General features: G+C 44.2%; 1 long non-coding RNA gene across 1 annotated transcript; it reads left to right on the forward strand.

Annotated features, from left to right (window-relative positions):
• The first annotated feature begins 9468 nt into the window (after positions 1 to 9468).
• Positions 9469 to 43050, forward strand: LOC141165285 (uncharacterized). The gene is made up of 4 exons (XR_012251137.1): positions 9469 to 9613; positions 14658 to 14800; positions 39611 to 39841; positions 42746 to 43050. It is a non-coding gene; the product is annotated as an uncharacterized lncRNA (long non-coding RNA).
• Positions 43051 to 72089: the final 29039 nt, after the last annotated feature.

Here is a 72089-nt window from a genome sequence, read left to right on the forward strand (position 1 = left end):
ATTATAATCCGCCTATGTATGCACCACTCCATACGAGGTAGTGCTTTTTTGTTGTGTATTTTGGCCTTTTTTGGGGCCATGCGTAACAGTGGCGCCTACCCTATGGTATGTTAACAATTAAACAGATGATATTGTCGCATTTTGTAACTGAATGCAAGTTAGAATTAAAAAATCCCAAATGAATATTTATGGTAGAGGTATGTGGTTAACCATTCACAGCTTTGGCATGAGTTGCTGTCCCGTAGTAAATGTCGAAGTGTTTTCCAAAATTTGGGGCCACGTACCTGTTTGTTTTTTTTAATCTTATGCTGATGGTTTGCAGCTTATGCGCTACTAGTTTAATACAGCGTTCAATGTCTATCCGCAATGGGTGGAGCTGGAAAGCAGTTCGGCACTCACTCATTTCGCATTGACATTATAACGGTCCTGAATGACATTCCTCTGTCTGGAAAAAGTTAAGCAGGTGAAGGTGAAGGGGAGATTTGTATAAGTGTTACATATGCCCGAACTTGTTAACCCATTAAGTATGGCTATTCCAGGCTACAAAAGACCTTTAGTTTGGCTTCTTGGCCATTCTTACATTTTTTGGGAGAGTTTCTGGGCAATCAGGTGGCATGAATCTGGGATTTTCACAGGCAGACTTATCTTATCTTGCGTCAGAGGTTTGAATTGGCCGCACTTATTGGCAGAGGTCGCTGCCATCGGCTGGTTGGTTTTAGGTCCTGCAGTGTTAGTTATACATGCTGGCGGCAACGTCTGCTCGATGCGGAATTGATTCCAATAATTCATGACATGCATCATTTTCCATTGTTTTTCGGTGATCTGGTGTTAGTATGGTCAGAAATAGTGCCCAGAGTAGTTCGGAAAAGGGCCAGGAATTCTGCACCAATCACCAGAGCACGGCACATACTTAACACAAGAATATCGCGTCTTCTTGGGATCAACAGAGGGGTGGACATCAGGTACAGACAGCTTGAGGGGGATAATAATCATATGAAGCTGCAGGATGGTGCCCATCCAAATGAGATCAGGATAGACAATTTTCCAGACTGGTAGATGCCATAAAAAGCGTTCTTGATTTTGTCGAGGTGGGAGTAGGTGCGCCATGTAGGGGAATACAGTTCACCCCTGTGGCGGATTGGAGGACCTTCCAAGAAGAACTTTATCATTGCCAGGGTGGCATTAAGACGAATCAGCAAAGACATGCTAACTGCATGAGTGGTGGTGATGGCGGCATACTGGTGACTCTCCCTCTGGTCAAGTCCGGCAAGGTCCTAGCGTTATAGTTTTGATGCCTACCACAATCTGCTTTTATGCGTTGTTTTTATAATAGTTAAAGGACAGCTAAGAGGCTTGCAGTTTGGCAAGTCTGAAAGGGTGTGTGATCTGAGTCTTGAGAGGATGCTTTTATAAGTAAAACTGGCTGTTTTCATGGGTAGGTAATGCATTAAGCCTATGTAATAAGATGTTCTCAGGACTAGTGACAGTGTGAGCCTGTGCAGGACAGGATATGACTAGGCAAACAGGAGAATATTAACAAATGACATCCGAAAAGTGGGCTGCAGGTGACTGTGACGGGACAGATCGTAAAATAGAGATCACTCAGACCTAAATTCTACCGTCACATAAGCATTTAGAGGTTTCTCATGATCCACCTGAACCTCTATATATGAAATTCTCAATCTGCTGAATAGTATGGAATACAGCATCGAATCATGTCCACTAATGCATCCTTTAGTCGGAAGAAACAGAATTTTCACGTCTGTAAAAATGACCTGTCACCATTTCTGAAATGTCAGTTTTAGTAAATACTTGTATTACTCTTATATGCATCTTTTCTCATAATTCTGCATTGTGCTGTTCCTCTGCCTAAGGAATGAAGTTTGTGGAGGACGCCATTAATTGTGGTGAAATATAATCATTGGGACTCTAGTGCCACCTATTAATAGTAGCAATATTAACAGTAAATATTGAATGCTTAAAGGGACTGGCCACGACTTACGATAAGAAGCCAAACCAGAGACTCCATTTGCAGACACCTGTTTCAGGGTGTTTGCCCCTCATTAGTGCAAAGCAGGAGAAATGGTTTGGCTAGGTTTGCATATTTAAATTTCCTTGGGAGCATTGCATGGCCTATAGGTCTCTCTACATCGACTTGGGGCTCTCCACAAGAAGAAACTTTACTCCTTAGACCCTCTGTCAGAGGCCTTTCACCTAGCAAACACTCCCGAAACATGAGAGATGTGGAGATCTTAAAATTGCTGTTGGGAGAAGGCGCCTTCAAATATGACAGACCTGGAGCAGTTTGCAAAAGAAGAGTGGTCCAAAATTCCAGTTGAGAGGTGTAAGAAGCTTGTTGATGGTTATAGGAAGCGATTGATTGAAGTTATTTATTCCAAAGGGAGTGCAACTAAATATTAAGTTTAGGGTGCCAGCAATTTCGTCCGGCCTATTTTTGGGGTTTTGTGTGAAATTACAAAACATGTGTAATTGCAATAATTTTCTGGGAGAAATACATAATTTTCTGGAACAATTTCAAGAGTTCCAACACTTTCGGCCATGACTGTGTTCTGAAACCGCTGTTTGGGCACACGGCAGGACATAGAAAGGAAAGAGCTCTATTTGATTTTTCTCAAATACATTTCAGATGCTGAGCCCTTGAGGTGCCAAAACAGCAGAAAACCCGAACTGACCTGATTTTTGAAACTGTCATGCTGGTGGGTGTGGACCCACTGCACCGCGGACCGGGGACAGCCTGGAGGAGCGGAACTAAGCGATCACCTGATTCTTCACTAGAGCCCCTGATGGTGTGGTTAGACTTGAGCTGCAGGTGGTTGCCAGGTACCACTCCAGGACAGACCCCGGCACCACAGCTGCTGTTCCCAAGAGGACAGTGATGAAGCTAAGGACTTGGAGTAGCTGGTAGGGCAGGAAAAGGATCACAGCCAGAACGGATATTGGGATCTGGTTCAGACAGAGTGGATTCAGGACTGTAGGACAAGGCTCAGGGTTCAGGCAGAACTGCATAGCATATTTAGACAGGACAGACTCAGGGTATAGGTACTGATTCAGACAGGACAGGTTCAGGGATAGGTTTCAGGTATTGGCCGGGGCACATCAGGAGTGTGTGCACTACCCCTTTAAGAACCGGGAAGTGCACAAGCCCTAAGCGTGCTGCCAGGAGACCTGCACAGCGTGCTAATGCCCTGGGACACAGGAGGTCCGGGGAGAGCTGGAACAGATGACCTGGCTGGACAGCAGAGGCGGTGAGTATGTCGGCATCCCTGCCGGGTAGAGGGGGAAGCAGTATGCAGGGACACCGGCATTACAGATACTTCACCATGGAGAAATTTATCTGAGAGTGTGGTGAGGATGTTGAACTCACAGGTGTTTTACAGAATTTTATAGCATTGGGCAGTGAAAACTAAATAATTTTTTCCACTGAAGAGTTTTAGCCCCAAATGTTTCATTTTGCAAGCATTAATTGGAGAACATAGCCCATAATTTGTTACACAATTTCTACCTAATGTGGCAATACGGCAGGGTTTGGAAGGGAAGGAGCACCATTTGGCTTTTGTAACACAAAAGCTGTGGATAGATTGTGGGCATCATTTGTAGAGCCCCCAAAGTGCCACAATAGCCATAAATGACCCCATTTTGGAAACTACGAGTGTATTGGCTATTTTGACATCATAGGTGTTTTCCAGGAATAAGCATGCAGTTGCTGTTGCAGAGTGAAAATATAATGCATTGCGCTAAGTGCATCAGGTATCACACACCCTGTAAATTGTTAAGTGGCCTCTTCTTGCTATACAAATGCCAAACATGTGATTGAAAACCGATTGTTAAAATTGTAACCGGTTTTCCGAACCAGCAGCAAGCAGTGCCCCAATCTGGTTCTGGGGGCCCTCCGGTTTCAAATGAATGTGTGTCCTCAGACACACATTCAAGTGAAATATGTTACGGTGCAGGAAGCTCTTCCTGTGCTGTAATAGTTAAAATAGCCCCCAGCCTATCAGAGGCTGGCAGGTGATGTCAGCGTATGACATCACTGCCATGCGCCGGTCTATCCGCGCCATCAATGAAGCAGGAAGAATACGTTGCTGGACTGCGGACAGGTAAGAATAATCATATTTTATTTTCTTATAGTAGAACGTAATATAAGTGACATGTGGGGACCTGGATATGGGACATATGGGACCTGGATGAAAGACATATAGGGACTTGGGTAAGGAGACATATGGAGACCAGCATGGGGTACATTATTACATAAAAGAGTCAAGATGGAGGACTTTATTACAGGAAGGGGCCCAGGATGGGGACATTAAATATAGGGGCCAGGATAGAGACATTATTACTGCTATAATATAATTTACTTTTGAGGATACAGTTTTCCATGGGGGGGAACAAAAGGGAGGTTTTGTTACTGTGCAGGGTGGCATTATGTCGCTTTTTTTCTTCATCTGGTGCAATGTAGAAGTTGGGGAAAAAAGTGGTGAATGTGCTCTAGAAGCAATCAGTTATAGATGACTGTGGAAGAAGTGATAGCGGTCTACACCGGTTTAAGAGGAAAAGTGATGTCACTGGTGAGTTACTGTATTAATTTTACACTATACACTATATATATGATTTATATACAGTACAGACCAAAAGTTTGGACACACCTTCTCATTTAAAGATTTTTCTGTATTTTCATGACTATGAAAATTGTACATTCACACTGAAGGCATCAAAACTATGAATTAACTCTTGTGGAATTACATACTTAACAAAAAAGTGTGAAACAACTGAAAATATGTCTTATATTCTAGGTTCTTCAAAGTAGCCACCTTTTGCTTTGCACACTCTTGCCATTCTCTTGATGAGCTTCAAGAAGTAGTCACCGGAAATGGTCTTCCAGCAATCTTGAAGGAGTTCCCAGAGATGCTTGGCACTTGTTGGCCCTTTTGCCTTCACTCTGCGGTCCACTTCACCCCAAACCATCTCGATTGGGTTCAGGTCTGGTGACTGTGGAGGCCAGGTCATCTGGTGTAGCACCCCATCACTCTCCTTCTTGGTCAAATAGCCCTTACACAGCCTGGAGGTGTGTTTGGGGTCATTGTCCTGTTGAAAAATAAATGATGGTCCAACTAAACGCAAACCGGATGGAATAGCATGACGCTGCAAGATGCTGTGGTAGCCATGCTGGTTCAGTATGCCTTCAATTTTGAATAAATCCCCAACAGTGTCACCAGCAAAGCACCCCCACACCATCACACCTCCTCCTCCATGCTTCACGGTGGGAACCAGGCATGTAGAGTCCATCCGTTCATCTTTTCTGCGCTGCACAAAGACATGGTGGTTGGAACCAAAGATCTCAAATTTGGACTCATCAGACCAAAGCACAGATTTCCACTGGTCTAATGTCCATTCCTTGTGTTCTTTAGCTCAAACAAGTCTCTTCTGCTTGTTGCCTGTCCTTAGCAATGGTTTCCTAGCAGCTATTTTACCATGAAGGCCTGCTGCACAAAGTCTCCTCTTAACAGTTGTTGTAGAGATGTGTCTGCTGCTAGAACTCTGTGTGGCATTGACCTGGTCTCTAATCTGAGCTGCTGTTAACCTGCGATTTCTGAGGCTGGTGACTCGGATAAACTTATCCTCAGAAGCAGAGGTGACTCTTGGTCTTCCTTTCCTGGGGCGGTCCTCATGGGAGCCAGTTTCTTTGTAGTGATTGATGGTTTTTGCAACTGCACTTGGGGACACTTTCAAAGTTTTCCCAATTTTTCGCACTGACTGACCTTCATTTCTTAAAATAATGATGGCCACTCGTTTTTCTGTACTTAGCTGCTTTTTACTTGCCATAATACAAATTCTAACAGTCTATTCAGTAGGACTATCAGCTGTGTATCCACCTGACTTCTGCACAACACAACTGATGGTCCCAACCCCATTTATAAGGCAAGAAATCCCACTTATTAAACCTGACAGGGCACACCTGTGAAGTGAAAACCATTTCCGGTGACTACCTCTTGAAGCTCATCAAGAGAATGCCAAGAGTGTGCAAAGCAGTCATCAAAGCAAAAGGTGGCTACTTTGAAGAACCTAGAATATAAGACATATTTTCAGTTGTTTCACACTTTTTTGCTAAGTATATAATTCCACATGTGTCAATTCATAGTTTTGATGCCTTCAGTGTGAATGTACAATTTTCATAGTCATGAAAATACAGAAAAATCTTTAAATGAGAAGGTGTGTCCAAACTTTTGGTCTGTACTGTATATATGGGCAGCACGGTGACTCAGTGGTTAGCACTTCAGCTTTGCAACGCTGGGGTCCTGGTTCAAATCCCACCAAGGACAACATCTGCAAGGAGTTTGAATGTTCTCCCCAGTTTGTGTGCGTTTTCTCTGGTTTCCTCCTACACCCCAAATCATACTGATAGGAATGCAGATTGTGAGCCCCATTGGGGACAGTGATGATAATGTCTGTAAAGCGCTGTGAAATTAATGGCGCTGTATAAATGAGTAAAATAAATAGATATACAGAGCTCCTGTGTATAATGTCACTAGCGATTATCTGTACACTATACAGTATATGTGTATAATGTCACTGGTGATCACTGTATTATATCTACACTGTACACTATATACAGAGCTCCTGTGTATAATGTCACTGGTGATCACTGTATTAACTTTACACTACTTAAAGAACTCCTGTGTATAATGTAACTGGTGATGATAATAGTATTGTGGTATTTACTAATGATCAGTATCGTAGTGTTTGGTCTCTGTCCCTGATATATGGTATTATTCAGTCACTATGCAGTGGTAATATGTGGTCTGGTCATGGTGTGGCGGTATTTGTACATTATATGTGGTATTATTCAGTCACTATGTGGTGGTAATATGTGGTCCGGTCATAGTGTTACAGTATTTGTCCCTTTAAAGGGAATCTGTCACCCCCTGGGATGCTTTGAAGCTATTACTATGATCATACAGGTGATAGCATTGTTAAAATAGTCCTACCTGTATGCCTCATAGCGTCTGTCTTTGTGTTGAGATATAGACTTTTAATCATTTGTTAATTAGTTCTTCCAGGCTCCGGGGCGTGGGGTGCTTGGAAGAAAACTCTGCCTCCTGTGCAAATTTGCGTACCACCCCCCTTCCCTGCATGTCACAGCGCCATGTGACATTGTGGCGCCAGAGTCGTGTCCCTGCACCCTGCACTCGCGCAATTACGTAGTACCTTTTCCGCTCTTCTATAGGCATTGACTTAATTGTTCTTCTGCGCAGGCACCGCTGACTCGCCGGCGCCTGCATAGAAGAACAGTGAAGATACTGCTATGGAGCAGGCCGAAAAGGTATGCATAATCGTGCTAGTGCAGGGCGCAGGTGCGGGATGATTCCGGAGCCATAACTGCACGCTGGGCATGGTTTCTTAACACAAATAGGGAACCTGTTGTTAAAAAGTTTAATCCCATCCCTGGAGGTGGGCTATTTGGATTTGGGAGCGCGGATATTGATGGATTTTTTGGGGGAGCCATGTTGTTTTTCCAGAGCCTTGGTGCTACTAGTAAAATAGAAAATTCCTATTTTTCCATAGAGAAATTACAGATTTGAGTATGGGCTTGTGTTTTGGCAACATAACATTTTTGGATTGCTTTTAAGCTTTGGTTCACACTTGTGCTATGCTATACCACAAGCACTTACAGTACAGACCAAAAGTTTGGACACACCTTCTCATTTAAAGATTTTTCTGTATTTTCATGACTATGAAAATTGTACATTCACACTGAAGGCATCAAAACTATGAATTAACACATGTGGAATTATATACTTAACAAAAAAGTGTGAAAATACTGAAAATATGTCTTATATTCTAGGTACTTCAAAGTAGCCACCTTTTGCTTTGATGACTGCTTTGCACAATCTTGGCATTCTCTTGATGAGCTTCAAGAGGTAGTCACCGGAAATGGTTTTCACTTCACAGGTGTGCCCTGTCAGGTTTAATAAGTGGGATTTCTTGCCTTATAAATGGGGTTGGGACCATCAGTTGTGTTGTGCAGAAGTCTGGTGGATACACAGCTGATAGTCCTACTGAATAGACTGTTAGAATTTGTATTATGGCAAGAAAAAAGCAGCTAAGTAAAGAAAAACGAGTGGCCATCATTACTTTAAGAAATGAAGATCAGTCAGTGCGAAAAATTGGGAATTTTTTTTTTATGCCCATAAAGCAGGTGGTCACAACACACAAACCAGTTATTAAATAGAATTTTTGTTTTGTTTTGTTAGGGCGTTAGAGTTGAAAATTTAGCAGCAATTTTTCATTTTTTTTCAACAAAATTTACCAAACGTATTTTTTTGGGAACCGGTTGACTTTTGAAGGGGCCTTTGTCAGAAAACCCAAAACAAGACCCTACTTTAAAAACCGCACTCTCAAAGTATTCAAAACCGCATTCAGAAAGTTTTTTAACCATTTAGGTGCATCAATGGAATTAAAGCAAATGAGAAGAAAAAATTGTGTTTTTTTTCCACAAAAAAATTTACATTGCCCAAAATGTTTCATTTCCACAAAGATAACAGGAGAAAATGAACTCTGCTATTAGTTGTGCAATTACTCCCGAGTACGGCATAACCATATGTGGTTGGAAGATACTGCATACTGTGTGGGCACATGACTTAGAAGGCAAAGAGCACTATTTGACTTTTGGAGCACAATTTTGTCATGAAAAAATAGCAGACACCCCCAAAAATTGCCCTATTTCATAAACCATATGCCCTCAAGGAATTCATCTAGCTAACATTTTGGACTCACAGGTGCTTCACAAAATTTTGTAACATTGGGACACAAAAAATGAAAAACGTAATTTCGGTCATGAAAAGTTTTTCATTCTCACAAGGGAAACAGGTGAAAATGAGCCCCCCTCAATGAATTCATTTAGGGGTGCAGTGAGCATGTTTACCCCTAAGGTGTATCACAGTATTTTATGCCATTGGGTCACCAAAATGAAAAAAATTACTTTCACCCCTAAAATGATGTTTTAGCCCCAGAGTTTTCAATTTCACACAGGGTAATATTTGAAAATGGATCTCACAATGTGTTACACTATTTCTTCTGAATTCAACAATACCTCCTATGCGTCTGTAGAGTGCTGTTTGGCCAGAAGTTAGGAGCATCAGGAGTTAAAGCATCATTTGGCTTTTGGAACACAGATTTTCCTGGAATAACCCCTAAGGTAACAGAATATCAGAAACCTTAAAAAAGTGACCCCATTTTGTAAATGATGCCCTGTAAAGGGTCAAACAGCCATGGATAGTGCTGACACCAGCGCTGGCTAAATCCGCAGGAGTCAGCTAAGCTGAGATCTTGGCAGTGATTGTGTGAGTACAACTCCTGTACCCGCATAATCACAATGATGTAACTGTGTGTCATAATGCAGGAACACCTACCCCATACAATTATGTGAACCACATAGCAGTGCCCACAGATTCTGCTACAGAAATGACCATAGACACAAGCCAGAAACAGGGCTCCTGAATATCATACGCTGATCTCCACGGAGAAGTAACTCTGCACTCTTTGTAATCCCCGTTCTTACACACCTGACTGGTAGATGTTCCTCATAATCTACAAGGTATTTAAATCTAAAGATTAAGGGCTGGGACTCACTATGTGGCCACCGCCTGCTGCCAAACACCGCACCCATGGCAAATAAGTACAAGTACAAGTTTGTTAGTAACATCTCTCTTAACTTTTATTCTAAACTTTATTTTTATAGTTAGAGTAATTAATATATGAGTGCACATGAATTTATTAATTTCAGTGGGAGTTCCCTCTAGTGGTAGATGGGAGCAGTTAAATTTGGGAGTGAGCCCTTATCCTCTGTCTCTTTTCACTATCTATGGGTGTATGTTCATCACTCTAATAAAAAAGTAAACAGAGCAATGGTAATATGTGGCCTCACCACTAAGACTCCCCACAATTAGGAATTTGAGGAGAAGTAAGGCAGATTTGGCTGAACATGTGACTAGTGTTTTCCGCAGGAGCGGACATTCAGCTTCTTAGAAGGCCCAGCCAGGAAGCCTATCTGTGTTTCAGGATGTCTGGTATGGAAGACAGAAACTCTAACAGTGAACCACAGGCTGCACTGATGTATATGAGAGAAACTTACATACTATTCTTCTTCTTTACAGGCATATTGTACTGGTATATTCAAATGTATCTCTGAGTATAAAAAAAAGGAAAAGTCAAAGATATCATTTTTTTTCCAGAAAATTAATTCAAGAATCCCTTCAGTTAGAAAAATGAGGATGGTCCAAATTCATACACAAATGCCAATAACATCTTCTAAATTATCACTCTGACTGTAAAAAAATGGTTTTAAAGGTAGACTTCCTCTTTAACCCTAGGTTAAGTTTATGCAGTGTAAGCTGTAAGCAACACTGTGATTTTTATATGCTGCCATCTGAGGAAAATAAATGAAAATTATAAATGCATAGCAACATTTATATAACTATATAGACGTTCTTACGGACTACAGAGTCAAACATTTTTTTAAAACTGATACCTGCAAAGTGTGCAATTAAAGGGTTAAGAAAAAAAATCAGACAGGAAGACGAAAAAGAAATAAAGTTTCTCCGGTACTAAAATCAAGAAGAGGGAAGCTTCTTTTAATCAGAATTATTTGGGAAAAGTAAATGCGAGTCACCTCTCCCAGGCTCAGATACATTTCCCTGTCTGTATGACGAAGAGCGGAAAACCAGAGGTTGAACTATAAATAGTATTCATGTGTATGAGGAGCACATTAACCATATCCATCACGTCAATCCCACCAGAGATCAAGCAACTGGTGTAAAACTTCACAAGGAAGCATGGACAGAAAATAGATACAGTACCTTGAAAAATTATTTATACCCCATGAACATTTCCATATTATTTCATGTTACACCCACACACAGAATTATTTTATTGGGATTTTATGTGATATAGCAACACAAAGTAGCAAGTATTTGTGAGGTGCATTTGTATTCAGCTCCCTGTAGTCTGATACCCCTAAATAAAATCCTGAGTGGCCAATTGCCTTGAGAAGTCACATAATTGTAAAGTAAATTGGGTCCACCTGTGTGTAATTTTGCTTCAGTATAACTACAGCTGTTCTATGAAGGCCTCAGAGGTTTGTTTGAGAACATTATTGATGAAGGAACACACCAAACAGGTCAGGGATAAAGAGGAGGGTATAGCAGGGTTAGGTTATTAAAAAAGTAGGCCAAACTCTGAACACCTCACGGAGCACTGTATAGCATGGTTAGGTTATTAAAAAAGTAGGCCAAACTCTGAACACCTCACGGAGCACTGTTCAATCCATCATCCAAAAATGGAAGAAGTATGGTACAACTGCAAACCTACCAAGATATGGCCATCCACCTAAACTGACATCTCAAGCAAGGAGAAGCAGCCAAGAAGCCCATGGTCAATCAGGAGGAGCTGCAGAGATTCACAGCTCAGGTGGGAGTATCTGTCCACAGGACAACTATTCGTCATACACTATGCAAATCTGGCGTTTATGAAAGAGTGGCAACAAGAAAGCCATTTTTGAAAGCAAGCCATAAGAAGTTCCATTTGCAGTTTGAAAAAAATCCATATAGGGGACACAAGTATTATGTAGAAGAAGGTGCTTTGGTCGGATGAGACCAAAGTACGACTTTTTGGGCTAACTGCAAAACACTATGTGTGGCGGAAAACTAACACTGCACATCACCCTGAAAACACCATCCCTACTGTTAGACGTGGTGGCAGCATCATGTTGTGGGGAGGTTTTTATTCATTATGGGCGTGGAAATTAATGGGAAGATCGATGAAGCTAAATACAGGGCAAATCTGGAGGAAAACCTGTTAGAGGATGCAAAAGACTTAAGACTGGGGCATAGGTTCACCTTTCAGCAGGTCAACGACCCTAAACATACTGCTAGAGATACAATGGATGGTTTAGATCAAAGCATATTCATGTGTGTGAATGGCCCAGTCACAGTCCAGACCTAAATCCCATTGAGAATCCGTGGCAAGTCTTAAAAATTGCTGATCACAGACGTCTCCATCCAATCTTTCTGAGCGAGAGCGAGTGTGCAAAGAAGAATGGGCAAAGAATTCAGCCTCTAAATGTGCAAAGCTGGTAGAGACAGACCCCAAAAGACTGCAGCAGTAATAACAGCGAAAGGTGGTCCTACAAAGTATTGACTCAGAGGGGCTGAATACAAATGCACCTCACAATTTTTTGATTTATAATTTTAAAATATTTAGAAAACCATTTATCACTTCCTTTACACTCCATCAACTGTGTGTTAGTATATCACATAAAATCCCAATAAAATACATTTAAGTTTGTGGGTGTTACATGAAAAAACGTGGAAAAGTTCAGGGGGCATGAATACTTTTTCAAGGCACTGTAGATAGATGGATAGATAGATAGATGTACAGGTGCGGATTGCTGTGACTGTATTGCAGATATTCAGCCGCACCCTAATATATATGCAAATATAAAGCAATTTTATCTATGTGAGAACGTTTTTCTGTCTTCTCTGCTGAGTACTCTGATTTCCTCCCTGGGTGGAACAAGCAGGTGCATAGGGACCGGATCAAAGAAAAGACTCTCTGTACTGTATTCTACTTCTGGTTTGGTGAGATAGGTAACAGATAGGTAACAGTTGTATTTGCAATTAAAAACATAATTTTGGGGAATTGCTATTTATGCCTGATTACAATAAATAAAGGCCGTAGTCTGACTGCCTCTGTGTCTAGCATTATAATTACCAAGATTGGCTCTGTGTGCTACCTGCTCATGTACAAGCTGGCAGTGTACTGTGCCATGTGTAGTCTATTCCCAGCAATGTGCCCAACTCTCCGCAGTGGTAAGCCTTCAATGCAAAGTAATCCTGAATGAAATTTTAGATGCTACTGAGCCTTTCCTTTCAAACTCAGTAATCACAGACCATTCTTCCAAGATATAGATGAACTTAAAGCTGATCTCTCACCAGATTTCACACTACAAGCTGCTTATATTATTAAATAGATTTCTTAGACCCGATGAGACTGCTATACTTACTTTGAAAATGTCAGAATGGCTGTATAATCCTGATATTAAAATAAACATTTTATAAGTCCAGCTAGAGAGTGTAAGAGCCCTTGAGTCCAAGTGTATTCGATCTCTGCCCACTCAACCAGCCTGACTGACTGCTGCAGCTTGTACTGAGCTGTGTGAGATCTGTATTCAGTCCCTGTCCACCTAGACTGACTGACTGCTGCAGCTTGTACTGAGCTGTGTGAGATCTGTATTCAGTCCCTGTCCACCTAGACTGACTGACAGCTGCAGCTTGTAATGAGCTGTGTGAGATCTGTATTCAGTCTCTGCCCACCCACGCAGCCTGACTGACAGCTGCAGCTTGTACTGAGCTGTGTGAGATCTGTATTCAGTCCCTGTCCACCTAGACTGACTGACAGCTGCAGCTTGTACTGAGCTGTGTGAGATCTGTATTCAGTCCCTGTCCACCCACCCAGCCTGACTGACAGCTGCAGCTTGTACTGAACTGTGTGAGATCTGTATTCAGTCCCTGTCCACCCACGCAGCCTGACTGACAGCTGCAGCTTGTACTGAGCTGTGTGAGATCTGTATTCAGTCCCTGCCCACCCAGCCAGTCTGACTGACAGCTTTACAGCTGCATCTTGTACTGAGCTGTGTGAGATCTCAGCTGCAGGAAGGACAGAGAGAAGCTGTCAACCTTCTGTCTACCCTCACCTACTGTATCCTCCCCCATTCCCTGTAGATTATGAGCCCTCGCGGGCAGGGTCCTCGCTCCTCCTGTACCAGTCGCCGACTTGTATTGTTCAAATTTATTGTAATTGTTTGTGCCATGTATACCCCTTTCACATGTAAAGCGCCATGGAATGGATGGCACTATAATAATAAATAATAATAATAACCTGGTGGGCAGAGATCGAGTTTAAACCTTCAAAAGGGATTAAACAGTCAAATGGATTTTCACAGTAATTACACCAGCATTATCAGGTCTGATAGATTTATTTAATGATTTATGATGATTATATTGGAAAATTCAATGACAGGAGGTCTACTTTAAAGCTTCTAAACTTCAATAGAAAATACATAACAGGCTCCTGACCTAACATATGTCATTTCCCGATGTGTCAGAGAGGTCATTGGGCTCCCTATTGCACCAGAATATAGGTGCAGCTGCAAATTATTGTAATCAACCTAGCTATAGGAGGTACAAAGGTGGCAATTACTCTCAGGTCCTTGTGCAAATTAGCCCAAATGACAAAAATATATATGCAAATATATCTGATAAGTCTTCAATTGAATATTACTCTGTTTACATGTTCCATTGATATTTTCTTTGTAAGTATGGGTGGGTCTCCTTCTATGATCGCCTATGGCGCAGTTCATCAGCACACCCTTGCATATTTTCACCTCCTGCTATTTCTGTCAATTTAATTCCTAAAGATCACTCGAGTGTTTGAGAGTACAAATGCAATTTCTATTTTTGTGATCTAGTATTGCGATCCTCCTGAATATTACCAAGGAATAATCCCTGCATGTCATTTACGTGATGTTGACTTTTTTCTTACTGGTGGTTTAGTAATTTGTACTTTACAATTATTTTCTTCAGCCTGTCACAGAAATCATCTCTCTATGCAATGACTTCACTGTGAGCCTATGGTGGACTTGTGTTTATACACCGCAACCAATCAGAGGAGGCAGAGCTGCAGGAGGAGGGAGGTGTGGCCATCTGAGCCAATGAAGAGATAGGAGGTGTGTCTCAGACTACTGACGATTCGATGTAGACACAGTACGTAAGCTATAATCACACATCACAGCTCTGATCTGTGACAAATAGCATGAAAAGATCATCTATAGACACTCACAAGTATATACATTTTCTGTGTTTTACTTTAGAGAGGATTTATTACTCAGATTCCTATCGGCTCAGTCTTGTCCGATCCTTTGATATTTTATAGGACATCTCTCGCCATGTTTCCTTGCTTTCCAAGGCTCTTTTTAATTGCTTGCTGTTCATTCCTAAGTCATTCTTGATGGTGCCCAGTCAATGGGCTTTCGGTCTCACCTGTTTCCTTTTACCACTGACCATTCAGAGTAGCTTTTCCCTTTCTAGCGAATTCGGCCTCATCACATGTCCAAAATATGGTTTCTGTCTGGTGATCCTACCTTCCAGAGACATCTCTGGGTTTGTGTGATCAAGAACATCTTTGATGCTGATCCTAGCTGTCCATGGGATTTGAGGAAGTCTTCACCTACACCACAACTCAAAGGCATCAATTTTTCTTCTGTCTGCTTTTGTGTGTATCCATGTATCACAATCATAAGTCGCAACTGGGAACACAATTGGAGTGATAAGTCTTCGTTTGACATTGATTGAGAAGTCCTTGCACTTGCAGATTTGGTTAAAGCTCACCATGGATGCCCCAGTGATATTCAATGCTTGAGCTCTGCTGTCATACCTCCACTGTGATTATGAGGGACCCAAGAAAAACAAAGCTGGCGACCACCTCTATTTCTTCATTGTTGACCTTTGTATGAGCTTTCTCAATGGTGCTAGTCACGGTTTTGGTCTTCATGATGTTGAGGTAAAGTCCCATCTTCCCGCTTTCTTCATCCAATTTCAAGATCAGCTTTTTCAAGTCCTTATTTTCTGCCAGCAGGATTGTATCATCTGCGCATCTTAGCTTACTGATGGTTCTTCTGCCTAATTTTACACCAACACTCAAATCAACTGCAATAGATATAACAGGTCCTTGTTAAAATTTCAGGCTTTTGTCATGTAAAAAAATCATACCAAGAAGAATGATTTCAGAACTTTTTCCAACTTCAATGTCGCCCATAATCTGTATAAATCCATTGACAAAAAAAAACTGAAGTCATTTTGAAGGGGAAACTAAAAATAACAAATCTAAAATAATGTAGTTGAATAAGTGTGAACACCCTCTTATATTGGGGATGTGGTTGTGTTCAGAATTAGCCAATCACATTTACACTCGTGTAACTGCCATGATTTACAATGATTCTGATTACCCCAGATAAAGCTTAGCTGTTCTAGTAAGATTGACATTTTCTTAGCTGCATTTTACAGGAAAAGCCATGGTTTGTAAACAGCTGACAACACAGCAAAGGGATCTCATTGCTGAAAATTATCAGCCAGGAGATGGGTACAAGATTGAAGATGGAATAGAGCTGATGTTTTTGTTGGGTGGTGGTTGGATGCCTGTTTAGGGGTAGACAGATTTCTCCTTGGCAGTTGATGGTCACTGTGGAGTTGAAGGCAGACTTGCTCACTGAATACAGTGATTGGCATATTTCTTCAAGTAGGACAATAATTTACAAAACATATCAACTGCTTTAATGTTTGAATCCCAGTCCAACAAAGGAATTAATGTATGTTGTGTGTTATTGGGCAGCAGGAGACACATGATTGGTCTCATCAGTGCATGTCGTGTCAGTTGGCGGCTTTCTCATAGAGAACACAGGAACTCTAGGCCAAATGTGTGTTCCTGTGTATGGGAAAGTTGGCTGAGATGACTGTCAGCCGAACGATCTTTCAACCAACAGCCATTTAATGTGTATGGCCGGCCTAACTGTGCTTGAAGTATGGGGTGAATTTTTGTAGGGTGTTTATTTTAGGCAGTTTGGGTATAGCACAAGTAGTAATCTGCCAGCTCGGTCTTCTCTCGTGGTCAGGGTATTTAGGCACTTGAATTAAATGGTGATAAGTGCAATGAAAAACCACTTTTGTGTAGGGTGCAGGATATGTTATCACTTTCTAAAGGATGAAGAAACAATCATTAATCAGCGCTGTGATGAACAGAACGGAAGGTTTCACAATTCTATAGAATGACCCATCACCGTAACACAAAGTACAAATGTCTAGCTACTAATGCTGTAAAGTAGTCCCATAGGGACAATCAGGAGTCTACGCCATTCAACTTAGCCACATCATAAACATTATACTCCAAATAGTAATTATGCTTCTAAAGAATAGTTCAATACAGTGGCAGAATAATTCTGCTTTACAGGGAAATCTTAGTTTAACATAAAGTGAGTAAATAATACCACCAAGGACTGCTTAATTCTATCGTTCAGTGACTAATATTACCGTATAATGGCTGACTAATATCACCACTATACAATGACTAATACCACCATACAATGAGTGAATAACACCACCATATACTGAATAATTCCACATTACAACAGCTTAAAATGGTTGTCCACTACATGGCGACCAGGCGGCATTACAACAGTATTTAACTGCAGGTTAAACGCAATCCTGCAGGTAAATAGCATTTTCCAAGATGACTGATTGCCTTTAAATACATTAGTATTATTAATTAATACAAACGTACAGTGACTAATAGCACCATACAATAAAAGAATAATATTACTATACAGTGACTGAAGTGAGTGCATAATACTCCCACTTAGTGACATAAAAATAACAACAGCACTATAGAATTCTTGAATGATAACACTAATGTAACCTAATGATACTATCATACAAATAATACTACCACATAGTGATCATAAAAAATACCTATCAAGGACAATATCTACATAGAGCCTATATGGTTTCCTTTTTATATAGCCTGTCTTCTGGTTCTCTGGATTACTCCTAAACCGTGAGAACATACTGATGGATTAAAGGGGCTTTCCAGTTTTATTTTAATTTAGGGAATGTACAGAGTGGGGTGAATATCCTGTGGATTTTCCATTCAGATTTCACAGGAGAAAAATCCACAGTGTATCAAAGCACCAGGAAAGTGGATGAAATTTTTCCAAATCTTATTCACATGCTGCAGAAAAAATCTTTGCTAAAATTGGCAGAAATGGTGCAGATTTTCAATCTGCATTATCCCAATTTATGCTGACCTTGGAGATCACCCTTTGCAATGCTTTGAGTCAAATCTTTGGAAAATCAGCAGCAAAATTCCCCACAAATCTTCACATAACTAATTTTAAGAATTTTGTCTTTTCTACTTATGTGCCATGTGGATGTACTCATAACTTTCTAATATGTTATGTTTCGACTTCTCAGACATTTTTAATATTTTAGTTTGCTGTAAGTGAATAAGAACAAACTGAACACTGAAAACCTCTACATACCTTGTCTTTCAGCAGCAGATGGAAGGAAGGGAGACACAGACATTACTAGTGGGTAGGCGGAGCCCACATAGGATAGAACACCTCAGATTAAAAAAGAGTGTTGTCCGGCCCCTCCAGCTTGGGCTCCTCCTACTCCAGCTCTCCAGTCTAAAATTTGAGGTCACAGAGGATGGTCGCTGCTGGAAGCAGCTCCTCAGAAAATTTTTTTATTTTTATCGGACAGAGACTTGGACCCCCGTGGTCTTGAGGTCTCAGGGGTCTCAGCGCTGCTGGACCTCCACCCCTCCCTTGGCGGATCTGCATTACCCTTTGAGAGAGGTCCCTGCAGAACCCTGCCGGCCCCGGGGGATGAGGGATGCTTCCCTGGCGGGGACGCAAACCGCGCATCTGGGGTCACTGCGTTCTCCGCCCTGGGGGGAAGCTTGGGCACAGCGCCACAAATCCCTGGGGGTCCCTGTGGCGCTCAGCTGGGTGAGTACTCAGCATGTTAATGTGTTTTGATTGCTTCAGCGGCTGCTGCGGCAGCCGCTGCTACATGTATTCAGGTGGTGACTTGTGTTTTTTTGTCCGCAGGTGGATGCCTGCAGGACATGGAAGCGGGGCAGGAGCGGAGAGCGGAGGAGTCGCGCGCGCTTTTTTTGAAGCCGGCGGGGGGCGTGGCTTCGCGCCTTCCCGGTCTTTCGCGGGCAGGAAGCGCTCTGAGCGCGCGTTTTCTCCTGCCCCTCCTCTTCCGGCTTCTCTCTCCTCACAGCGCGGCGGCCATTACTGAACGGCTTCCATCGGGCTCCTCACTCTCCTCTCCTCCCGACAGACCGAAGGAACACTGCACCGCGGCCAGCTGGGTGAGTCGCTTCTGCCTGTCAGGGCAGAAGCTTAACCCCTCACCCCCTCAGCGCAGGGCACCTTTCTGAGGCACAATAAGGTGGCAGACTGTGCTGTCCTGCAGCTATTACCTCATATAGAGGTTCCTTTTTTTTTGTCTGGGGCTCGCACATCCTTTTCATTTCACAGAGGTTGTGGGGAGTCTGCGACATTAACCCCTTATTAGGCGGTTATCCCTTAATTGGGGGTCAGCTGGGGTAGCTCTCTATTTAAGAACTTTAACCCTTCAGCTTTCTTTTAAGAAACCACACTGTCCTACTTACTGACAGGTTTAACCTGCCATATACTGTGTGAGGGCATGTCAGATCCCAGGTCCGCTACAGGATCAGTCTCGCGTGTCTGACACGCAGGAGTCCTCGACGGCGTCAAGCGCAGCGGTCGGGGGTTTCGGTGATGGGGCAGTGGTCAAAATGGAGGCCCTCACTCGTTCTATTGATGGCCTGTCTGACCTTCTAGGTTATTGGGTGTCAGCTAGATCCTCTCATGGCAGGAAGCGCCACAGGCCGGTACTGCCCTCCCCGCGCAGCGACTCGGAGATCTCTGTTATGGAGGGTTCCCCTTCAAGCTCAGATGGGGAGATGTCCGATTCGGATAAGGAGGATCGGCAGGGGCACTCTGCCTCTTTTTTGGGCCGTGCAGAGGCTTTTATTGGAGCCATGAGGGAGGCGTTACAGTTTCCGGAGGAGGTAACTAGACGTCCTGGTAAGTCGGCCCGGATGTTTCAGGAGTCGCATAGGTCGCGCTTGGCATTACCATCTCTGGATGAGCTTAATGGGGCAGTGGAGAAGGAACGCCTGTGTCCAGATAAACGTTTTCAGGGGACACGGTTTTTTGACACTGTATCCGTGTTCCACGGAGTTGATTGATAATTGGATTCCTTCTCCTGAAGTGTCCCTTTATCCCAGCTTAGCAAATCCTCATTACTGCCTGTTAAAAGGAAGGCGAGTCCGCAGGATCCGCTGGACAGAATGGCGGCGAAATCCATCTACGAGGCCGCGGGTCATGGATTCAGAGCGGTGCTAGGATCCATGTGTGCTTGTAAAGCTTCCCTAAGCTGGTTGGACCGTCTACGGACGGCGTGGCAGGATGGATCCCCGCTATCCGAGGTGGATGGGTTTTTCAAGTTGTTGGAGGATGCGGCCCGATATGGCAGTGATGCAGGTTTGGATACCGCGTCACTACTGTCCAGGGCGCAATCCTCGGCGGTCACAGTCAGAAGAGCACTGTGGCTCAGACAGTGGACCGGGGACGCGGTTTCCAAGCAAGGTTTGCTATCTTTAGCTTACAAGGGTGGTCAGTTATTTGGATCTGACCTCACGGAGCTGATTGTCAAGGCAAAGGCAAAAGAAGCGGCCTTACCACAGCGAAGAACTGTGGCTTCTGCGTCGGGCAGGCCTAGTGCCGGTAGTAGTCGGCGGCCCCTTTCGGTCCAGGGGACGGTCCGGTCAGCCCTCTTGGGGATCGGGTCGTCCCTCTTTTTCAGGAAAAAAGGCTTCTCAGAAATCCCGCACTCCCTGAAAACAGAGCTTCCGTCAAGACAAGCGGGAAGCTGACAAAAAGCCCGCTAAGGCGGACTGACGCCAGGTTTTCACTGGAGGGCTCTTGAGTGGGGGGTCGCCTGCTCCTATTCGAATCGACTTGGGCGTCCCGCGTTTCGGACGCCTGGGTGACGCGGGTTGTGTCAGCAGGCTACTTCATAGAGTTTCTTTCTCGACCCCCGGACAGGTTTTGCCGATCTCGCATTCCGTCAGAGCCCGAGCTAGTTGCCGCTCTACGGCAGGAGGTCGTTTCCCTTCTGCTGAAGGGTGTGGTGGTACCGGTTCCGCCGGAGGACCGGGGAAGAGGGTTTTATTCAAACCTCTTTGTGGTCCCCAAAAAGGAGGACAAATTTCGCCCCATTCTGGATCTCAAAAGATTGAATCGGCATGTCCGCACCCGGAAATTCCGCATGGAGTCGCTTCGCTCGGTTGTGGCGGCCCTGTCACAGAACGACTTTTTGGTGTCAATCGACATTCGCGACGCTTATTTGCATGTTCCCGTCGGAAGGGCCCACCAACGCTTCCTTCGTTTTGCCATAGGTCAGGACCATTTCCAGTTTGTGGCCCTACCATTCGGGTTGGCCTCGGCGCCCAGAGTTTTTACAAAAATTCTGCCACCTCTCATGGCGATCCTTCGAAGACAGGGGGTTACGTTTCTTCCCTACCTGGACGACCTTTTGATTGTGGCGTCCTCAAAGGAGGAGGCGGTGACGGCTCGCAATCTATTCCTTCAGCTCCTGGAGGACTTCGGGTGGCTGGTCAATTGGAAGAAGTCGTCTCTGGAACCGTCGCAGTCAATCCTGTTTTTGGGGATGCATTTCGACACGGTACGAGCAGTGGTGTCCCTGCCTCCAGACAAGCAAGCAAGTCTTCTTCGACATGTACAGGTTATGAAGTCTTCGACAGCAATGTCCCTTCGAAGGTGTATGCGCCTTTTGGGTTTGATGGTGGCGTCAATGGAGGCACTTCCGTTTGCCCAATTTCATTCCAGGACTCTCCAAATGCTCATTCTGAACCGTTGGGATCGATCACAGGCTTCGCTGGATCGCAGTGTCATCATCTCCCACAGGGTGCGAGAGTCTCTAGAATGGTGGTTACGTCCGGAAGCGTTATCCCTGGGGAAGTCCTTTCTCCTTCCGAGGTGGTCGGTCATAACCACCGATGCCAGCCTGTCAGGCTGGGGGGGTGTCTGGAACGATCTCTGGATTCAGGGAGTATGGTCGTCGGAAGAGTCTGTCCTGCCGATCAACATCCTGGAATTGAGGGCGATTTTCCTTTGCCTCCAACACTGGACGGTCCCTTTAAACGGTCTGCCAGTCCGAGTGCAGACAGACAACGCGACGGCGGTCGCGTATATCAACCATCAAGGTGGAACGAGGAGCTCCAGGCTCATGATGGAAGTGTCTCGGATCCTGGTATGGGCCGAGGCCAAGGTGCCAGCCATCTCTGCGATTCACATTCCGGGAGTTCAGAATATCACGGCGGACTTCCTCAGTCGCGAGAAGGTGGATCCCGGAGAATGGAGTCTTCACCCAGAAATTTTTGCACAGCTGTGCTCCCGTTGGGGAACTCCTCAAGTGGATTTGATGGCATCAAGGTTCAACACCAAGTTACCGACGTTCATGTCCAGGTACAAGGACCCGAAGGCTGTGGCGGTGGATGCTCTGGTGGCTCCGTGGGACCAATTCGAGCTAATCTATGTGTTCCCGCCGATATCCTTACTTCCTCTGGTGTTGCGTCGGATCAGACTGGAAAGAGTCCCGGCTATGTTAGTAGCCCCAGACTGGCCAAGGAGGACGTGGTTCTCGACGCTGGTGTCGCTTCTGGCTGCGCCTCCACTTCCTCTCCCGGACCTGTTAACCCAAGGGCCCGTTCGTCATCCGGACCTGAAGTCTCTGCGTTTGACGGCGTGGCTCTTGAGACCGAAATCTTGACTCGTCAAGGTTTTTCAGCCGAAGTCATTGCCACTCTGCGAGCTGCCAGGGGTCCTGCCACTACTAGGATCTATCACAAGACTTGGGAGGCCTTCCTTTCAAGGTGTTCGGGTTCTTCAAGGAACCCGAGGATTTTTTCCATTCCCAATTTGTTGGCCTTTTTGCAGTATGGCCTGGACAAGGGTTTGGCAGTTAGCACTCTGAGGGGTCAGGTTTCTGCTTTGTCCTTGCTGTTTCGGAAGGCTATCGCCTCGCGTAGGGACGTTCGTTCCTTTTTTCGCGGGGTAACCCGTCAGTTTCCGCCGCGGAAGGCGCTTGTGTCCCCTTGGCGGCTCAATCTGGTCTTGGAGGCTCTTCAACATGGGCCTTTTGAGCCTATGGACTCCGTTAGCCTTTCTTTGCTTTCTTGGAAGGTTGCCTTTTTAGTGGCAGTCACCTCTTTGAGAAGGGTTTCTGAACTGGCGGCTCTTTCTTGCTCGCCTCCTTTTCTGCAGTTTCTCCCGGATCGCGTGGTGCTTCGCACACGGGGCGACTTTCTACCTAAGGTGGTGTCACAATTTCATGTTAACCAGGATATTGTGTTGCCCTCGCTCTGTCCGGAACCGAGGAATGCGAAGGAACGGACCTTGCACTCATTGGATTTAGTGCGGGCTTTGAAGTTCTATTTGTCTATTACTCAAGGTTTTCGGAAATCGGACTCTCTGTTTGTGATTCCAGCAGGTCGTCGGCGTGGTCAACGAGCTTCCAAGGACACTATAGCTCGATGGATTCGGTCGGCCATTTTAGAGGCTTACCGACTCAAGGGCGAATCTTGTCCAATTAAGATTCGAGCTCACTCCACGAGAGCTGTGGGTTCGTCGTGGGCTTTTCATCAAGGGGCCTCGGCAGCTCAACTCTGCCGGGCGGCTACCTGGCGCTCCGTCCACACTTTTACAAAGTTTTATAAGGTGGACGTCAGTGCTTCCGCTGATGCAGCCTTAGGACGTAGGGTCCTGCAGGCAGCTGTAGTTTAAGTTATCGTTAACTTGTATTTAGCGCTAGTTGCGCTTTTTTCTAGGTTGTTGGGATTCTGCCTCTGTTGGTTTTTTCCCACCCTTAATTTTTGGACTGCTTTGGGACGTCCCACTAGTAATGACTGTGTCTCCCTTCCTTCCATCTGCTGCTGAAAGACGGATTTTGGTAAGACCTTACCTGTAAAATCCTTTTCAGCGAGGGAAGGAAGGGAGACACAGCTCCCTCCCATGGCAGAAGTGTGTTGTTGTGTTTTCAGATGCAGCGTGACCCTTCTCTGATAGCGATTATCTGGGCTGAGGTCGGCGCGCTAAGGCTCTGTTCCAGCATTGCCAGCTCATCGCAGTGGTCAGGTCCAGTGAGTAGTACCTGGGACTGTGTGGTTTTTCTGTTATATGCATAACCTGTCTCTTGTTTTTTCTCTGAAGTTCTTCAGAAGGGGTTATGTTGCTCCGCTGGTGATATTTGCTCTTCCTTAGCTTGTGTACGGACTGGAGAGCTGGAGTAGGAGGAGCCCAAGCTGGAGGGGCCGGACAACACTCTTTTTTAATCTGAGGTGTTCTATCCTATGTGGGCTCCGCCTACCCACTAGTAATGACTGTGTCTCCCTTCCTTCCCTCGCTGAAAAGGATTTTACAGGTAAGGTCTTACCAAAATCCGTCTTTCAGGAGAGCACATACAGTTGTATCACTCCAATGCTCTGTAAGCTAAATAAATTAGCAGGAGTTACACAAATCACTCTGGGAGTTTGTTACAGTGTATCATTCTGCTGCCAAAGTGTTTAGCACTCAGAGTATTGTATACACACTTGCATCCACTCCTTAGTTCAGAGCAGAACTAGCAATGTACAAGTTTACGGCTTTTGCATGTAAACCATGTATTATTTCCTTTACACTTGACAAATACTTGTGTCGTTATATCACATAAAATCTAAATAGAAAACATTTAGGTTTGTGGGTGTAACCTGAAAAAACGTGAAAAACGTGGAAAAGTTCACGGGGTATGAATACTCCTACAAGACACTGTATATACATATATATATATGAGTATATGTATATATATACATATATATGTGTGTATGTATATATATATATATGTATATATATATATATATATATACATATATATATATATACATATATATATATATATATATATATACATATACAGTAGTGTTCAAAATAATAGCAGTCCAATATGACTAACCAGATTAATCACTGTTTTTGGTATAAATTCTATTATCACATGTCAAACAATTTACCAGTTGGCGCAGTAGATTCTAAGAAAACCCACAGACTCCTCATTCATGATCTGCAGGTTTTTGAGTCTGTGTATTTGAATAATTAATTGAAAGGGGGTGTGTTCAAAATAATAGCAGTGTGGAGTTCAATTAGTGAGGTCAATCATTCTGTGAAGAAACAGGTGTGAGTCAGGTGGCCCTTATTTAAGGGTGAAGCCAGCACATGTTGTACATGCATTTCTCCTTGAAAGCCTGAGAAATATGGGTCGTTCGAGACATTGTTCAGAAGAACAGTGTACTTTGATTAAAAAGTTTATTGGAGAGGGTAAAACTTATAAAGAAGTTCAGACAATGATAAGTTGTTCAGCTAAAATGATCTTCAGTGCTTTAAAATGGAAAGCAAAACCAGAGAGACGTGAAGAAAATGGAAGACTACCATTCGAAAGGATCGAAGAATAGCCAGAATGGCAAAGGCTCAGCCAATGATCAGCTCCAGGATGATCAAAGACAGTCTCAAGTTACCTGTGAGTACTGTGACAGTTAGAAGACGCCAGTTTGAAGCTAATCTCTTAGCAAGAAGTCCCCGCAAAATCCCACTGTTAAAAAAAGACATGAACTGAAGCGGATACAATTTGCCAAAGAACACATCAACTGGCCTAAAGAGAAATGGAGAAACATTTTATGGACTGATGAAAGTAAAATTGTTCTTTTTGGGTCCAAGGGTTGCACGCAGTTCATCAGACAACCCCCAAACTCTGCATTCAAGCCACAGTGCACTCTGAAGACAGTGAAGCATGGTGGTGCAAGCATCATGATATGGGCATGTTTCTCTTACTATGGTGCCGGGCCTATTTACCGCATACCAGGGATCATGGACCAGTTTGCATATATTAAAATACTTCAAGAGGTCATGTTGCCTTATGTTGAAAAGGATATGCCCTTGAAATGGGTGTTTCAACAAGACAACGACCCTAAACACACTAGTAAATGAGCAAAATCTTGGTTCCAGTCCAACAAAATTTAGGTTATGGAGTAGCCAGCCCAATCACCGGACCTTAATCCAATAGAACACTTGTGGGGTGACATCAAAAATGTTATGATCTGCTACAAGCACTAAGGAAAGAAAGGAGATCTGTCCCTACAATAGAACTAAGCTAGATCCCTACGGTGTAACGGGGAACCTGATCCTGAGATCAGACCCGCTAAAGTCCTCGGCTAGTCTGTACGAAGACGTATAGATGCAAGGGAGGGATCCCTACAAGAACTAGGGACTGGGATAAAGTTGGACACCTCCTAGCAGAAATTGTAGCAGTAAAAGACAAACACACAACATAGAACATAAAGGTCCGAAGACCTAGCTAAACTGACTGAGAAAGGTAACTAAGCACCAGGCTAACTTAAGAGTAGAAATTACAATGAAGTCCAGCAAGGCCAGGAGGGCGGAGCAGGATTAAATAAGCAAAAAAGGTCATGTGACCAGCAAGATAGAAAAAAACTAACAGGAGAATTCTAACAAAAAATGCAGTTTCTGAGGCAAAGCCAACAAATGCCAAAAAAATGTGGGATGTAGTCAAAGCATGCTGGGCTGGAATAACAGTTGACAGGGGCCAGAAGTTGGTTGACTCTATGCAACATAGATGTGAAGCAGTTCTAAAAAACTGTGGTTATACAACTAAATATTAGAATAGTGATTCACAGGAATGCTAAATCCTCAACAAAAAAAATACATATTGTGAGTTTGTAAAGACAAATGCAGACACTGCTATTTTTAGAACAGCCCAATGTTAATTTTTTGTTATTTCATGTAAAGTAGTTAAAATTATATACATTTCTCTTCATGTTTTGAATTAGAAAACAGTGTGCAATGTTCCCAATGCATGGAAATAAAACTAGTATAAAGATTTTGTGCTTAACTCATGTTTTTCAACACACTGCTGCTACTATTATTTTGAACACTACTGTACATACAGTGGGTTAAATATGCCTTGAACACATCACCAACTTTCTAAGTAAATATATTTCTAAAGGTGCTATTGACATTAAATTCTCCTCAGATGTCGGTAACAACCAATCCTATCCACACAGGCAAAGAAATCAAACCATAGATGTCCATAAATTACGCTATATGTAATAATTTGAATTAACACAGGGAAAAAGCATTGAACACATGAAGAAAGAGAGGTGCAAAAAGCCATGAAAAGTCATGGCACCAGCTGAAATCTATCAGTAATTAGAAAGAAATCCTGCCACTTAGTGAAAAATAATATCAGCTGGTTCAACTGATGACCTATAAAAAGGTGTCTCATTACCAAGGTGCCACACAAGAAACATCTCATGATGGGTAAAAAACAGTTAGCTGTCTCAAGACCTTCGCAACCTTATTGTTGCAAAACATACTGTTGGCATTGGTTACAGAAGAATTCCTAAACTACTGAAGGTTCCAGAGAGCACTGTTGGGGCCATAATCTGGAAGTGGAAAGTCCATGATTTCACCATAAACCGGCCATGACCAGCTGCTCCCCGCAAGATTCCAGACAGTGGAGTGCAAAGAATTATCAGAAGAGTTGTCTTAGAGCTAATGACCACCTGTGAGAGAGCTACAGAAAGACCTGGCATCAGCAGGTACAATTGTTTCAAAAGACAACTATAAGCAATGTACTCCATGGCCTGTATGCACTCTAACCATGCAAGACTATTGCTGAACAAAAAGCATGTTCAAGTGCGTTTAACGTTTCCTCAACAACATTTAGACAAGCCTGTGGAATACTGGGAGAATATAGTCTGCTCAGATGAGACCAAAATTGAACTCTTTGGATGCCATAATACACACCATGTTTGGAGGCCAAAAGGCACTGCATATCACCCCCAAAACACCATACCAACAGTGAAGTTTGGAGGAGGGAACATCATGGTGTGGGGTTGTTTTTCAGCATATGGCACTGGTAAACTTCATATAATTGAAGTAAGGATGAATGGACAAATGTACCAAGACATTCTTGATAAAAATCTGCTGTCATCTCCCAGGATGATGAAGATAAAACGAGGGTAGACATTTCAGCAAGACAATGATCCCAAACACACAGCCGAGGAAACTCTTTTTCAGAGAAAGAAAATAAAGCTTCTAGAATGGCCCAGCCAATCACCAGACCTGAATCCAATAGAAAATTTATGGAAGGAACTACAGCTCAGAGTTCATAGAAGGAGCCCACGGGACCTTCAGGATTTAAAGGGTGTTTGTGTGGAAGAATGGGCTAAAATCACACCTGAGCAATGCATGCGACTAGTTAAATAAATGTCAGTAAGCGTGTTCAATACTTTTTCCCTGTGTCATTTCTCATTATTACACATACGGTAACTTAATTTATGGATATCTATGGTTTGATTTTGGTAGCGTTCACACAGGCAATGCAGTTTTGGTCCAAACACATGCAGTTTTTATTGCTGTCCACAGGTTGCACAGCACCAAAACAAATTCATAAATGTAAAACCCTAGCCTTGTCCAGGCACTAACTAGACAGAACAGACCCTGGCTACTCTTTCACGGCTGAGCTAACCCCAGCTTGGTCAAACAAAACAGCTATTGTCCATAGCCACCAGTGATACTTACGGTTCTCTACACACGGCCTGTGCATTTAATCATGATCATTTGTGTCAGTGCGGGTGTTATGATCTGCAACAAGTACTAAGGAAAGATAGGGGAAAGCTGTCCCTACAGTAAGACTAAGCTGAATCCCTACAATGCAGCAGGCTGCCTGTTCCTAGTGAACAGACCCACCTTAGTCCTCGGCTAGTCTGAACGAAGACCTATAGAATTAAGGAAGGGGTCCCTAAAAGAACTAAGGACTGGGACAAAAAATGGGACACTTCCTAAACAGAGAAGTTGTTGCAGAACACAAAAAGACAAACTGACAAAAATGTACTAGAGGTCCCAGAGGACCAAGTGAACTAACAGAGAAAGGCACCGAAGCACCAGGCTAGAGAAACAGTCAAACACTGAAGTCCAGCACAGCCAGAAGGGCGGAGCTGGAATATAAAGGCAGGTGGTCACGTGACCGCAAAACACAAGATAGAAAAAACAAACAGGAGGGTTCTAACAGTACCCCCTCTTTTATGAGGATCCTCTGGATCCTCCAGGCCCAGGCCTTTCCGGATACCTCCTGTGGAAAGCTTTAACAAGCCTAGGAGCAGAGACATCATCCGTTCTTACCCAGGAGTTGTCTTTGGGACCGAAACCCTTCCAGGAGACAAGATACTGTAATCTCCCTCTATGCCATCTAGAATTCAAGATATGAGAAATTTCATATTCGCCGTCTTCCACCAAAGGAGGAACTGTGACAGTGGCGTCCCTATCAGATACGTCAGCCTTTTTCAACAAGGAAACATGAAACACAGGCTTAATCTTCCAGGAAGCAGGGACATCCAACCTGACAGCAGACGGGTTAACAACCTGAAGCACTTTAAATGGACCCACAAACTTAGGACCCAGTTTTTTAGAGGGAATCCTCAACCGCAGGTTCTTCGAGGTCAACCAAACCATGTCACCCACAGTAAACAAAACCTCTTTACGTTTCCTGTCAAAATACTTCTTGGACTTCTTGTTAGCCTCTTGAAGGTTGCAATGTACATTAGTCCAAACTCTCTCCAATTCACCGGAAAAATTCTCCTCCTCCGGCACCGCCGACCCCAATTTGGAGAACGAACCAAAAGACGGATGTCTCCCAGTACAACAAAAAAAAGGAGAACACCAAGCAGAGGAGGATGTATGATTGTTAAGAGCAAATTCTGCGAGAGGCAGAAACTCAGACCACACCTCTTGATTGTCCGCCACAAAACCGCAAAAACTGTTCAACATCCTGGTTCTTTCTTTCAGTCTGTCAATTAGACTCAGGATGATAACCAGACGAAAATGAAAAATGGACTCCCAACCTGTCACAAAAAACACGCCAAAAGCGAGCCACAAACTGAGGTCCTCTATCAGAAACAATATCCGTGGGAACGCCATGGAGCTTGACAATCTCCTTAACAAACGACTTAGCGAGTGTCTTGGCGCAGGGCAACTTAATGAATGGAACCAAATGACACATCTTACTAAAACGGTCCACGACCACCCAGATGACAGTAAAACCCTCGGACACAGTAAGATCAGTAATAAAATCCATTGTGAGATGCGTCCAAGGCGCACTAGGAACCTCCAGAGGGCAAAGCAACCCCGTAGCAGGAGTATGTGAAGCCTTTGACCTAGCACACACAGTACACTGACGCACCTACTTGATGACTTCCTTCTGCCATCCAGGCCACCAAAAACTGCGACTGATAAGTCTCTTAGTCTCCGAAATTCCTGGATGACCTGCCAACCGAGACTCATGACACTCCACAAACAAATCTCTCCTAAAGGCTCTAGGCATGAACAACCTCCCATGGGGAGTGTTAGATGGAGCATCATCTTGAGCTTTCAGAATCCCATTCTCCAAAAAGGAGTCCAAAGCAGCTACCACAACTCCTTTCTGTAAAATGCTCTCCTCCTCCTCGGCACCGACCGTAGGAGAGAAGCTGCGAGATAAAGCATCGGCTTTAACATTCTTAGTACCAGGGATATAGGTAACAGAAAAATGAAACTGAGAAAAAAAAAGTGCCCACCTAGTTTGACGGGCATTCAAGCGCTTGGCAGCATCCAGATATATCAAATTCTTATGATCTGTGAAAACCTGAATAGGAAATCTAGCGCCTTCCAAAAAATGACGCCAATGTTCAAACGCAAGTTTAATAGCCAGCAACTCCCGATTTCCAACATAATAATTCAGTTCGGTTTCAGAATTTTTTTCCGAAAAGAAGGCACAAGGATGTACTCCACCCTTGTTCTTCTGAGACAAAACTGCGACGACCCCCACCGATGAAGCATCGACCTCGACCAAAAAAGGCTTGGTCTCATCAAGCTGCATAAGGATAGCGGCAGAACTCTCTTTGAGATACTCGAACGCTTCAGCGGCCTCAGTAGTCCACTGGACCGTATTCGCACCTTTCCTGGTGAGATCGGTTAGAGGTTTAACAATTACAGAAAAATTCTTAATGAATTTCCTGCAATAATTGGCAAAACCCAAAAATCTCTGTATAGATTTCAAACCAATAGGCCTAGACCATTCCTGCACAGCCTGAACCTTCACAGGGTCCATCTCAAAGCCCTCGCTGGAGACAATGTAGCCCAAAAAGCTAATTTTCTGCACAGCGAACTCACATTTCTCCAGCTTAGCAAAGAGTGAATTATCATTCAATAACTGCAAAACTTCACGTACACTCTGCCAATGGGACTCTAGATCTGGTGAATAAATCAAAATGTCATCCAAATACACAGCCACATTCTTACCAATCAAAGGTCTCAGGATGTCATTAATAAGGTTCTGAAAAAATGCAGGTGCATTGGTAAGACCAAAAGGCATCACCAGATTCTCAAAATGACCTACCGGAGTGTTAAAAGCAGTTTTCCATTCATCACCCTCCTTCACTCTTAACAAATTGTATGCCCCCTGGAGATCAATTTTGGAGAACCACTTGGCTCCCACTAACTGGTTAAACAAGTAAGGAATTAACGGCAATGGGTAGGAATTGCGTATGGTAATCTTATTAATTTCACGAAAATCCAGACATGGACGTAAACCCCCGTCCTTTTTTTTAACAAAGAAAAATCCAACTGCCACAGGCGACTTAGAAGGTCTAATGTGACCAGCAGCCAGGCTAGTCTCTATGTATTCCTCCAAGGCCTTTCTTTCAGGGATAATCAGATTAAACAAGCGACTCTTGGGAAGAGTAGCACCCAGAACAAACTCAATGGCGCAATCATAATCCCTATGAGGAGGTAAAACTTGCGACTCCTCCTATGAAAAAAAACTCCAAAAATCTTGAATAGGTACAGGTAATTCCCCTTTTTCCACAGCCGCAATGCGACCATTACAACATTTATCATAGCACTTCGGACTCCAAGACTTAATCACATTAGTAGACCAGTCCAATAAAGGATTGTGCAGTTTTAACCAAGGCAATCCTAGAACAACTGGAGAGGGCAAATTATCCAAAACAACCAAGTTCAAAATTTCTTGGTGAACTCCATTGATAGTGAGGGGAAATGCAGCAGTCTTGTGAGTAATACATTTCAAAGGAGTGTTATCAATTGCAATCACAGAAATAGGTGATGACAAAGGTTTGGATTTCAATTTAAGGTTTTCCAAAAACCCTTTATCAATCACATTAAGTGTTGAACCACAATCCACAAATACCTGAAAATCAATCAAATCTCCCTGCAGAGTAGTACTCCCAGAAATAAATACTCCTGCAGAGCGTAAACAAGCTATACAGGCGTAACTGACCTTTTTTTTTTCTTTACTTAATGTCACGGGTGTGTCGCCACGAAGATCGTCACGATTACACAGCCTGACTTCTCGCAGCTGACTTTTTGGTGCTTTGTGTTTTCGGCAGTGAGGGAGTTAATTCTCTCTCTCTCTGTGCTAGACGAGGTCCAGCCTCGCCCAGCTGCAATCAATGCTGCTGTAGTGAGTCTCCTTCAAATGCCTGCTGGTCTGTTTGGGAAGTGTCGGTGAAAGCATTTCATACAGACTTACAGAGCGGATCGTGGTATTTGGAGTTTCTGAGATAAGTGTATTTGGAGTGCTTTTTCCCTTCCTCGCTTTATCATTTATCTCCTTTCCCGTTGGTGTTCCCTCTGTTGTAGTTGTGTAGTTTTTGTATGCAAGGTGGTTTTGGTTTTTCCCTTGTACTGTCTCGTTCGTCTAAGTACTGTGTGTGGGCATATTATTACTTGTCCTCTTTTGTTGTGATCGGGGTCCTTCTCAGGACTAGATTACTTAGGTGCAGGGATCCTCAGGAGGTAGGGGTTACGCTGGCGGCCTGGACCTCTGTACCTTTAACAGTACCTCCAGGTTGAGGGATTAGTCAGGGCCCCAGCTTAGGGTCAGCTTAGGCCCCCTACCTCCAGTATACAGAGACAGCGTGACATTTTCACCGACCCACTTAGTTTTTCTCCAGCTACCATGGATCCAGTAGCCGGTCTAGCTCGGCAGTTGCAGAGTTTGTCCATGGAGCTGGCGGACGTTAGGTCCAAGGTTTTGCATCCTCAGGAGCAAGCCGGACCAGAACCTAAAGTAGCTCTCCCTGACAGGTTCACTGGGGGGCGGGACAAGTTTTTTGTTTTCCGGGAGGCATGCAAATTGTACTTTCGGCTGCGGCCTCGGTCATCGGGGAATGAAGAACAAAGGGTGGGAATTGTCATCTCGCTCCTACAAGGGGACCCACAATCTTGGGCGTTCTCTCTTCCCCCGGGCTCCCCGGCTCTCCAGTCAGTGGATAGGTTTTTCGCTGCTCTGGGACTCGTATATGATGACCCAGATCGGATCTCCCTTGCTGAGTCTAAGTTACGTAGGATCCAGCAGGGAGATCGTCCGGCGGAGGAATTCTGTTCGGAGTTCCGTAGGTCGGCCACGGACACCCAGTGGAATGACCCGGCTCTTAGGAGCCAGTTTTGTCAAGGGTTATCCGACAAATTACAGGATGTGTTGGCACAGTATGACTTTCCCGCGTCACTGGAAGCCGCTATGGCCCTGGCTATTCGCGTTGACAGACGGCTTCGGGAGAGGTGCGGGATAACTCGACCCCCTGTGATGACTCCACCTCCTACAAGGTCCCCTCATATGGTGGTTCCCCTGGTCAGTCCAGAGGAGCCTATGCAATTAGGAGGGACATCATTTCGGGGGAGGGGACCGGTGGTGCGCCATAAGACAGGAAGGTGTTTCTTCTGCGGGAGAAAGGGACATTTTATTGGGGGGTGTCCATCCCGTCCCTTGCAGAGTGAAGAGTCATCGGAAAACTGTTGATCCCAGGTTGTGTGGTGGACGGCAATCTGGGAGTAGGTATTTCATCCCTAGGTTCGTCTCAGTTTCTCGTACCGGCGGAGGTGGTGGTGGGTACGAGAACTGAGAGGATATCTGTTCTTCTGGATAGTGGGGCCGGGGCTAATCTGGTTCATGCTCGGTTTGCCCGGGTTCAAGGTATGCGATTGAGTGAGTTGGCTAAACCCATCCCCATATTCTCGATCGATGCCAGGCCTCTCGGTCAGGGAAGTTTTTTGCAAGCTGTGCATGACGTAAAACTTCAAGTGGGGGCGATACATAAAGAACTGTTGTCTTGCTACGTGTTGGAGGGTCTTCCCACTCCTATAGTGTTGGGCCTTCCTTGGTTAACTAAGCATAACCCGGTTATTAATTGGCAAACCAGAGAGATAAGCCAATGGAGTAAATTCTGTAATAAAAACTGCATGAACACGGTCATCGGTGCGGTTACTCCTTGGGTCTTACCTCCATTTCTGGCGGACTTTGAGGATGTATTCTCGGAGAAAGGGTGTCAGGAACTACCTCCTCATCGCGAGTATGACTGTTCTGTAAAACTGCTCCCTGAGGCCAAGTTACCTAAAGCTAGGTTGTATAACCTTTCTGGTCCTGAGAGGCAGGCCATGAAGGATTATATTTCAGAAAGTCTGGCTAAGGGGCATATTAGACCTTCATCTTCACCGGTGGCTGCGGGGTTCTTCTTTGTTAAGAAGAAAGATGGAGGCCTACGCCCTTGCCTGGATTTCCGTGAACTTAATCGGATTACGGTCCGAGATCCGTATCCACTCCCACTTATTCCCGATCTCTTTAATCAGATCGTGGGCGCCAAATGGTTCTCTAAGTTGGATCTCAGGGGGGCGTACAATCTGATTAGGATGAAGGAGGGGGATGAGTGGAAGACGGCGTTTAACACTCCGGAGGGGCATTATGAGAACCTTGTCATGCCATTCGGTCTGACTAATGCCCCGGCGGTGTTCCAACACTTTGTTAATGACATTTTTCGCCGCCTGGTGGGACAGTTTGTTGTCATATATCTGGATGATATCTTAATTTACTCGCCGGATCTGGTGTCTCATCAGGAGCACGTTAGGCAGGTGTTACAGATCTTGCGGGATAATAAACTGTATGCCAAATGGGAAAAGTGTGTGTTCGCCGTACAGGAACTCCAGTTTTTAGGCTTCCTGGTTTCAGCGTCCGGTTTTCGTATGGACCCTGGGAAAGTGCGGGCAGTTCTTGAGTGGGATCGGCCAGAGAATCTTAAGGCACTACAACGTTTCCTGGGGTTTGCTAATTATTACCGGAAGTTCATTCGTAATTTCTCGTCCATGGTTAAGCCTCTCACAGACATGACTAAAAAGGGGACGGATTTTTCTAGGTGGTCTGACAAGGCTTGTCAAGCATTCTCCCGCTTGAAAAAATGTTTTGCCTCGGCACCCATACTCATTCAACCTGATGCGTCACAGCCATTCATTGTAGAGGTAGACGCTTCCGAGGTAGGGGTGGGAGCAGTATTGTCACAAGGTTCGTCCCCTGGTAAGTGGCATCCGTGCGCCTTTTTCTCTAAAAAATTGTCGTCCGCTGAGAGGAATTACGATGTCGGCAATAGGGAACTCTTGGCCATTAAGTTAGCTTTTGAGGAGTGGCGCCATTTTTTGGAGGGGGCAGTCCATCCGGTCACCGTCATCACCGATCACAAGAACCTGCTATATCTGGAGTCCGCGAAACGTCTGAATCCCAGACAAGCTAGGTGGTCATTGTTTTTTACCAGGTTTAATTTTGTCGTTACATATCGTCCTGGGTCAAAAAATGTAAAGGCGGATGCCTTATCTCGCAGTTTCCCTGGTGCCGGGAATACGGACGACCCGATTCCTATCCTTCAGGAGGGGGTGGTGGTTTCGGCAGTATGCTCTGAGCTGGAGGAGGAGGTATTGGAGGCTCAGGGGGACGCCCCTGTTGGACCTCCGGGGAGACTGTTTGTTCCAGATCAGTTGCGACAAAAGGTGATCGAGGCACACCATAACTCAGTTTTGGCAGGACACCCGGGGAGTAAAGCAACTGTGGATCTCCTCTCGCGTCGGTTTTGGTGGCCTAACTTACATAAGGAGGTGGTAACTTTTGTCGCGTCCTGTGGGGTTTGTGCGCGCTCTAAGACCTCACATACCCGTCCGTCTGGGGCCCTCTTACCTTTGAAGATCCCGGAGCGTCCTTGGACTCATCTGTCTATGGACTTTATTACGGACCTCCCTCCGTCTTCGGGTAAAACGGTCATACTCGTTGTAGTGGACAGGTTCAGCAAGATGGCACATTTTATCGCTCTTCCGGCTCTCCCTAATGCTAAAACTCTTGCGCAGGTGTTCATTGGGGAGATTGTGAGGCTTCATGGGGTACCCTCCGATGTGGTGTCTGATCGGGGGTCTCAATTTGTGTCCAAGTTCTGGAAGGCGTTTTGTGCACGGCGGGGGATGCATTTGTCATTCTCATCGGCTTTTCACCCTCAGACCAATGGTCAGACGGAACGTATGAACCAGAGCTTGGAGACATATCTCCGGTGTTTTGTGTCAGAGAACCAGGAGGACTGGGCTTCTTTCTTACCTCTGGCAGAGTTTGCTCTTAATAATAGGCGGAGCGAGTCCACTGGTAAGTCCCCGTTTTTTGGGGCATATGGTTTTCACCCCCAGTTTTGTACTTTCAGTAGGGGGGGCTCTTCGGGGGTTCCTGAGGAGGAACTATTTTCCTCATCACTCGCTTCAGTATGGAGAGGGGTGCTGAAGAATCTGAATACTATGGGGAACCGATACAAACGTATGGCTGATAGGAGGAGAGTGTCTGGTCCGGACCTAAGTGTGAACGATCGGGTATGGTTGTCTACCAGGAATATTAAACTTAAGGTTCCCTCCTGGAAACTGGGTCCCAGGTTCATCGGGCCGTACAGAATCAGTTCTATTATTAATCCGGTGGCATTCCGTCTTGACCTCCCCCCTACGTTTAAAATTCACAACGTGTTCCACAGATCGTTGCTTAAGAGGTATGTGGCGCTGGTGGTACCGTCACCTTTACCTCCCCCTCCAGTGGTGGTCAATGGTAACTTGGAGTTCCAGGTATCAAGGGTCATCGATTCACGTTTTAATCGCCGGTCCCTTCAGTACCTGGTTCATTGGAAAGGGTATGGTCCTGAGGAGAGGATGTGGGTTCCTGCGTCGGATATTAACGCAGACCGATTAGTTCGGGCCTTCCACACGACTCACCCGGATAAACCTGGCCCTGAGGGTCCGGAGGCCCCTCGTAGAAGGGGGGGTACTGTCACGGGTGTGTCGCCACGAAGATCGTCACGATTACACAGCCTGACTTCTCGCAGCTGACTTTTTGGTGCTTTGTGTTTTCGGCAGTGAGGGAGTTAATTCTCTCTCTCTCTGTGCTAGACGAGGTCCAGCCTCGCCCAGCTGCAATCAATGCTGCTGTAGTGAGTCTCCTTCAAATGCCTGCTGGTCTGTTTGGGAAGTGTCGGTGAAAGCATTTCATACAGACTTACAGAGCGGATCGTGGTATTTGGAGTTTCTGAGATAAGTGTATTTGGAGTGTTTTTTCCCTTCCTCGCTTTATCATTTATCTCCTTTCCCGTTGGTGTTCCCTCTGTTGTAGTTGTGTAGTTTTTGTATGCAAGGTGGTTTTGGTTTTTCCCTTGTACTGTCTCGTTCGTCTAAGTACTGTGTGTGGGCATATTATTACTTGTCCTCTTTTGTTGTGATCGGGGTCCTTCTCAGGACTAGATTACTTAGGTGCAGGGATCCTCAGGAGGTAGGGGTTACGCTGGCGGCCTGGACCTCTGTACCTTTAACAGTACCTCCAGGTTGAGGGATTAGTCAGGGCCCCAGCTTAGGGTCAGTTTAGGCCCCCTACCTCCAGTATACAGAGACAGCGTGACACTTAAACGACGCTCACAATACTTAATCAAATGGTCAGCTTTACCACAATAAAGACACAATCCCTCTGCGAACCTCCGGTCTCTTTCCTGCGAGCAAAGTGACATCGCCCCAACCTCCATCCGTTCCCTGCCGTCAGAGCAGATTTTCTGGGGACTAGGAACTGACATTACAGGAGTCTTTACCTCATTGAGCCTGCACCTCAGTCTCCTGTCTATACGAACAGCTAACTGCATAGCATCCTGCAGAGTCTCAGGTGCAGGGAATGCAATTAGCAAATCCTTAACCCTTTCACTCAGACCAGCAGGAAATAAACATCTCAGCGCAGGATCATTCCACTTAACTTCTGAAGCCCATCTCCTGAAGTGTGTGCAATAATTTTCAACATCATCTGATCCCTGACTCAAAACTCTAAGTTCTGACTCAGCAGATGAGATTCGATCAGGATCGTCATATAATAGCCCCATAGCGGAAAAAAAATCTTCAACAGACCTTAAACACGGATCATTAGGCTGGAGAGAAAAGGCCCACCCCTGTGGTTCATTGCGGAAAAGTGACATAATAAAACCAATGCGCTGTGATTCATTCCCAGAGGACCTCAAACGAAAATATAACAATCAAGCATTTTTAAAGGAAAAAAAATCTTGCTGTTTACCATAAAAAACATCAGGCAGTCCTACCTTGGGTTCGACAAAATGCGCTCCAGAACAGCTACTCACGTGTTGCTGAAGCTCGGCCACCTCCAGAGACAATCTTTGCAGGCATTTAGCCAAATCCTGGACGGAAACCATACTGATCCCCGAATTTCTTTCCTTTTTGTTTTTTGGGCTGGACTTACTGTTATGATCTGCAACAAATACTAAGGAAAGATAGGGGAAAGCTGTCCATACGTAAGACTAAGCTGAATCCCTACGATGCAGCGGGCTGCCTGTTCCTAGTGAACAGACCCGCCTTAGTCCTCGGCTAGTCTGAACGAAGACCTATAGAATTAAGGGAGGGGTCCCTAAAAGAACTAAGGACTGGGACAAAAAATGGGACACCTCCTAAACAGAGTTGTTAATGAACACAAAAAGACAAACTGACAAAAATGTGCTAGAGGTCCCAAAGGACCAAGCGAACGAACAGAGAAAGGCACCGAAGCACCAGGCTAGAGAAACAGTCAAACACTGAAGTCCAGCACAGCCAGAAGGGCGGAGCTGGAATATAAAGGCAGATGGTCATGTGACCGCAAAACACAAGATAGAAAAAAGAAATAGGAGGGTTCTAACAGCGGGCTCACCTGAACAGATAACAGTCCTTTCTCCTGGAGCAAACTTTATACACAGAATAGGTACAGTCCTACTATGTCTCGGTATCCCCTCCAACTGGAGCTGAAGCAGCTTGCAGCGACTAAACAGAAGTGTTCAACTTCAGGCACAGTTCACACTGAACAGGTTACAGCTTCCACACTTTTCTCTGCAGCTCCCACAGACTGCTTAGCACAGTTTCCATTCAGAGAGAGACCCCGGCATGTATCACTCTCTCTGCTACAGTTCACATTTTAACTGGACACACACCAACAGCACACCAACTCTGCTCAACATCCAGCAAACTGACACTCCCTAAAGGAGACTGCCACTTCATGAATCTACTTCCTGGTTCTTAGCAAAAACCATACAGGTTTAATCTAATCAAGACCTTGCAGGGTTGGGATTTGACCCTTTCCTTCCCAGCTATGCTACAGTATGTAAACACATACACATAGTATATATAATCTATAGGGTTTTTTTACATAAAATGAGAGGGGCCCAGACACACTTCTTGTACAGGGCCCCCAAGCTGTCAGTGTCTTTCCCTGATCTCAGCATTCCTTTTTTTTCTCTAAAACTGTATTTTTATAGTTGTCTTTTAAGTGGCCTATATCATCTGATTTTTTTCTTTTTGACATGAATATATTTATAAAATGTTTAGATTTAATTTAATGTAATTGGCAATTTGTTTTTCTGTTTCTAAGTTTAGTAACTTCATTTTTTTTTGTATTTTCTATTGAAGTCTCTTTTAGTGCACATAGAGGAGGAGCAGCAGCTTGGAAGACAATATACAGCAGTATTGAGCACTATGATTGAGAATCATTTGGTTTGAAATGCATAAGGTCAGCCCTCTGTCCATACCTTAACTTCCATGGACGTGATGCTGGATTTTCACTTGGTTTCTCCTGCTTACTGCCAACATAGCACCCCGTGCACCACCTAAGATTAACTCCACAAGCTGAATTAAACATAGGTGAGTTGGGCTTTTCTCTTTACATCAGTATTGAGCTGTATGAATGTGAATCAAGCTCTGGAGTAAGGTAAAAGACTTGTTTGAAAGCTCAGCATGATTTCTCTGCGTTTCCTTTGACTGTTTTCTCACTCTGATCTTCACTCCTCCTCTCTCCTTCAACGAGTATAGTAGAAAGTTAATTTGACAACACAGTAAGCTAGCAGTCCATCTTGTCTTGAGCAAGACGGAGCTCAGCTGTTTTTTTCAGGGTGGATGATAAGTTCAAGAGTTAGGAAGAGAGAAAGAAATGGCTCATAAGTGGGGAAGGAAGTAGATTTTTCTGAGATATATTACATAAAGTTTCTTATATTCGCCTGTACAATTGATTTATGCTGAGTTTGTTGAAAGTTGCTTCCATTTAAGTAATGAAACATAATGAAACATATTAGGCACATTTACATGTTGTTACATCTGTGCCGATTCGTGCCTCTTCTGTTTCTGCTTTGGCCGCTGGGCAGCAGATCGCCTTTGTTGCTTGTGATGTGTGACAGCGCCAGTCCTGTTTTTTCCCTAGGACTTTTGTTGCTGCTTTATAAGGGATCTATGGGATTAATATAGGTCTAGGTTTTGATCACTTCTTCCCGAGAGTCCTTGGCCAGGCAATCAGCTATTTAAACCCCTGAAGCTCTGACTCCACTGCCAATTGCTGTCCTGGTGTATAATGTATGACTTGTACATTGTACGACTCTGCTCTCTTCTAACCTCACAACCTCCCCCTTACACCTATCTGACCACCATCTACTCACTTTCTCATCCCTGTCCTCCTCACCTGTCACCCATGTCCAGCAACTAGCACATCCCCGCAGAAACCTTGCACATCTAGATACTCACACACTCTCTGATTCTATTCTACCACTGACATCCATATCTTCACTCCACGACATAGACAGCGCCACTGCTTTCTACAATGCCACTCTCGCATCAGCTATTGACTCGGCTGCCCCTCTTGTGTATGGCAGAGCGTGACGAGTCAATAGGCAACCCTAGCACAACAACCTCACTAAACAGCTTCGGCAAGCATCCTGGTTTGCGGAGCGGCATTGGAAGAAAACACATTCGCAAGATGACTTCACTGTATTCAAACAAGCAACACACACATTCAAATCAGCCCTCACTTAGACAGGCCTACTTCACAACCCTCATATCTTCCTTATCCTACAACCACAAACAATTATTCAACACGTTTAACTCTCTCCTCCTTCCTCCACTGCCCCCTCCGACCTCCCTCACCTCTGCTGAGGAGTTTGCCACACACTTCAAAAACAAGATTGACCAAACAAGGCAAATCTTCACTGTCCAACCACCACATCCCCTTTGTTTTCCTGACCATTGCCCTTCCCCCATAACCTCCCTTTCTAACATCACGGAAGGAGACCTTACTCGTCTTCTCTCCAATTCACACCTCATCACCTGTGCACTCGACCCCATCCTATCCCACCTCCTCTCTAACCTCACCCCCACACTCATCCCATCCCTAACCCATCTCATCAGCCTATCAATAACTTCTGGTACCTTCCCCTCTGCCTTCAAACATGCCACAATCACGCCCATCCTCAAAAAGGCATCTCTCGACCCAACTGCCTTGTCCAGCCACCGCCCCATATCGCTGCTCCCATTTGCCTCCAAACTCCTTGAGCAACATGTTCACGCTGAGCTTTCCTCTCACTTCTCATCTAACTCTCTCTTCGACAACCTACAATCTGGCTTCCGCCCCCACCATTCCACCAAATCTGCCCTTGCCAAAATTACTAATGACTTACAGTACATACATGCAAAGCTAACAGACAATTCTCTGTACTCGTTCTTCTTGACTTGTCCTCTGCCTTCGACACAGTTGACCACTGCCTCCTACTACAGATCCTCTCTTCCTTTGGCGTCCAAAGACCTTGCCCTATCTTGGATCTCCTCATTCCTTTCTAACCGCACATTTAGCATCTCCAACTCCCACACTACCTCTTCATCCCGCCCCCTCTCTGTTGGAGTCCCTCAAGGCTCTGTCCAAGGACCTCTACTCTTCTCAATCTATACCCTTGGCCTGGGACAACTCATAAAATCCCATGGCTTCCAATAGCATCTGTACGCTGATGACACCCAGATCTACCTCCCTAGCCCAGATGTCAGATCTCTGCTGTCCAGAATCCCAGCATGTCTAGCAGCCATATCCTCCTTCTTGTCCTCTCGCTTCCTCAAGCTCAATGTGGACAAAACTGAACTCATCATCTTTCCCCCATCTCGCATATTTCCCCCACCTGATCTTTCTATCACAATAAATGACATCACACTTTCCCCTGTACTGGCAATCCGCTGCCTTGTAGTAACCCTTGACTTTGACCTATCCTTCAAACCCCACATCCAAGCTCTCGCCACCTCCTGTCACCTCCAGCTCAAAAATATTTCCAGAATCCGTCCTTTCCTCAACTCTCAATCTACTAAACTGCTTGTGCATGCCCTCATCATCTTTCGCCTCGACTACTGCAACACCCTCCTCTGTGGCCTACCTGCTAACACTCTCGCACCCCTCCAGTCCATCCTTAACTCTGCTGCATCCTTAACTCTGCCTCGCTACTCCTCTGCTACCCCCCTTTGCAAATCCTTTCACTGGCTCCCAATTGCCCAGCGTATCCAGTTCAAACTACTAACACTGACTTACAAAGCCATACATAACCTTTCTCCTCCGTACATCTCTGAACTAATCTCCCGATATATTCCTTTACGTAATCTCCGGTCCTCCCAAGACCTCTTTCTCTCCTCCACACTTATTCATTCCTCACCCAATCGCCTCCAAGATTTCTCCCAAATATCCCCCATCCTATGGAATTCTGTGCCTCAACACGTCCGATTATCCTCCACATTTGGATCCTTCAGACGGAACCTGAAAACCCATCTCTTCAAACAAGCTTACAGCTTGCCATGACCATGCTTGCTGCCACCTCAACAACACCGGAGATACTGCAACCCCCCAACCTACTGTCTCCTTCCCCACCATCCTGTAGAATGTAAGCCCGCTAGGGCAGGGTCCTCTTCCCTCTGTATCAGTCTATCATTGTTAGTTTGTTTACTGTAAGTGATATCTGTATTTGGTATGTAACCTCTTCCTATAGCAAGCACCATGGAATCAATTGCACTATATAAATAAATAATAATAATAAAAATAATAATAAAAAGAATAATGATGTGCTGTGCTCCTGTTTGTTATTCTGATTATTCCTGTTCTTTGACCTCAGCTAGACGTTTGATTACCTGCTTGCTTTACTATTTTATCCCCGAAGCAACCACTTGGCTTTGAATCTGCTTGACGGCCCTTCCTGCCTTTGGTTCCGGATGGCAGCCCTTCCATGAAATCAATCCACTTTACTCCGTTGTGAGACCAGATCCATGTGTAGGGGTTAAAGGGTGGTCGGGGTTCCTCTGGAATCTGCCAGATGGAGTGGCTTGTGCCAAGTCTGTCCAAGGTAGCCTTTTTAAACCTGAGGCCTTTGAGAGTCGTGGCACATGTTGTTTTTTATTTGCATTTACCATGTATGACAGGAAAGCTCCCAATACGTATGCTAGGTGAGTCCACGGGAATCCATTCGGACACATTCACACTTCAGTTTCTATTTTTGCATCCACATATAGAAACCATTTTTCCTCATTCATTTTTAAAAAAGGAGGAGATAAACGGTGAACTTTTTTCCACATTGTCACTTAGCAATAGATTAGCGGAAAGTCATGGAATACAGATGAGTTCCATCTTCCATCCATTTTTAATGGAACTCTAGAGACTTGAATGGTTGATTCTGAACTATAAAACAGATGAGAACATGCAACAAGTTCAAGGATGCACTCACATGACCATATTTTACAATCTGTGTTATGGCCGAAATACCTGACCACTATACTTCTGACCTGAACTAAAACTTCATATATGCCTGTGAGGCTGTTAGTTCAGGTCAGGAGGCTTGTGTACTTACAGTACAGACCAGAAGTTTGAACACACCTTCTCATTTAAAGACCTCAGAACAAAAACCCGTTGGAGGTGGCCGAAGAGGTGGCCGAAACGTGGTCCAACGCCTGGATCACCTATGCCCTGCAGCCACCCCAGGGCCTCCCTTGAGGGTTTTGGACGGGTCCATCATGTTCGTGTTTGCACTTTACAGGAAAAATGGACACCTGGTTGCAAAGTGCACTGTGACCAAAAGTTTTACTTGAAAAATGTTTTGATATGACAAATGCGTGATATGAGGAATGTTTAAGTGAAAAATGTCTTATATATGTGAAGAAAGTTTTATAATCTCCCATAAAGGGAAGAAATGTTGTTTATGATCTTATATGCGGATGCATCCTAAAAATTTTGCATGTCTGTAAAATTGTTTTTACTCTGTTCCAGCCCGCGGACGTGCTGTGTTTTACCAGGGGGGTGTGTGGCGCCCCGGAGGGTTCGGTCGCAACAGAGGTATTGCATCTCAGCCAGGAGGTGTAGTACCTCACTCTCAAGTAAGGAAGGAGTATGGCTCAGGACCCTAACACTACATCCACTACACCACATTTCCGGGGGACAGGGCGAGATTGCTCCTACGGGAGAGCACAGTCCCTGATCCCTGGCTGCAGTGGGGAGGAACCACTTAGAGAGGGGAACTATGTAGTGGATGGGTGGAGGACGTAGATCCTGGGAGCACGTGTAGAAGGAGGTATAAGAGGGAGGAACCATCTTAGATCAGGGTTCAGTTCCAGTCAGACAGACTGAGGAGAATTCTGGGAGCGGAGGCTCTGTATGAGCTCTGCTCCACAGGCAGGCCAAGTCAGGAGGCCTGAGCCTGAGAGAGAGGAGAGGGAGCAGGACGGCTCCAGGAATGAGGAGAGAAGGGACCCTAGGGGTACGGGCCGTGCAGCAAGCCACCCGTACGCCCGCCGCTACAAGGAGGTAGGGGGGTCAGGCCAGAAGAAGGGAACCGGTTCCTCAACTAGCAAGAACTACAAGGTTCAACTAGAAAACCGGAGGCTGCAGCACTTCAAGTACCGCAGGCCACAAGTCCACACCAGTCCACTAAAAAGGTAGCCACATAGGACCCAGGGGACGGAACACACGTCGCCCGCCAAGGCCCGAGGATACCGGATAGAAGTGCCACTAGGTGTGAGGTGCAGGGAGCAGGCCAGAGAGAGGAAGGTACACAGAACGGGGTCCTGATAAGTGTTCTGGAAATACCTGAGGGTGGACTGAACCCCTCACTGAGCATGCACAGCACGACGGGGGAAGATTGCTTGGTACCTGTAATCTGAACTACCACAACAGTGAGTAAAGACCCTGGGACTGCACCATCTTGTCTCTGTGTTCCTTGCGGCGCCAGCACTCACAGCACTAGAATGCCCTGCACAATCACCACCATCATCCAGTCACGCTGCCCTGAAGCTACACTCCTGTGGGGAGTCACATCACCTTGCTGCACATACCACCAGCTTCAGCGGACTGCTCCGCAGCGGCGGTTACCAATAACCGCATTCCATAGGTGGCGTAGTCGGACATTAACATTTGTACACAGAGACTACCCCCTTGGTTTGACCGCCCTGGGTCACGGACCGGGTCGCCGCTACGGTGACTACAACCCCCAGCATCTACAAGGCCCGGCTCCGGGTATCCCCACGTCTCAGGCGGCACGTCATATCCAGTACAGTTCTCCAGTAATTTTGTGATTTTTTTCTTTGCATTCATGCAATCCCTATTATAACAAGATGCATTTACACATAGAATTTGATGCAACCCTACCATACTCTAATTATTATCTCTCGCGTTTTACATAGTTGTCAACTTTCCTGAAAATGTTTTTGGCATATTACAACCTACTTAAAGGGCTTCTGTGGTCTAAAATGAAAAGTCTGCAGTCACTCTATGTGCTCTTTACACTTGTATTGAGAGACGCTGCGCCCACTAGATGGGAAGATTCAAAAGTCTACAGTCTCACAGAGTGACTGTAGACTTTTCATTCTAGACCAGACAATCCCTCTGATCTTGTGTTCAGGCCGGCATGTAACTTCTTGATTTTTAAGCTGATTATTGCCTGTCTTGATATATCAGTTATGCTTTATTTTCCTGTGGGGTTAAAGGGGTTGTCCAGTGAAAACAAGTTAAGGCCTATCCACAGGATAGGTGATGATTTACTGATCGGCTGCGGTCCAACTGCTGGGACTCGAACCGATCGTCAGAACAGGGAATTTTTATTCCTGACAAGGTAAATAAAAAGAGTCGGTAGATTGGATGCTGCTCCCATGACGGATACTTAAAGGAATTATTCAGGACTTTGATTACTTTCTTCAATGGGGCTAAGAACTAACAGGCAGGTAGTTGATACTACCTGCTTGTTCTTCATTGCAGAGATCTATCCCAGCTCAAGCGGTGACTCTTCAGTTGCATTTCACCCAACAGAGCGGCGCCTTCCCTTCTGGGCTGCTGTGTTGATGGGGCATCACTGTTTAATTTAGGGAGCCATCAATCAGCATGACATCGGCGAGTTGGAGAGTCACCAGCAAGAGCAGTCCATGACCTCTCTGAGCCAGAAGAGATCATTGCCGGCTAGAACAGATAGGTAGCAACTACTGGCCCGTAAGTTCTTAGCCCCTTAGCATAAAATAACCAAAGTTCCAGATAACGCCTTTAACAATGGGATCAGTCACCCATATGGAATCTGTTTAATAGATCTATTATAAAAAGGTCATGATGTACATGTTTCATGGTTGTTATACAGTGGCATCCATCACTCAGTCTACCATGTTAAAAAAAACATATATGTTTCATACCCTTTATGTGGTATACAGATGTATACTGGGCAGACTTCACCTGACTACAGTCATCCATATTCCTTATCTGAGTGCTGCCATTTTTTCACTGACCCATAGAGTTTAGTGGAATTCACCGATCCGTTTGGTTTTTTTTTTCTACAGATCTGTGTGTTTATTCCATTTTATTCACATGGTCACTTTTCCCTTTCGAATTTGGATGGTATAAGCAGCACCCTCAATGTCATCGATGTTATCAAAAGCTAAAAGCAGTCAATGGAGAAAAAGAAATAGATCACCTCATCCAAAAGCATTCATTTAGATTCAAGTTTGATATAATCAGTAAATTGGGACAATAGAGAAAAACACTTTTTATATAAAACAAATGACAAAAACAGGTCAGATATGCATGTAATAAGAATAAGAAAAACATCTAAAAATGAAATATTGGTAAAAAATGAACATGCAGATGTAAAAACAAACATTAATTTTCACTATAAAAATTGTTGAATAAGACCTACAGTACAGACCAAAAGTTTGGACACACCTCATTTAAAGATTTTTCTGTATTTTCATGACTATGAAAATTGTACATTCACACTGAAGGCATCAAAACTATGAATTAACACATTTGGAATTATATACTTAACAAAAAAGTGTGAAACAACTGAAAATATGTCTTATATTCTAGGTTCTTCAAAGTAGCCACCTTTTGCTTTGATGACTGCTCCCAGACTTCACCTCAGTCTGTCTGACTGGAACCGAACCCTGATCTAAGATGGTTCCTCCCTCTTATACCTCCTTCTACACGTGCTCCCAGGATCTACGTCCTCCACCCATTCACTACATAGTTCCCCCCTCTCTAAGTGGTTCCTCCCCACTCCAGCCAGGGACCAGGGACTGTGCTCTCCCGTAGGAGCAATCTCGCCGTGTCCCCCGGAAATGTGGTGTAGTGGATGTAGTGTTAGGGTCCTGAGCTGTACTCCTTCCTTACCTGAGAATGAGACACCACACCTCTGGGTGAGATGCAATACCTCTGTGGCGACCGAACCCTCAGGGGCGCCACAGATACACTGATATGGGCTTAAATCAGTGGTAAAACCATGCGATATTGCACTGGGATCTAGAAGCTGACAAGTCCATGACTCACAGCTGTAAAAAAAAACAGATCAGCCCAGTAACACACTTGTCTTTTATAGATGATTTGGAAAGCCACAAGTTGACTCAAACTACGTCTCAAAAAGTGACTTCACAAAATGAGTAACCCAGACCTTACTTTCAGTTCTGGCTAATTTGTATGCAGCCGATGAACACCCTGTTGTGATAGTAACGTCTCTGTATACACAGGATATCCTGCTGACTCTGGGGTAAGATGGTGCAGAAAGAAGTGTGACGTCACACTGATGACTGACAGAACATTGCACCATCAGTATATACTTGTAATGTGTCGCAGGGCGGTAGCTGTGGGCGAGGTACTCTTCTTCCACACCCCAGCATGCTACATAAAAATGGGGGTCCTGACTGGGTATGTGTGGTTATATTACTGTTGTGGACATCTTCAGGTTCAGTTCTGCCACAATTTGTGCAGTGCCGGCCCCCGCCTCTCTTTTGACCGATAACCCGGCCAGTCCACGCTCCATGTCGTTCCTCCTTGCCTCTGATGCTGCAGGGTATTGAGTCGCCTTTTTCTCATCACTTGCACCTGGGCACTCCGCACGATCTTCACTTGTCATGCTCCGGTGGTAAAATGGTGCCGATCTCTGACTCACCACGACCTTCCTGTTTGTTCGGCTTCGCCTCTTCCTGAGGCCGGTCTTCTGACTCGATGACTAAGTCTTAGGCCACTGTGGCTGCTGTTGAGGTGGGCACAGGAAGCATTTTCATTGGAATATCCAGGCAGGTTTATTAAGACAGCATAAACCGTTCAGGAAGCAAAACACAAAAACAGCCTTTTTCGGAACAAAGGGAAAACACAAAGTAAAATGTCCGTATAATATCGCGGGTTTGCCCGCTCAGGTCAGTGTCCAGTTCTCAGGTCCTTAGCACAGACCAACACACTGGAGAGCCACACCTCTCTAGACACAGACCTGAATAAGACACTTGGTCTCCATGTTATTTACCAAACCATGCCCCCGGGATGGGGATATGTGAGCAGCCATTCCCACCCATCTCTTATGACTGCTCGTAAAACCGGCCCTGATACGCCCTATTAACCCTCTCAGCACTATACCAGCTGGAGCATGCTTTCCCAGGTTTACATTACTGAAGCTACCAACCTCGATGATACAGATCTCCCCTCAAGGATCTGTCCGGAGGCCATCTTACACCACACATCCGTTCTTCACCCGATGGGTCCCTCTTCATTTTGCATCGCACCCTCCTCCGCAGTGCACCTCCCATCTTGGGCCGGGTCCTGGCTGCAGAGCATACCCTCTTCTGTTCTGACATTCCAATGGGCTGGGCACATTTTCACGCTCTCGGGCGCCATCCACTCACACAACAGGCAGTCCTTCTTCTTCTCAGCTCACAGTGCCATCTTTGGATACATGCTTCTGGCTTTTATTTTAAGCCATCTATCTTCAGGCACCATCTCGATTGCGCCATGGGTCTTCTACCCAATATAATTATCCTGCCCACTACGCCAAATGTAACGTGGCGCTGGGCGGTAGTCGTGGGCGAGGTACTCGTCTTCCATGCCCAGGCTTGCTGCCTGTGTGTGTGTGTGCTTGTATTACTGCTGTGGACAACTTCAGGTTCAGCACTGTCACAATTTAAACCTGCGATGAGGAAACCAGAAAAGTTTGGAAAAATAGAGTCCTTTTTACTGACACTTATGTACAGAGTGAATTAACACACTATTTTCCCTATTATTCCTCCCCACTTATGGGCCGGCCTTACAGTTAACCCTGTTACCCCTGACTAATAGGAACTGCAGCCTCTTAAAACAACAGGGGTCTTCAGACAGATGCTACGTCATCTTCTCCACCTTCACATACTTATACACCAGGGGTGACCACAGATAGCAGTAGACTCTGTACAAGTGAGGCCTTATTAACATGGCAGTGATAATTTTATGTCCACAAAAACGGACCGTTTTTCATCAGCATGCTGTCAATTTTCTTTCATTGGTCAATTTACTTAAATGGATGAGTTATGCCCATAAAATGGACCAAAATAGAACGTGTCTCCATTTTTTTTGCTTTTGCAATGTGAACCATTGGTCATGAAAAAATATGTGTGTTTGAAAAAAGGCATAAAATATAATGGGACTCATTTATCAAAAGCAATCTGATAGTAAGGGCTCATTCAGACACCAGTTTTTTTTGCGTACGTGTGCTGTCCGTGTTATTCATGGATTGCACTCGTACTGTTTTCATGTCACGGACCGAGCGGTGAGCGTAAAGTCGTGGAGACATGTCCAATATTGATCTAAGTGTTGGATCAAAATTGGTAATGAAAGTCTATGGGTCTGTGAAAAAATCAGACAGCACTCAGATGCCATCCGAATGTGGTCCGATTTTCATGGACTGTTAGGTAGGAGAAGGTGGAGAGACTTTTTCTTTTTTTTCACATTCAAGAAAAGCAGATGAAACTCGGAACAAACTCTAATAAAACTCTGATCGAAATCGCTGATGAAACTCTGTCAGTTTTTTCTTGTACTTGAAAAAAACTGACATGTGAATGAGTCTTAAGGCCTCATTCACATGGCAGTGCTTGGTCAGTATTTTGCTTCAGTGTTTGTGTGCCAAAACAGAAAAAATATAATTGAAAGATTGACACCTGTTCAATGTTTTGGAGACTCTCTTGGTTTTGGCATACAAATACTGATGAAATACTGATCAGAAATACTGATGTGTGAATAAAGCCTTTAAGGCTACGATCACACTATCAGTATTTTTAAGCTAAAACCAGGAGTGGGTGATAAATACAGAAGTGGTGACGTGTTTCTATTATACTTTTCCTCTGATTGTTCCACTCCTGGTTTTGGCTTACAAATACTGAGGTAAAAAACTGACCAAATACTGAAGTTGTGCACGTGGCCTAATACTGTATTTGTTGCCCATAGCAGCCAATGAGAACACAGCTTTCAACTTTCCAGGGCAGTGTAGTAATGAAAGCTGAGCTATGATTGGTTGATATGGGCAACAAAGACAGCCTTACTATTACACAGGATACCCACAGTCCGGCCTGGACATAGTAGTTGTAACATGGACTGTAAAACACGACTGTGTGAATGACCCTTAGGCCTCCTTCACACGTCTGTGTTTCAGGTACGTGTGGTATCCATTTTTTTCATGGATGCGGCACATACGCATTATAACTTATGGGCCCGTTCACATGTCCGTTTTTTACCGGCAGCACAGATGACAAAGACCAATACAAGTCTATGGGTCCGTGTAAAACAGGTACAGCACACGGTGTGCCATCAGAGTGCCATCCATGTGCTGTGTGTTTTTTACATTGCAAAGTATAGAAGCTTTGGAATTGATTTTTCTTAAGCCATACCTGAAAAAAACAGATGGCAACCGGATGGTACACTGATGACACACTGATTACACACTGGCACACTGATAACACTGATGGCATACTGATAACACACCGATGGCACACTGATAACACACTGATGGCACACTGATGGCACACTGATGGTGTACTGATGACACATTGATGGCACACAGATCCTACCATTTTTTTCTGGTACCAGTATTAACCCCTTACTGGCCCAGGGCGTATTAGTACGCCCCAGGCCAGCACCCCCGGTTCAGTGAGGGCTCAGCTGATTATTACAGCTGACATGTGCCCGCAACAGCCGCGGGTGGAATCGCGATCCACCTGCGGCTGTTAACATGTTAAATGCCGCTGTCAATCTCTGACAGCGGCATTTAACATCGCCGCGCCGAAAGCGCGGCATTAGCCCCGCCCATCGGTGACCCCGTCACGTGATCGCGGGTCACCGATGCGTGGTCATGACAACCCTGGGTCTGCAGCAGACACCAGTGGTTGTCATGTAAAGATTACTCTGAGCACCACCTAGTGGTCGGCGCTCATAGTACAGGAGCATTTCTGCTACATACAGGTGATCTGCTGATCACCTACAGTGCTGGCCAAAAGTATTGGCACCCCTGCAATTCTGTCAGATAATACTCAGTTTCTTCCTGAAAATGATTGCAATCACAAATTCTTTGGTATTATTCTCTTCATTTAATTTGCTTGCAAGGAAAAAACACAAAAGAGAATGAAGCAAAAATCAAATCATTGATCATTTCACACAAAACTCCAAAAAAGGGCCAGACAAAAGTATTGGCACCCTCAGCCTAATACTTGGTTGCACAACCTTTAGCCAAAATAACTGCGAACAACCGCTTCCGGTAACCATCAATGAGTTTCTTACAATGCTCTGCTGAAATTGTAGACCATTCTTCTTTGGCAAACTGCTCCAGGTCCCTGATATTTGAAGGGTGCCTTCTCCAAACTGCCATTTTGAGATCTCTCCACAGGTGTTCTATGGGATTCAGGTCTGGACTCATTGCTGGCCACCTTAGAAGTCTCCAGTGCTTTCTCTCAAACCATTTTATAGTGCTTTTGGAAGTGTGTTTTGGGTCATTGTCCTGCTGGAAGACCCATGACCTCTGAGGGAGACCCAGCTTTCTCACACTGGGTCGTACATTATGCTGCAAAATTTGTTGGTAGTCTTCAGACTTCATAATGCCATGCACACGGACAAGCAGTCCAGTGCCAGAGGCAGCAAAGCAACCCCAAAACATCAGGGAACCTCCGCCATGTTTGACTGTAGGGACCGTGTTCTTTTCTTTGAATGCCTCTTTTTTTTCCTGTACACTCTATGTTGATACTTTTTCCCCAAAAGCTCTACTTTTGTCTCATCTGACCAGAGAACATTCTCCCAAAACGTTTTAGGCTTTCTCAGGTAAGTTTTGGCAAACTCCAGCCTGGCTTTTTTATGTCTCGGGGTAAGAAGTGGGGTCTTCCTGGGTATCCTACCATACAGTCCCTTTTCAATCAGACGCCGACAGATCGTACGGGTTGACACTGTTGTACCCTCGGACTGCAGGGCAGCTTGAACTTGTTTGGATGTTAGTCGAGGTTCTTTATCCACCATCTGCACAATCTTGCGTTGAAATCTCTCGTCAATTTTTCTTTTCCGTCCACATCTGGGAGGTTAGCCACAGTGCCATGGGCTGTAAACTTCTTGATGACACTGCGCACGGAAGACACAGGAACATTCAGGTCTTTGGAGATGGACTTGTAGCCTTGAGATTGCTCATGCTTCCTCACAATTTGGTTTCTCAAGTCTTCAGACAGTTCTTTGGTCTTCTTTCTTTTCTCCATGCTCAATGTGGTACACACAAGGACACAGGACAGAGGTTGAGTCAACTTTAATCCATGTTAACTGGCTGCAAGTGTGATTTAGTTATTGCCAACACCTGTTAGGTGCCACAGGTAAGTTACAGGTGCTGTTAATTACATGAATTAGAGAAGCATCACATGATTTTTCAAAGGGTGCCAATACTTTTGTCCACCCCCTTTTTTAGGTTTGGTGTGGAATTATATCCAATTTGGCTTTAGGACAATTCTTTTTGTGTTTTTTTCATTGAAGACAAATTAAATGAAGAGAATAATACCAAAGAATTTGTGATTGCAATCATTTTCAGGAAGGAACTGAGTATTATCTGACAGAATTGCAGGGGTGCCAATACTTTTTGCCAGCACTGTATATGTAACAGAGGCGATCAGACAGTTGCTGCTTCTAGTCTTCTATGGAGACTATAGAAGCAAGCAAAAAGTTTAAAAAAAATGTTTTTAAAAATATTAAAAAATTAAAAAAATATAAAAGTTTAAATCACCCCCCTTTCGCCCCATTCAAAATAAAATAATAAAAAATAAACCCCACATACACATATTTGGTATCGCCGCGTTCAGAATCACCCGATCTATCAATATAAAAAAATAATTAATCCGATCGGTAAACGGCGTAATGAGAAAAAAATTCTAAACACCAGAATTACGTTTTTTTGGTCGCCGCAACATTGCAATAAAATGCAATAACGGGCCATCAAAACATCGGATCTACCCCAAAATGGTATTAATAAAAACGTCAGCTCGGCACGCAAAAAACAAGCCCTCATTCGGCCCCAGATCCCGAAAAATTGAGACGCTACGGGTCTCGGAAAATGGCGCCATTTTTTAAAAAAATTTTTTTTAGCAAACTTTGTATTTTTTTTCACCACTTAAATAAAAAAGAACCTATACATGTTTGGTGTCTACGAACTCGTAATGACCTGGAGAATAATAATGGCCGGTCAGTTTTAGCATTCAGTGAACGTGGTAAAAAAAACAAACAAAAAAAAACATCTGTGGTATTGCACTTTTTTTGCTATTTCACTGCACTAGGAATTTTTTTCCCATTTTCCAGTACATGATATGGTAAAACTAGTAATGGCGTTCAAAAGTACAACTCGTCCCGCAAAAAAAAAAATAAATAAAAACGCTATGGCTCTGGCAACAAGGGGAGCAAAAAACGAAAATGCAAAAACGGAAAATCCCAAGGTCGCGAAGGGGTTAAAATGTGAGGTTAAAGAATGGCAAAATGAATACCCAACCGCTGCGCTGTCATTCAGACGTCACGTGGATGGCAGCACTGACACATGTTTAGGTCTCATTTAAAAGTCCATTTGTTTTTCGCAATGTGCTGGAGCAGATTTGCATCCATGTTTGGTCCATGTCAATTTTAACTTCAGTGTTTTATGCTTTCTTTTCATAAAAAAGAAAAAAAAATCCAAGAGTTTCCGGCTCATTAAACAGCAGTAAAAATAACTGATCAGCAGACACACAGATGACACACGGACCCATAGGTGCTATATGTGGAAAACAAGGATAAAACACGTACATGAATATGGACGTCTGAATGAGGCCTTAGAGATATAGCAGAGCTAAATTTGACATTTAACTCTTTGCAGCTGCAGTCCTTTTCGATTTGTCAGAGCATTAAGCCACGATCCCACTATCAGTATTTGGTCAGTATTTTTTCTCAGGAGTGGGAGCCAAAACCAGGAGTGGGTGATACATGCAGAATTGGTGACTTGTTTCTATTATACCTTTTCTCTGATTGTTCCTCACCTGGTTTTGGCTCCCACTCCTGAGAAAAAATACTGACCAAATACTGATAGTGAGGCTGTGGCCTTAAAGGGATTGTCCGGAGAGAACAAGTTCTCACCTATCCAAGGGATCACCATGATCAGTGGAAGTCCGACTACTGGGATCCACACCGATCAGCAGAATGGGGAATTTTTATCTCTTACAAAACGGAAAAGATATGAGTGCGGCCCTATAGGGAATGAATGGAGCGATGGTCAATGTGCGCACTGCCACTCAATTTTAATGGTGTATAGAAGGTCCACGTTCTGACGATCGATGCAAGTGCCAGCGGTCGGACCCCCTCAGATCAATAAGTTATCACTTATTCTGTCGATAGGTGATAACTTGTTGATAAACCCTTTAAGCGAAGTAGTAGATTTATCTGCAGTCCTATGTAAAAATGCTGTGACATCCCAACAAACAATCTTCGGCTCTGCTACATCATTTCTGTGTATGTAAATAGGATATTCCCTTATAGGAGGTAATAAGTTGGGTTTGTGGGTGTTACCAGCACTGCTGGAGGGTGTGTGGAAGATCCCAGGGGAGGGAAAATAGAGAGATACATTATAAAGGGAGGGTGGGAGAAACTAAGTGACACACAGAAAGAAACTTTACACACAGCAGTTACCAAAGGCAGAGAATTTTGCTGAGTGGGGACAATCAGACTAACAGGCAAGAATGCCCCAGGGACGACAGGCAGACTGGTGAAAGGGGCTTCAGACATGTCTGGGGGTCATAGGTGGAGCTACCCCTCAGGATTCCAGGTGAGGAGATTGGGGGTGGGTGGGGAGGATTATAGAGCCCCCATCCCACTCTATTCTCCCAGAGTCCAGACTGATCTATCTGCTGCTGACTGAGCATCCCATAATGCAGACTCAGCTGGTGCGATAATCTGCAGAGCAGTGGGGTAAAGGTCTGCGCAGCATTGCTCATGGTTAATGTGTGTCAGCTTGTTTTGATGTAGATCTGGTGTAAGTTTACTAATATTAAACATAGCTGGTGGAGCTCGCTGATCAGACATCAGCTGAACCAGAGAAGTCAGTGTGCCATGAAGAAATTCCCTGATCTACTGGTGTAACTTTTTTTTTTTTTTGAATGTTCCATTCTTTAAGGATAATATTTAGAAATCATATAATGGATTTTCAGTGAATGAGTCAGATTATTTTTCCAAAATGTCAATCTAAAGTTACCTAAATAAAGCGTATTCCTTACAGAGTTTATTTTGCACGTCATGATCATGTTGCATAGTTTTTGCAGTGAAGGTTTTTTTTTTTTTTTTCTCTCCACTCCTTGACCTGACTGCAGCCTAGCACTGCGTGTCCACTAAGGTTTTTTTTTTTTTGTGAATTTTTGACTGTTTACCTTCGCTGAGTCAAAAATGCATCATCTTACAGTTCCAGCAAAGTGGATGGGATTTATGGAAATCTCCTGCCCACTGTACATCTCTTTTACTCATGCGTGTCTCAAATTTGCAACACGTCAACTTCCCTTGCAGATACGCTGAGTTTTATGTGCAGATTTTTTCTTTAGACTTTTTCATTAGATGCAGAAAGTCTGCAGGTAAAAATTTCACATGCATTTTTAGCTCGTTTCTGCTGCGCAAAAGCATTAAAAGCACATGACTAAATCAATAAAGATTTGTCAAAGCCAAATACCAGAATGTATCAAAAATAAAGTAGCTTTGTTTAAAACATGTCATACTCACAAGTGGCAAAAAACTCAACATAAGAGGGAATGGAGTATATATTGTCTTCTGAGAGCTAAATGGCCTGGACATCATGTTGATACATTTTTCATAGGGCGCAATCAGACAGTTGTATAAATCTGAGCAAGATCGGAACACAGTGCACGGACTGGCCGGCAGGTCTCCTGTCCTGAGTGTACAGGTAGCGTTTTGTTTTTACTCCAATTTATCGTTTGCTCACACTAGCGTACAAAAAAAACAAAAAAAAACAAACTGGTCCATTCTCATCCAGAAAAGTGGAACTATTTTTTTTTTTTTCTCACTTGTAATCCATGTGCCATCTGTATACAATCCATTTTTCATTAATCTTTTACAGGACGAATTACAGTTTCCTATGTTCCAGAATTGTAATTTGCCCCTGAAAATCGGATGCCGTACTGATGGTCCGTATGGCACCCAATTTTTTATTTTTTTTCCCTCGCTGTACTGATTTCGGAGTCAACTTGCAACATGAAAATTAAAAGCAAAAGCCACAAAAAGGAGAATAAAAAATCCTGCAAAAATTCAAGAATTAACACAGCAAAAATGGGCAGCAGTGTTTATCTGCCCAGATCTCAGAACTAATGCACTACCGGGATGCAGCAAACCCATATAATAAAGATGGCGGCAACACAGGTGCAAAATACTGATGGGACAACCACTCACAAAAAGGGGGTGATTGCTTAGTATTAAAATTACACATAAAAAAAGCTTGTATAGGGCACTGATCACACACAGGTAGTGCACAGTATCTGGCTTACAGCCTACTAGTGACTCCCATACTATTAGATTAGGCGGGCTGCCCAGTACTATCTGAGTGCACCCCATGGGGACAGACACCCTAGTTTACAATGCCAGCACTAATGGGCTTGGCTGCACCCCATGAGGATGGACATCCTAGTTTACAAGACCAACATTTATGGGCCTGGCTGCACCCTGAAAACTAGCATGCAAAAAATATATATAATGTATGAGGTATTGGTAGATATTTTAGCCAACATACGTAACTTGTAACCTGCGTCAAGGGTCCTCACACTTGTGAGTCCCTACACTAAAATTTAAAGGCAAAAGCCAAAGAAGAGGAATAAAAAATCCTCCAAAAAAATCAACTTTCAGCACGCTACGACTTTTTTTTTTTTCACATTCCGAATACAGCTGAAAAAAAAACTCTGCAGATCCGCACTGTCTCATAGGATTACATTGCTCCGAGTGAAATCGTATTTTATATCGGATTGCGCTGATCCGATTTATACACCAGTGTGAGCAAACCCTTACACTGAGACTTTGTAGTAAACTACCAGGATCGAACTGTTTGCTACTGATGTTTTTAGCTCAAAGAATATTATTCACACTGGTCAGACTTTTAACAAACCCTCAATTGTGCAAAGTATTTGGGTCAATACAGGATTTAATATTCTGGATGTAAATAAGAATGTTTTCATTCAACAGCAAGCGGAAAGACCTGTTTAAAGGGTCTCATTGTGAATACACTTCAAGGCTGGTTTCACACGTCCGACATTGATCGTCCAAGTATTCTAAGAACTTGTATGAAGCTGATGCGTCTTGTAAAAAAAAAAAACACGGACAGCACTTGGACCAATGTTATCCAATGGGGCAGTGCAGAGGAGCACCATGCGCTAGTTTCTTCCGTAAATCAGATGAGAATCGGATCCATTCAAGTCTAAAATCGGAGCCACAGTACAGCATCCGATTTTTATGGATACATTGCAATTTTGTAACATAGAAGACTATATAAACGATTAATAGATGCTGTGTAAAACATGGATTGTGTACGGATGACAAGTGAGAAAAAAAAATTGTCCGCCTTTTCTGGATGAAACTGATTTTTTATTTTTTTTTAACCCACCGTTACAGTGGATTTCAGCCTCGACATTGCAAAGGGTTAAATCTGCTCTGAAAATACAAGGGCTAGATTTACACTCTTTGGATTTAGTCTTCGGCACGTGGATGAGATTTTGATAAAATCTTATTTACAGCTCAAGTATCAAAAAACAAAGAAACTCTTAGATCCATAAAATCCGCTGCTTATTGGCCTTGTGAACGTACCCTCAGGCTCTTTAAAATCCCTCCTTACTAGCCAAAAGGTATGTTTGTGACCTGAAGAGCAGAAAAACAGTTTTTCAGGTTTTCACATTTCTCGTGTATTTACGCCTCTAGCGCTTAGTAGGTTGGGACAGTGGAAAGCTAAAATCTAACACGTTTCAGGCGCAGGGCGTTATTCACACGTCGGTGCTGTCAGGTTTTACACTGGCAGCTCACCGTCACATTATGGTCTGCGTAAAAAATGGAGACTTATCTTAGTCTGGCCTAGATGGGTCAATGATGAAATAAAGAGACTGCACTTGTACATCATCTGCGTGCTGTCCACTTTACAGTTTATTTATTTTTATTTTTTTTTAAAAATGACCCACGTAGACCAAAAACTGATCCAGATCAGAAAAATCAGATGTGTATTTGTGCCGGATCTCCAGTTGCAAGCAATGGGAGTCATTTTGCAGCAGATTTTTTGGCTGGGTGTGAACATACTCTTAGAGGTCAGGTTGTATGAATCATTAATAAGTTGCCTACAACTTTCTCTAGGTCCATATTTTACCTCTGTAGGGCTCAAATTTTGTTAGCAAGATGTGTTTTTTTGAAAAGAAAAGTGTAGGGCATTTCTGTTGGCGTGCCATATAAACAGATATTGCTTCTAGAGCAGAATATAGTGCTGCAATGGAAACCACATATGGTAAATCTGTGTGCAAAACTCCGCATAATATTCTCTGAGCGTAAATTGACCTACAGTGCGGATTTGTGAATACGCAGCATGTGAACGTTCTGCGGAAATTTCACTGTGGATTTTATCAGTTTCATTGCAAAAGGTATTCTCGGGGTGATACCTTTATTGGCTAACCAGAAAAAATATCACAATATCAAGAATACTTTTGTCATTTTTGGGCATAAAAGTATTTACATTGATTTTTCTGGCTAACACAGAACCACAATATAGCTTTGTATTGTACATCATTGCAAAAGGTAAATTCTGCAAGAATCTGCAGGCAACATGTGGATATACTGCAAAAACATCTTCATCCAAGCCGCTACTTGTGCACATACCCTTAGGACTCGTGCAGTGCAGATGACCGTTTTAACTGGACGAGTGCTGTGCGTGGTTTTGACGGATAGCACTTGTACCCATGTTATTCTAAGAGGCCGTGCACTTTTCTTTTTTTTTTTTTCCTTCTCCACCTCTGAGAAAATCAGATCCCACTTTGATCAGACTGATTAACATGGACAGATTTTCACGGATGGAGAGAAAATGGTGTTCTGCACCTGCCCATAGGCTGAGCCCATGATGAATTTTAGGCCACGGCCCCACTCTCAGTATTCGGTCAGTATTATTTATCAGGAGTGGGAGCCAAAACCAAGAGTGGGTGATAAATGTAGAATTGGTGACTTGTTTCTACTATACCTTTTCCCTGATTGTTCCTCACCTGGTTTTGGCTCCCACTCCTGAGAAAAAATACTGACCGAATACTGACCAAATACTGATAGTGGGGCCGTGGCCTTAGGTGAGTTTTTGATGCTGCCTATTCTCACTGTGCAAAAAAAACCTCAGCATTTTACAGTTCTAGCAAAGTCCATGGGACTTTTAGAAATCTCTGGCCCGCTGTGCTATTTTTTAACGCTTACTGACCTGCAGTACGTGTTTCAAATCCACATGTCAATTTCTCTTGTGGGTACACGGAGTTTTATGTGCAAATTTTCCCAATAGAAATAGATGCAGAAAATCCACAGGTAAAAAAACTCCTATGCATTTAGTGTGTTCCCGCACTAAATGGAAATGCCAGTGGGTTTCTTTCCTTAAGCGGTTTTGTTCATTTCCTGAGCAGGGGAGAATGACTGACTCGCTGCAGCAAGCGGGCCCCTGAACGGCACTGAGCTCACTTAGTGGTGTCCTGTCTCAAGCCACTGCGCACGCTGATGAAGAAATGTTGCACAGATGGGTTACGGCATGGGACACTGGATTATTTAATCTTTGGACAGTTGAGAGATATTGTGTGTTTTTTTGTTTTTTTTGCCTTGTTTACAGAGCACAATGGCTTCAGGGAATTAGGTGTAAAGGTGAGTATGTGTTTATTTTATTCTTAATTTTACACTTTTTGGAGACAGCAGCAGCAGAATACTTCTCTCAGCATTGTCACTTGCTGGCGCTGATCGCAGCACAAGCAGGGGACAATGATGAGGCTTGCCTTCAGCACCCGGCGCTTGGGAACAGCGCTAACTGTACCGCTGATTCCCAGGCGCCGGTATGTGTCACACTGATAACACGCGGATGTCAGCGTGTTTTGCATACAGTCCATGGAAACACACTGACATGTGCACAGACCCATTCATTTGAATGTGTGCAAGTGTCTCCGGTATGATTGAAAACTGTAATCACATGTACTGGAAACAATGATGTGTGAATGAGGCCTTACAGTAAGTCTTTTTATTCGTTCTCCCATGACAGCACCACGAGAGAGAGGATCCGCCCATCAAGGACAGGAAACCTACAGATTAAAAAGGGCGGCACCTCTCTCTCGCCTCAGTTTAGGTTTCCTGTCCATGATGGGAGACCTCGCAGGCTTACCTGCAGAAGATGGTCTCTTGCATCAGAGGGAGCCACAGAGCGCTGGATGGAGCGGTCGGTCCTGGGCCTCTGGAGACGCCACGGCAGGGCTCATTGGGGCCCCTCCGTGTGCGTTGCGGCAGGCGTGACCTCCCCTCACGGGAGGTAGATGTCCGCCATGTGTGGAGCCGCTAGCGGACGTCCCCCCCCCCCCCCCCTGCTGTACAAGGCAGGAGATCCGGGCCGCGCCGGCGGGGCACGTGACAGGCGCGGCCCTGTGACGTATTTCCGGTGCGTCGGGGACGTCACCGGAAGTGAGCGGAGCTTGCGCGCGCAACCAGGAAGTGCGCGCGAGCATGAGGACGCCGAAGCCACGAGGAAGGCAACGTCCGCTGGGCAGACGGCGGTGAGCCCACCTGGGGGAGGGGAACCAGGTGGGAACAATTAACTCCCTCCTGGGTTCGTAAAAAAAATAAAAAATAAAAAAAAAATAGGCAAGGCTTTGCAAGGCTCAGAATCTACTCCTATTTCTCGGGAATCTCAGCCGGGTTCAGACTCTGACATATCTGACATTTCCTCCTCCGCTCTCTCTTCTTCTGATAGTGAATCGGATAGACAGTGTTTTCCTCTGCAGGAGGTTGATGCCTTGTTAAAAGCTGTCCAGTCTACCATGGGCATTGTAGACATGAGGGCAGAAAAATCTGTGGAGGACGTAATGTTTGGTGGATTAGGTCAGAAAAAGAGAAAAGGTTTTTCCTGTGAATACAAGAGTTAAAGACCTCATTGATAGAGAGTGGAAAAAACCCGACAGGAAGGGCAGTGTTCCTCCATTTTTCAAGAGGAGGTACCCATTTGAGGATGCCATATGTTCCTCTTGGTCAAAAGCACCAAATCTGGACGTTGCTGTCGCTAGAGGGGCAAAAAAGACTTCCCTCCCGTTTGATGACATGGGAGCATTAAAAGACCCCCTGGACAGACGAACCGATACCTTCTTAAAAGGTGCATGGGAGACAGCTGCAGGAGCACTGAGACCAGCAGTAGCAGCCACCTGCACATCTAGAGCCCTGATGGTTTGGCTGGAACAGTTAAACAGTCAGCTAAGGGATGGTGTCTCTAGGAAGGAGATTATTTCTTCCCTTCCACTGGTTCAGGGTGCAGCGGCCTTTCTTGCTGATGTGTCTGCGGACTTAGTCAGATTGGCAGCCAAGTCATCAGCTCTGTCAAATGCAGCTCGACGAGTGTTATGGATTAAATGCTGGCCTGGGGATGTACAGACAAAGTCCAGGCTGTGTACAATCCCTTGCGAAGGGGAATATCTCTTTGGCCAGACTATGGACGAATAATTGGAGAAGGCCGGAGATCCTAAGAAGGGTTTTCCATCGGTACCTCTACCCTCCTTTAAGAGATCGTTTCGGAAAAGGAAATTCATTCGAAGAAGATTCTTCAGGGAACCGGACAAGTCCGAAGAAAGAGGTCGAAAAGGTAGAGGCCTTCTTTGTGCATTCCCTGGCTTCTGCTCATTTTTTGGAGATGAACCAATCGGCCCAGGTGGGAGGGAGATTGTCATTATTTTTCCCAGCTTGGGAACAGATTTCTCATAGTAATTGGATTTTGAGCCTGATTAAATATGGTCTAAAATTTCAATTTCAAGCTTTTCCTCACAAGAGATTCATGATTGTTCCCTCTCGTTCCTCCCCAGAACGCCAGACTGCCCTCGTATCGGAAATTCAAATCTTAATAAGGAAAAACGTTCTGATTGAGGTTCCAGATTCAGAAAAGGGTCTCGGATTCTACTCCCCGCTCTTCTTGGTCCCAAAACCGGATGGGAGTTTCAGGACAATTATAAATCTAAAATCTTTAAATAGCTTCCTTAAAGTTGACACTTTCAAAATGGAATCCTTGAAAACAGTAATAAAGTTGCTTTTTCCCCCACTGTTATATGGTAGTTCTCGATCTCAAGGATGCGTATTACCATATTCCCATTCATAGTTACTATCAGAAATACCTGAGGCTGGCCATTGAAATTGAGGGGGTGGTTAAACACTTTCAGTACACTGCACTTCCCTTTGGGTTAGCAATAGCCCTGCAAATTTTCACCAAATTAATGGCCGAGGTTATGGCCCATATAAGAGAAAGAGACATTCTAATAATCCCTTACCTAGATGATCTCCTGATAGTGGGAAACTCTTTTGTTCAATGCGAGGCCCACCTTCGGGTGACCATGTCTGTCTTGGAGGGCTTGGGGTGGTTTCTAAATTTGGAAAAATCTAGATTAACTCCACTCAAAGCTCAGCTGTATCTGGGGGTCATTTTAGATTCTAAAAAACAGTTTTATGTTATTGATCTGAAGAAAAAATTACAAGAATCCAGGGTTTGGTAAGACAGTGTATGGATAAACCCTCTGTCACTCCGTAAAGCCATGTCGCTATTAGGGACCTTAACCTCGAGTTTTTCCGCAGTTCGTTGGTCACAATTTCATTCAAGGGCTCTTCAGTGGGATGTATTGTATAACAACTCAGTCATAGAGGGACATTTAGACCTTGAGTTTACCCTGTGTCCTCGGGCCATACATTCCCTTCATTGGTGGTTACGACACGATAATCTTTCTAGAGGGGTCCCCTGGGAGTGTAAGCCGACGGCAGTCTTAACTACAGATGCGAGTGCTGCAGGTTGGGGAGCTCACTTCAATGGAAACTTAGTTCAGGGGACCTGGTCAAGGAGTGAGATACAGTTGTCATCAAATGTTAAGGAGCTTTTGGCGGTGGATTATGCGTTCAACAAGTTCCTTATATATTTACAGGGCCAGCATGTCAGTATACTCTCGGACAATCAAGTCTCGGTAGCTTATATAAATCACCAAGGGGGAACCCGCTCAAGAGACTTAATGAGGGTAGCGGACAGACTTCTTCAGAAGGCAGAAGATCATTGTCTCTCCCTTTCGGCTATTCATCTAAAAGGGAAAGAAAACGTCACAGCGGATTTCCTAAGCCGTACTTCCATAAAAGAGGGAGAATGGTCCTTGAATCCTCAAATCTTCTCCAGAATTGTGGCAATGTGGGGTCTCCCGACAGTGGACTTATTTGTGACAACATTCTGTTCCCTAGACCCCAGAGAAGAACCCCTGACAGTGGACGCCTTTATGGTTCCCTGGAAATTCCCTCTGGCATATGCAGTTATAAGGAAGATCAGGGCAGACAAGGCCAGAGTAATACTCATATGCCCCTTTTGGCCCAAAAGACCGTGGTTCCCTTGTCTCCGAAAAATGTCCATATCAGATCCCTGGATCATTCCGGACCTTCTCACTCAGGGTCCGGTTTCCCATCCTCCAGCCTCGAGTCTCCATTTGACGGCGTGGAATTTGAGAGGGTGCTGTTAACCAACAAGGGATTCCCCGCAAATGTAGTAAATACTCTCTTGTCTAGCAGAAAACCCGTTACCACCCGCATTTATGCTAGGACCTGGAGGAAGTTTTTTCATTTACTGAATTTAAACCAGAGGGGCCCCCTATTGGGAAAATACTAGAGTTTCTGCAGTGGGGCTTAGAATTGGGGCTTACCACTAGTACCTTAAAAGTACAGGTGTCGGCTTTGGGAGCTTTGTTTTCTTCCGATATTGTAGCTAATTATTGGATAGCACGATTTATGAAAGCTTCCTTTAGGTGTAGACCCATTATCAAAGCAAAATCCTCTCCCTGGAATTTGACTCCCTAGATGCCTTAACTAATCCTCCCTTCGAGCCCCTAGATTTAGCCTCCCCAAAAATTATTTTCCTTAAAACAGCCCTGTTAGTGGCCCTGACTTCAGCCAGAAGAGTGAGTGACATACAGGCTCTTTCCATATGTCCGCCATTTACTCAGATTCTGGATGATAGGATTGTATTAAAACCTGACCCAGCCTTTCTTCCAAAAGTAGTCACTCGGTTCCATAGAACTCAGGAGGTAGTTCTCCCAACCTTTTGCTTTCCCCCCCAAAAATCAAAAAGGAGAGGCTACACACTTTAGACGTGAGGAGGTGCGTACTCAAATACCTACAGATTTCACGCAGTTTTAGGAAGGATAATTCCCTATTTATATGCCATCAGGGGGCTAGAAAGGGTTGTAAGGCCTCAAAGTCTACGATTGCAAGATGGATTAGAGAGGCCATATCCCTCGCCTACTCCTCAGGGAATAAGGAGGTTCCGGAGGGGTTGAGAGCTCATTCCACCAGAGCGATGGCAACCTCCTGGGCGGAGAAGACAGGGCTTTCCATCGAAGAGATATGTAAGGCTGCCACTTGGTCTTCTCCTTCTACCTTTTTATAGGCATTATAGATTGGACCTGGGTGTCTCTGCCGATCTCACCTTTGGGAGAAGGGTGCTTCAAGCGGTGATCCCTCCCTAATTTCCTTTCGTCTCTGTAATTCTCTCGTGGTGCTGTCATGGGAGAACGAATAAAGCCTTAGTTACTTACCGGTAATGGGATTTTTCGGAGCCCATGACAGCACCCGTATATTCCCTCCCTTCACTGGTGTTTTGCACTCCCGTAGAGTTGACTTTCCTTTGTTTTGTGCACCTTTGGGAGAAGTTGGTGAAAGTAATGTACTTAATGTAATGATATGTTTATTGTAACTAACCTTGGCGGTCCTCTCATGCTCTGTTAACTAAACTGAGGCGAGAGAGAGGTGCCGCCCTTTTTAACCTGTAGGTTTCCTGTCCTTGGTGGGCGGATCCTCTCTCTCTCGTGGTTCTGTCATGGGCTCCGAAAAATCCCGTTACCGGTAAGTAACTAAGGCTTTTTGTACATAGAGGTGCACATGCCTTTAGGGCAAATTCACAAGCTGTAAAGTTTTTGCTACAGAAAGTTCTCCAGTTGTCCTATTCATGTAAACAAACTCATTTTAGATAAATGGAACAGCTTTTCCGTCAGACATTTCTGCAACAAAATTTGCCGAGTGAGAATTCACTCTCGGGCCTTCATGAAGGTGATTTTTGGCATAAAACAACTTCAATTGTCATAAAAGTGGAGCATGAGCAGGACAGGGCATGAGAAACCCAGCCTGTCACATTCTTGAAAATTTACACCACTCTGACATAAATTTCACCAGATATGTACTCAAGTCCCTGACTGGAGTAACAATTCTGGTGGTGGCACATGCCAGTTGTAAGATGTATCTAATTCATTAGGAGGTGCTGCGCATCGCTTAATGAATTAGGTGCACTTTACTCCAGTGGTCTTGATCACAAGTTTCAACACCAGCCTTAATGAATCTAGCCCTAAGGTATGTCCACATGTAGAGAAAATATGGCAAATTTTCCGCAGCGGTTTTACGTGCAGCAAATCCACTGCATATTACGGTGCCAACAATGTGAATGAAATTTAAAGTACAAAACTGACCCACGTTGCAGATTTGTTAATTTATACTGCACTTGTCAGTGCATATTTCACCCTTTACATTGCGTGAAATATGTATAAAATTCATAGACCATACCAAGTAGAAACATAAAGGTCCATAATACGGAGACATTGATATCCATGTTCCACCATTCAGGCTCTATACATCCTGTTTTCCTGTGTACTTGGCATCAAGGTCAAAATAAAATAGACCAGTTCTTGTTCAGTAATGTTACTTCATTGATGATTCACATGTAATCTACATCGTTGGCTTTTAAGGGAATCTGTCAGCAGGATTTCACAACCCAAACTATTTATATGCTCTTTTTTTTTTTTTTTTTTTTTAACAATCAGCTCACCTGCCCATGTGCACGGCAAAATGCTCCAGTAATAGCAGCAGTCTAAACAATAGCCGGCACTCACAACTTCTTAAAATAAAAGCTTTATTGATCCAGTAATATAAAAGGCACAAAAAAATGATTGAACACAACAGCACGAAAAATGAAAAGGCAGAAAAGAAATATCCGCTGCGCTCCCAGGCCACATATTTATGTGCTTGAGACACAAAAACTGCCACAAAATAAGTGCAGCTTCAGCAGGAAAGCAAAAAACTCATGACTAAAAGTATGATTTTATTTAAATGTACACCTAAAAGGACTAACAAAAATAAAAAATACTAAAAAAGCAGGAACCCTTGAGTTCCCTACAAAATAGCTCACTCAACCATGCAATAATAACATGAAATCCAATGTTTGGGTAAGAATATATCCCCTTACAAGTAATGATCATAAGCAATGAAAGTACATGTACTAAAAAATGACATTAGTAGGAGATCATTAGTTGTGTAAGGTGCTAGTGCATATAGAGGATACTCATACCTAGTATAAACACATGAACAGTAGGTAAGGTAAGCAGGTAATAGGATAAGCATAGATAGAGTAGTAAGTCTTAATGCTTCCAAGGAAAAGGTAGTGGTGTATATAAAGTGTATATGGAGATCCAAGGATTAGGGTATGGTACTTGCCAAAGGAGAGAGCTTGTAGGGAACCAACCCCGACGACGCCGTTTCGCGAGTGCTTCTTCTGAGGCCCCCTCAGAAGAAGCACTCGCGAAACGGCGTCGTCGGGGTTGGTTCCCTACAAGCTCTCTCCTTTGGCAAGTACCATACCCTAATCCTTGGATCTCCATATACACTTTATATACACTTGTATTTTTATATACACCACTACCTTTTCCTTGGAAGCATTAAGACTTACTACTCTATCTATGCTTATCCTATTACCTGCTTACCTTACCTACTGTTCATGTGTTTATACTAGGTATGAGTATCCTCTATATGCACTAGCACCTTACACAACTAATGATCTCCTACTAATGTCATTTTTTAGTACATGTACTTTCATTGCTTATGATCATTACTTGTAAGGGGATATATTCTTACCCAAACATTGGATTTCATGTTATTATTGCATGGTTGAGTGAGCTATTTTGTAGGGAACTCAAGGGTTCCTGCTTTTTTAGTATTTTTTATTTTTGTTAGTCCTTTTATGTGTACATTTAAATAAAATCATACTTAGTCATGAGTTTTTTGCTTTCCTGCTGAAGCTGCACTTATTTTGTGGCAGTTTTTGTGTCTCTAGTGTATTATTAGGAAATTATACTTGGACCGTTGTGGTTTTATAATATTTATGTGCTTGTAGATCTTTCAAAGACAAATCCAGCAATAGCTTTACACGGTCAGTCCGTTCCTCCGCTACTGAGAAATCCATTTAAATTGAAGTGTAAATGAGGCTGAAGCCTCTGTCACTCCAGGTCTATTCCCTGCCCAGTGCTGCTTGACTGTCAACTACTTTTCATGAAGTCGCACAGAAAAGAAGCTGTCAGTCAAGCAGGAAGAGGCAACTCTGGGAGGGGAATAGAGCTGGAGTGACAGAGGCTTCAGATCTACAGACTCAATTCAAACGCTGATTTCTCAGTAACTGAGGAACGGACTGACCGTGCAAAGCTATTGCTGGACTTGTCTTTGATAGTTAAATGCACATATAAATATGTCAACAAGTTTAATACTGCATAAGAAATAACTAAAAGTATTTTTTTTCCTAATGGTCTTTGGTACCGAATATCAAGATGCCACCTTCTTCCTTCTCCATAACACCAATTCCTGCTCTATGGAGATAAAACAAAATGACAAGTTCTGAAAATCCCTTTTATGGCTCAGAGCAGCGTTTTATACCCCTCACACCTTGGCACCCTTGGGGCATCTCCAGTTTTGAGCTGCACTATAGGATACCTTCCTCGCTGGCAGTGCCCTGCTGCCCTTCAAACCTCTAACAGGAGCGATTCCAATACTATCATATTAGGTAATGGCTTATGATGCCTTTCCCTTTATAACGTTGCTGCAAACTGAAGCCTGACGTGTAGATGGTTCTTGAGCTTGGTTCTTCCAGTGCTTCGGAAGGATTGATTTCTGATGTCCTGAGGATAGGAAGAGCCAGTTAGGACAAGTTGGAGAATCTGCAATCCTACCTCCCCTGAAATTCCAGCGCTCCTCAAACAAATGTTAAAAGGCTGGAAAACCAGAATGGCAACATAGTTCTGAAGAAAGCTATGGGCGGACAGTACTGAGGGATGTGATTGCTATATTGATAGATGCCTGCGGACTGTTACACGGGCTTCATATGTTCTTGGAGTAGGAGCTGGCTAGTCGTGTTTGCCTGCATATTTTCTTAAATTATCTCTTGCTAAAAATTGGGGAGAGGGACATGAATGAATCCCCCCCCCCCCCAGATAATATCAATTCTATTCATTGCACTGGTGGAGACACAGGGATGTATAGTTCAGGGGCCCAAGAGGTAAAAGGGCCACATCTACCTTCACAGCAGGTAGAATTGTGCATTATGATGAACTATTGGACTGCAAAGGGTCCCTATATTGCTCTTGCTCAGGAGCCCTCTACTTTGTGTCCACCAGTGGTATGGTGATAAGATGATGGTAGGCCTTGGCCTTCAGAAGAAGGTTCAGAGTATGTCTGTTAATAAGTAGAGATGACTGTGAAAATCTAAAGTCAAGTACACTGTACTGTGCAGATGTAATGTCCAACCGTAGCTCTGTAGGAGTCACCTATATTTATAATCCTTGGGATTATTCACAAAGTAGTATGTTTTAATTCTAGAGACGAACCGTTTGTCCAAGTATATATACAGTCCTGTGTGTATATATAGAGATATGTTCCCCCAAGAAAACAATTCTTCCATATGAATAATTAAAAAAAAAAAAAAAAGTGAAATAGGAAGCGTATGGCTTCAGTAGGTTCAGTGTTTTGGATCTGTACAGCCCAAACCTTGCACTTTGGACACATTGTGCATGAGTCCTCCATTAAGCAGGCTGAATTAATTTTTGACTAAAGATGCTAACTGAAGAACTGAGTCATCACTGACCATTAGGTGTGTTGTCCTGGTTCTACCGGTGCGATCGGTGAAGTTATAGATAGAAATAATAGGAGGCTGTCGCCTTCCACACACCTTCAAGTAAGAGTCGCAGGGTGTAGTGGAAAAGTCCCTGCAGGGCAACTATGTAATCATTGCAGAGACATGGTCAGTTTTGGCAAACCTGATGCCAAACAGTGAAAACTTGTGCAAAAAAGTGAAATTCGCATCCTGTGCACGTTTAGGCTGTGTGCACACAATGTGTTTTTTAAGCGTTTCCGCAGCTGCTATTCCGCTGCAGAAACGCTTAAACGCATGGTAGAAGGTCTGCCATGTTCCTCAATCATAATCTGCATCTGCTGTGCACATGCTGCGGAAATTTCCGCTGCGGATTATCATTGCGGAAAAAAACGCAGCATGACCAATTATTTTGCGGCAGCGCTGCGTTTTCACCGCCATTAACTTGCATGGGATCAGCATCACTGTATATGTAGCTGCGGAATCCAAGCGTTTCAATGTGCGGATGGTGCCCCGGTCTGGAGGACAGGAGACATTCCTCCGGACCCGGGTACCATAGAACCTGTAAAAAAAAGAATAAAATTTAAAAAATAAATATTATATTTACCTTCTGATGGCCCCCGGTCTCCTTGTCTTCGTTTGCCAGCAGCTCGCGGTGGACTGAAGGACCTGCGGTGATGTCATAGTCATGTGACGGCAGGTCCTTCAGTGTAGTGTACCGTGAGCTGCCGGCAAGCCAGGACAGAGCTAATAAAGACTGCGCGCGCCATCAGAAGGTAAGTATAATATTTATTTTTTACTATTCTTTCGGTCACACTGTATAAATCCATGCTGGTTGCATGGATTTATATAGTGTGACCAAGTTATCAAGCACTTTCCAAGTGATGCTAAAATCGCTTGGAAAGCGCTTGATAACCCGCATGCGGAAATGCATGTGAAGAACGCTTCATATCCGCATGTCCCTGGCAGGAAAAACGCATGTACAATCCGCATGAGTTTTTTCTGCCAGGGAGATGCAGAAACGCTCAGGAAAAAAATCCGGAGCATTTCTACATCGTGGGCACATAGCCTAAGTGTAATCGTCTATTGTAGGTTTTTCTGTGAAATATTTCTGGAGCTGCTTCTATGTGGAATAGCATCGTGGTACGGCATGTAAGAACGTTGGGTGTGGTTCTCACAACATTGATGATGAAATATATATTCCTAAAAGAAAAGCCTCCGTGTCAAACTATAGGCATAAGAGATGCACTAGAGCCTATAGACTTCATTGGGTGCTGTTATAACTCTGTACAACTTGGAAATGTATGTACAGTAATGCGGTCATGGGCAGGTGCTGTAATGCTGAGTATGCACATCAGATTAATGTAGGTGTAAGGATGGTGGACTGTGCTGTCTCGTTCCTACCCCTGAAGACACCAATTGCTTTGTGTAATGTGAATAGTGTCCTGTGTCTTTTGTATATATTGTGTAGTATGAATTGTATTGTAGGATGTGGTAATGTAATGCATAGTGTTATAGGATAGGTAGTATAGGGATCTAGATACAGTACCTGACTGTAACATGGGTAATGACAATAGGGTAAGATAAAGTTAATGTTTGGACTAGCCCACAGGGGATGGGGTAAGTGTTAGGTAGAGAGACTGCTTCCTGTTAATTACGGAGTTAGTTTGGAGTGCAACGTGAGCAGAGCTGTATAAGGGAGAGTCACAGTAAGGCCACGACCCCACTATCAGTATTTGGTCAGTATTCAGTCAGTATTTTTTCTCAGGAGTGGGAGCCAAAGCCAGTAGTGGGTGATAAATGTAGAATTGGTGACTTGTTTCTATTACACCTTTTCTCTGATTGTTCCTCACCTGGTTTTGGCTCCCACTCCCGAGAAAAAATACTGACCAAATACTGATAGTGGGGCCGTGGCCTAAGAGGAGAATAAGATAAAGGGATAGTGCGATCCTGAGAACCTGAGAACCTGACACAGTGGCCTTCTGGAAACAGGTCCTAGGATAGGACACAGAGTTACGAACCCCAGAGTTTGTAACACAGAAGGTAACGGGCCTAATTAGGACTGAGCACGTAGGACTAGTTGGGGTCCTGAGCGGTAGATACAGGGCGCCAGTAGTGGAAGAAATCGAACTCTGAACCACTGAGCAGGTAGAGAGACT

This window comes from Phyllobates terribilis, unplaced genomic scaffold (assembly GCF_046119375.1).
Source record: "Phyllobates terribilis strain yellow unplaced genomic scaffold, ASM4611937v1 Scaffold_11__3_contigs__length_659146591, whole genome shotgun sequence".
In the NCBI taxonomy this organism is placed as follows: Eukaryota; Metazoa; Chordata; class Amphibia; order Anura; family Dendrobatidae; genus Phyllobates; species Phyllobates terribilis.